Here is a 72,089-nt window from a genome sequence, read left to right as displayed (position 1 = left end):
CAAGGAAAATCAGATCTTTCTATATTAGTACATAACACTATAAATCAAAGCTTCTCCAACTATACCACATCAACTTGTGTTACTTCTCACAAAATTCCCTTTCTCAAACTGTGGTCCTCTAGAGCTATTTTTTATTTTGATCATACAGTAATGCCAGAGCATGGTACACTGTTCTTTTGGGTGACTAGGTGTTCTAGCGTATGCATGGCTCTACAAAATTCGTAAGAAATAGGACCTTTTCCCACAGATTCTACGCTTGAAAGACCATATAAACAGAACTTAGTACATTAAAAAGGATCAAGTTTACAATTGCTGGTGAGAATCAAACATTTCAGCAGAATCTGGATTAAATGATGTGGTTCATTTTGACTGTCACATAGGAGATGAGAGAAAGCCAGTGGTAAGGAGAGGAAAAAGTATTGAGTAAATATTGTTTCTACTCAAGACAAAAGAGGGAAAATAAGGCCAACGATTGTGTCTTATAGGTAACACCAAGTGCTCAGGGGAGGGGTGATAAGATTAATGAAACACAAATTATAAATTGTCAACAGCAATCTTGGAAGCTGTGAGAACTGAAGGAGGAAATGCAAGTCAGTCTGACATTCTCAGTAGATGGAAACCTCTGGTTTGTGAATAATTTTAAGTCATGTTAAGATGTCCCTTTTTATTCATTATCAAGAATCTCTCATGAGGTCCAACTGCCATCTGATTTTTTCTGATACTTAAAACAACATATAAGGAAGTAAGTATATCTTCCACAAACAATTAATAAGGTAAATAATATTTGGATCTGTTGTATAAGGATGCTTTGGTTTATATGGACTTTTAATTCAGTGAAAATAGGCATTAAGTGAGGAGAGATCAATAATCCGTGTTTAATGCCAACCATAAGGCACAAGTTTTGATAGGTTCTTTACATACTTTAACTCTTTTAGTGTAGCAACAAGTTTTATTAGTCTTTATTCCATTTTATACAAGCAGAAAATGAGGCTCAGTGAAGTTAAGCAACAATATCAAGTCTTTTAGACTCTGTCATCTCTACTCTTCCCACTTCACAATACTGCTTGCCAGCATGATGTCAAAATTTCAACACACAGAACTGATCATTGGTTGCATTGTCAAGATTGCCCTTGAGGCATTCATCCCTTATTTTGGGGCATCACTTTCTTCCCTCGGCTGTCCCTTGACCTCCTTCTCCTAGGTCACGTGCATTCTCTTGATTCCTCATGTGTTAGAGAAAAGCCATCTGATGATCTTGTAGGGGAGTAAGACATTTCCTCTACCCAAAATGGGTTCATCTGGCTGGAGAATGAAGTTAATTCACATGAGACAGAATAGCAGGAGAAAACTAAACAAAGCTTTATAACATGTATACATGGGAGAAGTCAGGCAAGCTGAGCAACTCGCCAAAATGGCTGAAGTCCCCATGTAAATATCATCTCGGCTAAAGACAAAGGAGGATGTTGGGGGTGGAGAGGGGGTCAATCATGGGAGATTACCACACAAGTACAGTAAACAAATGCAGATTTAAGTCTTTGCCTTTGGCATTGATTAAGAGCTTCTAGAGAGAAGGTCATCCCCTTTCTTCTCCCTGGTACTAGAGGGAGGCACCTTTACAGATAGAGATTTCCTTTACAATGTAAATGTCTCCTAACAAAGGGCCAGCAAGTTCCACCCCTCAGAGCCTCCTTCCCTGTCCCAGTTTATCAAAAGCAATCAGCCCAATAATCCTCATACCAAAGAGACATATCTTGGCGTGGCCAAGACCAATTCCCCACAATCTCATTTCTATAGGTGTATGTCCCTACATGGGCCTCGTGGAAAGTGAGATGTAATGGGCTCAAGAAATAAAAGTCAAAGGAGAAATTTCAAAGAAAGTGACACAGGTGAGAGACATGTTTGGAGGAAGAATAAGGAACTCGATCATTGAGGAGACTGATACTCTGGGCATGAGGGTAGCACTTTGAAGAGCTAAATGTTGTTTCTATAGGACTTTTCCCATTATTATCTCATAGTGCTAATATTTATTACTTGAAAACTGGATCCATTGTCATTTAAGTTCAGCAAACTTTGACTTAGTTCATTTATCAAAATATATTGTTCAGTGCCAACAGTGTGCTGGAGAGTTCTGGGGGCTGTTGAATACCACAGACAAGAACTGTGTTTGTATGTGATGCAGGGTCGGTGAGCCGAGGAGTCGAAAGAAAGATTTCTTGGACTCTCAAGATCTGGCAGTAGTGCTATTTTATTTAGAGAATAGTGTGGAATAGCATGGGGACAGGACCCATGGGCAGTCAGAGCTGCTTCGTGGGGACAGGGCCCACAGGCAGGAGGAGGTGCTGCTGCAGCCGCTTCTGCTGCAAACATGGGTGGAGAGTAAGGCTAAATTTAAGGCATAGGTATGTGAGCCATCTCTTTACAAAACAAAGAACATGTAAAAAAATTAAAATGGTATCAGTGCAGGTGGGGTCTGGCCATTGGGTGGTCCCACAACTTTTAGATAAGAATCAAATCGGATTAAGTAAAGGCCAGAAGCCACCACCCTAAATCAGTTACATGAGGTTGCCAGACAGTAACCAACTTAAGTTCTTGCCTTCCCCATTAAGAGTTTCTAGAGATAAGGCCATCCCCCTTCTTCCTGGCACAGAGAGGAAGGCATCTTTACAGATGGAGGTGTCCCTTACAAATGTAAATGTTTCTCAGCAAAGGGCAATCAAACTCCAGTCCTCGGAGCCTGCTTCTCATCTGCTGTTTTAAAATTAACCAGCCTAAAATCCTCATCAGTATGGATCTTAAATTCAGGGCGGAATAGAGGGATAATAAACAAGTTAACACATAAATAAAAATGTAATTGTGTTAGTAATAAGTTTGCTGAAAAACATTTTATTGAGAGGGTGACTCAGAGGAGAAAAATTAGATATAGATTTGTGTAGTTTGAAGCACAGCTAGAATTTTAGTTAAGATCAAGGTTAAAAAAACACATTATTTCTCCCCTTTCTTTTGTAAGTAAGTTTCTTTAACACATGCATTTGCAACGGGGATGTTATCTCCCCAAAGGTAGGTAAAAATGATTTCTATGGAGACGAAAATATCTTACTGCTTTTACATATAAAGCATAGATATACATAAAGTACATAAATAGTATATCTGTGATGCTAAGATTGTAGGGGGGTTGTTAGGGAAAGAGTATCTAAAAAGGTGCCTTAGGCGGGCAATACTGAAAAAAAAGGTGGAGGAGCACTGCCTAACCCACAGTTAGGTAAGGACATGGAGTAATGTTAGAATGTTAGTAAAGATAATCCAAGTGCAGAGGTTGGTGCATCACCTGTGAGGATGATATTTAGTAAAGCTGAGAGACTCTTCTTTCTCACGAAACTTCCCAGGGTATGTGGGCAAATGTTAATGACCAGGTGTAATCTGTGAAGTATATTGTAAATGTAGCATATTGATATTTTTTTACTATTGAAAGTGGAAAAAGAATAAATACTGTAACCCCAAATATTTCTAAATTGAAAACATGTCATTTGGGAGTACAAGTTGTTATGGGGTCAGACAGAATTTAGTTCTTATTTTTTCTGGCTGAGGTACCTTTTTTAATGCTTAATACTTGCAACTGTACTTCAACTAGATATGACACAATTTTAATAATACTCTTAAAAGATGAAAGAGCACCAAATTAGGTGACAGAAAAATTCAGTCTTGATACGTGCTATGTGGTCAAGAATAAATCCTATTGACTTTTCTTCATTTACATTAATGGGCAGATGGATCATTGTATGGCCATTCTGTTATTGAAGAAGAGATCTTAGTTGTGGAGCAAATAATTGAATGGTTAATACAGCGATCTGATTTTGTGTTTGTGGAGCATGAGCTTGACTTGGCTCCAGTGAAGTTCCGCCCCTGGGAAAAGCAGATCATTGCAGAGGTGGTTGGGAATTCACTGGTATGGTGATTAGCTCTTCAGTCAGTAGAAACATAGCCTCAAAGGAATACAATTAGAGTGATGCAAGTGTGCACACTTTGAAATTCTATGCCCTTTGAAAGTGCACTCTGCCCTCTCTAGGCCCAGGGCTACTACCCAAAGGAAAACGTCTTATTAATGACGTTTCTTCTAAGATGTGGATTGGATACTGTTTACAAATTAAGCTCAAAATGTAGCCAAATGGCAGACATACTTCCACAAATTATTTTGTAAACAGTTTACCTGGCTGTGTTTTGGGGCAGCATTTTCTATTTAGATGAAATTCAAATTCCTCTGCCAACCACAAGGGTTGTTTTCTATTTAAGTCGTTGGACACTTAGAGCATATATTTCAAATCTTTCTTTAAAATTATTAGAAACTCTGATTCTATCAAAATAACTTCCCTTTTTTATTGTGGTAATGTTGGTTCATAGCATGTTAATTTCAGGTGTAAATCATTATATTTAGATTTCTGTGTAGATTGCATCATGTTCACTACCCAAATACTTATAATCCATCACCACACACATGTGCCTAATTGCCCCTTTCACCCTCTCCCCTCCCCCCTTTCCCTCTAGTAACCACCAATCCAATCTCCGTTTCTATATATTCATTTGTTGCTGTTTTTCTCTTTTACGTATGAGTGAGATCATATGGTATTTGACATTCTCCCTCTGACTTATTTCACTTTGCATAATACTCTGAAGTTCCATCCATATTGTCACAAATGATTCGATTTCATAATTTCTTATGACTGAGGAGTATTCTATTGTGGATATATACCACATCTTCTTTATTGATTCGTCCCTTGGTGGGCACCTAGTTTGCTTCCAAGTCTTGGCTATTGTGACTAATGCTGCAATGAACATAGGGGTGAATGTATCTTTACAGATTTGTGTTGTCATGTTCTTTGGATGAATACCCAGCAGTGGAATAGCTAGATCATATGGTAGTTCTATTAATTTTTGGAGGAATCTCTGTATTGTTTTCCATAGTTGCTGCACCAGTTTGCACTCCTAGCAACAGTATATGAGAGTTCCCTTCTCTCCACATCTTCTCCAACACTTGTTGTTTCCTGTTGTGTTAATTACAGCCATTCTGAGGGGAGTGAGGTGATATCTCATTGTAATTTTGATTTGCATTTCCCTCATAGCTAATGATGTTGAACATCTTTTCATGCGAATGTTGGTCACCTGCATATCTTCTTTGGAGAAATCTCTGTTCAGATCTTTTGCCCACGTTTTAATGGGATTATTAGTATTTTTGTTGTTGAGATGTATAAGGTCTCTGTATATTTTGGATGTTATCCCCTTATCATGTATATGGCTTGCAAATATCTTCTCCCAGTTGTTAGGCTGTCTTTTCATTTTGTTGATGGTTTCCTTTGCTGTGCAGAAGCTTTTTAGTTTGATGTAGTCCCATTTGATTATGTTTTCTATTGTTTCCCTTTCACGGTCAGACATGGTACTTGAAAATCTGCCGCTAAGACTAATGTCAAAGAACATACTGCCTATGTTTTCTTCTAGGAATTTCATGGTTTCAGGTCTAACATTCAAGCCTTTATTCCATTTTGAGTTAATTTTTGTGCATGGTGTAAGATAATTGTCTACTTTCATTCTTTTTCATCTGGCTGTCTGGTTTTCCCAACACCATTTATTGAAGAGATTTTCCTTTCTCCATTGTGTGCTCTTGGATCCCTTGTAGAAAATTAGCTGTCCATAGATGTACGAGTTTATTTCTGAGCTCTCAATTCTGTTCCATTGATCTATGTGTCTGTTTTTCTGCCAGAACTATGCTGGTTTTATTACTATGGTTTTATAGTATATGTTGAAATCAGGGAGAGTGATATCTCCAAATTTGTTCTTTTTTTCTCAAGATTCCTTTGACTATTTGGAGTCTTTTGTTGTTCCATACAAATTTTAGGATTCTTTGTTCTATTTCAGAGAAAAATATTGTTGGAACTTTGAAAGGAATTTATTGAATCTGTAGGGTGCTTTAGGAAGTATGGGCATTTTAACCATGTTAATACTTTCAATCCAGGAGCATGGAGTATCTTTCCATTTCTTGATGTCTTCCCTAATTTGTTTAAAAAATGTTTTATAGTTTTCAGTGTACAGATCTTTCACCTTTTTGGTTAAGCTTATTCCTAGATATTTTATTATTTTTGTTCCAACTGTAAATGTGATTGTATTCTTAATTTCTCTTTCTGCTACTTCATTGTTAGTGAACACAACTCATTTTTATATGTTGATTTTGTATCCTGCGGCTTGACTATATTCATTTATTATTTCCAAAACGTTTTTAGAAGATTCTGTAGGGTTTTCTATCTATAAAATCATGTCATCTGCAAATAGTGATCGTTTCACTTCTTCCTTTTCAGTTTGGATTCCTTTTATTTCTTTTTCTTGCCTGGTTGCTGTGGCTAAGACTTCCAATACTATGTTAAATAAGAGTGGTGAAGTGGATATCCTTGTCTGGTTCCTGTTCTTAGAGGGATGGCTTTCTGTGAGACTAAGGACACCAAGATGACCCTGAAAATCAGAGTTGAGTATTTTTTCCCTTTTTATTGTAGAGGTTGTGGTAAAGCAGGGTGAACTTCAGTGTGCTGACTATCCTTTTTAGGATGCTGTCCAATGTAGATTTTCTTAATGAGCTTGTTGCAGCAGAGAGGATGATTTCAGATAATCAGAAGTTTTACTTATAGTGGCATTTCTATTGAGTCCACATATATCAGAGGCTGTTAACCTTTCATGTAGCAGATCCTGATTATTCAGCATCCTCTATGACAAATTTACTTTTTCCTCTCACTGAAACTATAATAAGCACCAGTGTTAGTTCAGCAAAACAAGAGCCGTATAAAAGAGTAAATTATAAACTTGAGTCTTCAATAATAAGAACCATTAGATTTAACAGATCATCTTGGAATTTATTTAAATCCTCTCAAAATTATAAAAGTATAACTAGACTTTTTAATGTTGATATAAGAAACAAATCCAGATATAGCTGTAAAAAGAGATACAGACACTGGTATAAATGTAGATGCAGATGCAGAGGTGTTTTCTGTTTCCTTATATCAAATATCTCCTCCTGGAGGAGAGGGGGCAGTGTATCTGTCTAGTCATGTTTATTTTTTTATGACAATTGATGGTTTATACTGCTTTGAGAATAGCATCTATGTCTATATTTACTAAAGTAATTGAGGAAACAATGTGGTAAGTTACATGAGTTTATTGAATTCCAGTAAACGATTGTGTTTATATTTCATTTCATTTCATTCATTATGTAGTCTTCATAAACGTATTACCAAATAAGGAGTTTTTAAATTAACTTTAATTACAGAACTGATACTGAAACATAAACTCTTTAATAAAAATACTGTATACCTCTAAAAGCCCCTTTGGCCATCACCCCCTTTATTTCTCAGAAGTAAATCTTTCCTTCCACACATTCTCCAATTAATTTATGAGCACAAATGTTCTCATAGAAACTACACAGTAGTCTGTGGTTGTGATTTATTTTAACATACAAGTTATCATACTGATTACCTTTGTGTACTTTATTATATTTTCCACTCAAAAATATATCTTAGTGATTTGTATCATAGTAAACATGCCACAAGGATCCAAAATTTAAATTTCTACCTTGTTTTCCATAATAAGAACGTACCACATCTTATTTCCATTCTACTGTCAGATAGATCATTTCCATTTTCCAAATTTGAAAATCTGCTATGAATATATTTTTCTATGTTTTCTGGAGTATTTTCACTGGGCCACTCACCAAAGTGTTATATAAACAGCCTTTTTAACTTTATTTTTATGAAGTTGATGAGTAGGAGTAGTATCTCATTGTTGTTCAAGCTTTATTTCCCTGATTCTAATGAGGTTGGGCGTTTTTATATATGATATTGGCTAGTAGTAATTTCCTTTCTGTGTATTGACTAGTCAAATGTTTTCTTTTTTAGAAAATTGTGTTGCTTATCTTTAAATTATTGCTTTGTAGGATTTATATTTACACTCATTTTGTCACTTTTTTAAATATTTTGTTCAAGGTGGGCACAAAGGGTGAAGTGGTGCACCTATAATATGACTGACAAATAATAACGTACAGCTGAAATTTCACAATGTTGTAAACTATCATAATCTCAATAAAAAGTAAAAAAACACTTTGTTCATATAGAATTTTTTCATACAGAAAGTATAAATATATATTTTATGAATTTGCTTTCTGTAATTTGCTTAAAACAAATCCCTATTCTATAAAATAAATCCATTATAATTATTTCTCAAATATTTTTCCTAGTTTTATTTGACAAATTTATATCTTTCAATGATCTGGAATATAATTTTTATGCCTTGTGAGGTATTTTTTTCCTCCAGAGGGAGATTCAAAATCCTAACATCAGTTACTGAAAAGTTCATTATTTCACATCAATTTTAAATTTCAATTCAAACATAGAATAAATTCCAATATTTTATGTGTTTATTTATTGGCTGTCCTATTGTCTAGCTATCTGCTTTCATCAATTCTTTAATTGTCATAGTTTTCTAATATACTTCCATTCTGAAAGGTATGTCTATGTTCTTCATTCTTTCTTTTAAAAAGTTAGCTTAACTACTGTAGATATTAACTGTTTCTGAATTTTGGAATCAGATTTTCAAGTTTCATGGAAGTTTTTGTCAGAATGTTTGTTTTAATTATTGAATGCATTGATTAATTTGGGAAGAATTGACATCTTTTCTATATTGATCCCCCCTAGCCATTAACATGGTATATCTTTTTACTTGTTTCAATATTTTTATATTTTTTAACACCATTCTATATTCAAGGAGGGAATTTTATCTGTAAGGACAAATAACCACAGTTAAAAGAATCTTTAACATTTTATTTTAAACAAATCACACTGCAGCTCAGAACCATTGCAATTGGAGTTTTGCTTGTGTGACAGTGATATTGCCAGAGATTTTGCAAAAAATCAGACCACAGGGTGTTAACTTGGGATTCATGGATTCAAGTTCAATCGAAAGTCCATGAACCTCTTAAAATCCTATTAAAAATATCTTTATATGTCAAATGTGCATTTTCCTAACACAATGTCACAGGAACTCAGAGGGAATAATGGACAGTGTTCAATTGCTGTTATAGCTCTTCACAATTAGGCTGACATATTTTATCAATGTGTTGGGTTAATCTTTTTATAAAAATGAACCTCGAGTTTAGCTGTTTGTGACACATTTTAGATGAGTTTGGAGAAAGGAAGTAAGAGATGTAATATAATATTTTACACCAAAGAAATATTTTCTTTTTAACTAAAATATTATAAGGATTGGTCCCAGGAGCCTGTAATGAGCCTGGCAAAGAAAGTTAGTGGCTCAATTCAAAGAGATACAAGATAGTGGAACAGATCTAGTGAAGAAGAGTGTCTGGATGCAGTTTGCCCCTCAAGTGTGCTGCCATAAAAGAAAGTGTCAGAAAATGTGACCAAAGGATAAAAATGATGAGAACTCCTTGCTTAGACTGGGAAGTGAACTGTACTCTACCCGTAGGTAGAGATTGTATGTATTTTGTACACTGCTATTCTGTTAGTACCAATTATAGGGGTTGTATCATAATAAACCATCAACATATTTTCATTGAATAAATAAATGGCTTTTAAAATAAATCAATAATTTTAAAAAGCTCAGTGTTTTCGAGTATATTAACTTCCCTCTCTATATGATCAAACTCACAGAAGCAATAGGACAGAAAAACATCACAGAATTTATCCTCCTGGGACTTTTTAGCTATGAGGATGTGAAGGTTGCCTGCTTTGTCCTGTTCTCGCTTTGCTATATTGCAGTTCTCTCAGGAAACCTGCTCATTCTTCTTACCATCAGGAGCAGCCACCTCAGTGAGTAGCCTACATGCTTTCATGGATGTCTGCTTCAGCTCCACAGTGGCCCCCAAACTGATCACAGACTTACTGGCCCAGTAAAAGACAATCTCCTACAATGGCTACATACCCCAGATGTTTTATGCTCACTTCTTTGGTGCCACTGAGACCTTCATCTTGGTGGCCATGGCCTATGACCACTTTGCAGCCATCTGCAGGCCCCTTCACTACATAGTCATCATGAGCAGACAAGTGTGCTATGTCCTTGTGATGGCCTCTATTATGGGAGCATTTATCCATTCAATCCTGCATGTATTGATTATTATTGAACTTCCCTTCTGTGGTCCCAATCAGATAGACCACTATTTCTGTGATGTACTCCCCTTGCTGAAGCTGGCCTGCATGGACACCAGCTTATTGGTCATTGTGACCATTACCACCACAGGAGTGATGTCCATTTTGACCTTTGTTGCCTTGGTAATTTCTTACATCATCGTCCTGTCAACCCTGAGGACTCATTTATCCGAGGGCCACTGCAAAGCCCTCTCCACTTGCAGCTCACACATCACTGCTGTGTTCACGTTCTTCTTGCCCCTCCTCTTCACCTATGTCCCCACTGTTGATTCTCTCAGTGATGATAAGCTTTTTGCCCTATTTTACACCGTGATTGCACCCATATTCAACCCTCTCATCTACACACTGAGAAACACAGACATGAAGAACACCATGAGGAAAGTGTGCTGAGATACATTGTTTCAAGGGAAATGAAGACACTGGTGTTCAAACCTTTGGCAGATCCTGTTCTATCTACAGAATCATTAATGCCAACAGATGCACAGATACAGAGATGTGGAGGGCTGTCATGAAAATTTGCAAGCCCTGAAGAGATAAGGACCGTCAGCCATTCTCTTTCTGTTACTTTTCTGAGACTGTATAGAAGAGAGGTGGACCATATGATCTCCAGATCTCTTCCAGCTCTGACAATCTGGAATTTACGTCTGACATTTTGAACCCTTCTGCTTTTTATGATCCATGACGTAGTGGGCATTATAGCACTTTTATCAGGGCAAATTGTGGGTAAATTGTAAAGACTGCATGGTTCGGCAGTTGTGCCCTGCTTTAGGAAACAGATATCTTGACTGAGATACCTCTCACAGATAGAGGTCCTAAGCGTTTCCATTTTTTCTTTTTTGAGGAAGATTAGCCCTGAGTTAACATCTGCCACCAATCCTCCTCCTTTCTGCTGAGGAAGACTGGCCCTGGGCCAACATCCATGCCCATCTTTCTCCACTCTATCTGTGGGATGCTTACCACAGCATGGCTTGACAAGTGGTGCGGAGGTCAGCACCTGGGATCCGAACCAGTGAACCTGGGCTGCCAATGCGGAGCATGCAAATTTAACCACTGTGCCACCCAGCCAGCCACAAGTGTTTCCATATTTTTGAAGCCTCCATTGCAATAAAAAAAAAGCAATGATAAAAGTATGTGTATTGTATATTTTAAATCTTTAAATTAACATTACAATAATGCTTCTAAAATAATGCAATGCAATGTATTTATACTATTCACACTATACTAATGAAACATATTGTCATTGATTCTTAGTACCCCATCAGTGGTGCATTACGGTACAGTCTGCGCTCCGTATTTGTAGGTTCCCCATCTGTGAACTCAACCAACCATGGATCCAAAGGCCTAAGATGCTTGCATCTGTACTGAACATGCACAGAATTGGTATCTTGTCCTTATTTTCTAAATAATATAGTACAACAACTATTTACCTACATTTAGATAGTATTAGGTATTATAAGTAATCTACAGGTGATTTAAAGTAAACAGGAGGATGTGCATAGGTTATCTGCAAATAACTACGCCATTTATGGATTTTGGCATGGGGGAGTTCTGGAACCAATCCACCATGGATACTGAGAGATGACTGTAAAAGTTTCACATTGGATGGTGAACATCTTTTTTCGATCTTATGAAGTGTAATTCCATGACTGTATTTGTCTTCATTAGCATACAACTTAATGCTCTATGTAAATGTGCAACATAGAAAATCTACAATCCTGTGAAAGGCCTTGAGCTTAAGAAGGCAGGTAGCTGAATAAATGGAGGCTCCTGGGGTGCATTTTGTTAACTCTCACTGCTCCTTAAGCTAACTAGCATCTTTTGATGTTTTGTTCTATCATTCAAATTATGCAAATCTGTCTCATTTCCACTCAGGCAGGCCCTCATACTAGGGAAAAATAAAGAAGATTAGATTAAGAAATAGGTAAAACCAACTGAAAACTGAGGCATAAGCCAAGATCATTGTTACATTGAAGTGTTTCCTTAATTTATACAAGATTCCTCAAGCTTTGTGAAGTGGAAGGGACTTCTGATGTCATCTAAGGTCATCCACTAGTACAACATACACCTGAGGAACTGAGGCCTACAGGTTGGGTTCAATATGTATTCAAATAAGAGACACATTTCTATTATTTTCTGGTGCCACATCACCTTCACCATAGTCCCTATTAAGAAATTGTATTGTATATACTTTAGGCATTATTGTACCTTATTCAATAGGAATCCAAGTTTTAATATGAGGAGTACAATTAAAAGTAAATTTAATGTGAGGAGTACATAAAAAATTAGGCATAGGTTGATGAAGATTTTAGCAAGAGTTTTTCTCTTTCAAAAAGCCCCTGACATGTGTACTGCCTGAAAAACTAGAGAACGCAGAACACAAGGCGTGGAAGAAAAGTTATAAAAGTTATAAAAGTATACTGAAAAGGAGGTAAGAAAGACAACAGAAGATCAAGTCAGGGTTTAGATTTAATGTTGATCTCCTGGTGGTGATTACCTCATCATGGGATTATCCAATTCAGCAAGGTGAGGGAGAACAGAAATGTCTATAGATGCGTGGACAGGCATCTAATTCTGATATTTATTTTTAATAAGCCTGTTACTGATGCATATGTAGGTCACATTCTCCAGAAATGAATTAAATTTGCTTATTGTAACAAATTCGCTGTGATTTCTCCCAAAAGAAGACACGCCTTTCAGAAGTCAGTTTGAATATGGCTCATATTTATCTTTTTTAAACTCTTTTCTTATAATTTATTAACAAAAGAGGTGGGAAAAGGAATCTACCCAAGTGTCATTAGTAATATGTCCTTCTCTTCCTATGTGCTATCCATGGATGAAATAGTGGGAGGGAGGCTGCTTGTATACGTAGGTATTTAGAATTTGTCCTTTATGTATATAACCAAGGTTATCTTTTGTCCCTCATGCCCCGTCTCTCTAACTTGGCCTTTTATACTGCTCCTTTGAAAGTACCTTACACTAAAGATATTGGAGGTTTGATTAATTCAAGAATATACCTCATAATCCCAAATTCTACAGTTTGACCATGCTGTTCTTGGATCAGCCAGCTCTATATTGACATGTAACAAGCCCTTCTAAAACCTGTGTCCTATACACTAAGCATTTAATTATCACTTATGTGTTCTTGGGTAAGCTGGGGTTCAGCTGATCTAGGTTGAGCTTGATGGGGCTTAATTCCAGACTTCAGGGTAGATTTGCATTCCTTACTTGTACATTATCAGTGTGTAAATCAGGGGGTTTAACATGGAGTGACAATGGTGTAAAATACAGCCGCCATCTTATCCTCTGAAAAGGCAGTACCAGGGTGTGTACACATGAAAGTACAGGGACCGAAAATGTGGATGACCATAGCAATGTGGAAGCCACAGCTAGAGAGAGTTTTGCACCTGCCTTCTGCTGACTGCTTTCTCAGGGACACCAGGATGATGGTATATGAGGTTAGCAAGACAATAAATATCCTCAGTGATGACAGCACTGTTTGCTGTTACAACACCACCAACAACATATGTGTTTCTGCAGGCAAGTTCCAGCACAGGGCAGACAGCACAAAAGTAATGATCAATCTCATTGGGTCCACAAAAGCATAGTTGGACTACCAGAGCCTCTTGATTAATGGAGTATAAGAAACTTCCCACCCAGATTCCCAGCAACATTTTATTGCATCTGTCCTGGCCCATTATAGCTATGTAGTACGGGAGTTTACAGATAGCAACATAACCATCATAGCCCATTATAGTAAGGATGATGATCTCAACCAAAGAAATGTTCCCCCAAGAGTTGCAACATGCACCCACACAGGAGATAGTTTTGCTCTTGGCTGGTAGGTCAAAAAGCATCTTAGGAGCTGTGACTGAAGAGTAACAAATGTCCACAAAAGACAAGCAATTGAGAAAGAAATACATAGGGGACTTGAAAAGGTTGCCCATGTAAGTTATCAGCATGATGAGGAGGTTTCCCAGAAGAACGACTGTGTAGAAGAAAGAAAACACCCCAAAGCATAATTCTTCAACCTCTAGGTTCTGAGAAAGACCACGGAAAATGAATTGAGTTACATTGTTAATTTTTTTCCAAGGAATTAATCTATGTGGCCAAGTTCCCAAGAGAATTAAATTGTGTGAAAGAAAAACATAAGAAAGACCAACAAAATTTACTTCTAACTCAAAACAAATGTATAGTCACAGTAGTTGAAAATGCAAAAATGGATGCTTACTGTTTCTTAGCATGCATACTTAAAGAAATTGAAGTTCACATATTCTGATCATCTTACTTCCACATGATAGTCCATTCCTTCACTTCAGATGAGGAAACAAAGTCTAGCGAAATAAAGTAAATCCCCTAGTCACACATCTAACCAAGGATCTCACCTCCCTCACCTTTTATTAGGTTTTTTCATCTGTTTGTTTCTAAAAATTTAGTTAGTTCTTATTCTGTCCAAGGCACTCAATGTAATTTTGAAACACTTTCTGTGTTTGGGGATATTGTAACATTTAGATATTTGAAAAGATTCACTTTATTTTTGACACAGAAATGTAAACATATATCTGCATTTTTCCTTCTGAATACTGCCATGAGTATTCAAGTAGTTGAAACCAGGTGACCTCTGCAGGTTCTTCTTAAGAAACGTGGATCTTTTTGTATATGAATTTATGGTCCCCTATTTGATATTGTACGGGAGGAAGACATTTCCTCTACCCACTGTGCGTTCTTCTGGCCAGAGAATGAATTAAATTCACATGAGACAGAATAACAGGTGAAAATTAAACAAAGCTTGATAACATGTATACATGGGAGAGGTTCAGGCAACCTGAGCAACTTGCCAAAGTGGCTGAAGCCCCCACCTTAAATATCATCTTCAGCTAAAGACAAAGGAGGATGTTGGGGGTAGGGGGAGTCACTTACAGGAGGTTACCAGATAAGCACAGTAAACAGAAATAAGTTATTACACAGATTTAAGTCCTTGCCTTCTGCATTGACAAGAGTTTCTAGAGAAAAAGTCATCCCCCTTTCTTCCTGGTATGGACAGGGAGACACCTTTACAGATGGAGATTTCCTTTACAATGTAAATGTCTCTTAACAAAGGGTAAGTAAATTCTGCTTTTCAGTTGCTTTCCTATCTGCAGTTTATTAAAAGTAATCAGCCTAAAATAATCCTCATGCCAAAGAGACACATCTTGAGGTGGCCGATTCCCATCCCCCACAATATCAAGCTCTCAGAGTCAAGAGGTGGTGTGGTGTAGTAGAAAGAGGACCTGATACAAACCTGATTCTGAGACAATGGTGCTGTAACTCTAGATAAATCATTTATCTTCTTGGGGCTTCTGTAATCCAATTTGTGAAATGATATAGTTTCAATTTCATTATCATCTATCATATTTACAGTAATTTCTACCATGAATTAAATCAATTCTCTCAGCCTGGAATAGCCATAAAACTCTGATAAGGAGGCAGAAATAAGAGAAGATAAAGCAATAAAATAAACCTCTGGAGGCAAAGCAAGATCTGTTTGATTTGAATGGAGGGAAGGAGAAGTCTTTGATAATTTCTGGATTCCTCAGAAATTACTTTGCCTTGATATTTTAAAGATTTGTCTGTTAATCAGAAAAAGAAAAAGAAAACCTCTGCCCTTTAATTTCACCATTCCTTCATGTATCCTTTTAATCTTTCATGTTTCATGCTAGTCTATATTAGCTCTTCCATGTAGGATAAATTAAATATTCCTGGAAGAGTTCATCACTGAAAGATACTTTAGTATACTGAAAGACAGGTTTAGGAAGAGGACAATATTTAGTTTAAATGGATAAGTCTTCAGTGATGGAATTTCGGGTACTCTAACAGGGTCACTGGAATGTATATGTGGAATAGTTTTGATCAAAGGGGCTTACAAGTTATTCCTCAAACCAAGCCACAGATGTAAATTATTCCTTTAGTTTTAGGTTAGGATAGGATTGCACAGAATCTTAGATAATTATTAGGAATTTTGCCCACCTGAGGCAACTTCATTGCAAGATCTGTCAAGTTAGTGCTTACAACTCTGACTGATCTCTGTTCTTGGCTATCCCTTTGAAGCAACATTGTGCCTGGCACTTCTAGCTTTTGGGAAACTACAGGGCTGTGTTTTCTCAGGTCTGTATAATAGTGTTGACAGAGCAGTCAGTACAAGTGTACCTTTTCTTATATATTACAAAATAATAATAATAGGAATAGGAATAATTCAAATTCAGACTCAAGCACATCCCTATGCTTCTTTTTACATGTTCATTCCCCTCTGGTTTTTCTTTCTGAATTAAAACTTACTACTCTCACTGAGAGAGTCCTTCAACTTTAGAGAGCTCAAATCCTAGTAGTGTTTGACAACCATGAGTTGTGTTGCTTGCTTTTCATCTAGAAGACTGAGACTTGTTCCACCACTGTCCATACCCTAAGCCCTAAAGGAATTCTTTCTCCTTGGATCAAGACCCATCTCAAAGAATTCCTCTGTCAACTTTCTGAGCATTTCAAACATGGTAATGCCTCAGTTTGTTTAGAAATTATTGGCATTTTCTTATTCACCATCATGTTACCTTATGTGATAGTCATGTATGGATGCACTTCATTACCTTATCATCATCTTAATAATTGTATTCTCCCCTTATTTCTGAACACAGGGTTGTTCTACCACATGCCCAGCTGGGCAGCCAGTGCAGGACAGGTTGCCCAGAGACCAAAGAAAAATCCCAGAGACAGCAAACAAGACATATTGGTTTATTGGGGAATTAACTTACAGGGAAGGTCCAGTGTGGCTGGTGGGACAGGCAATATGCACCCACTACTGCTCCCTGAGAGAAGCTTGTGTAAGTAGGCAGAGGAACAAAGGCTGCATGCTTGCCATGGAGGACTGTCCCTGTATGACCTGCATTCCGAGGACCAGAGCCCCCATTAGAGGGCCTCTATGTTCCCTCAGACTGTGAGGGTCCTTGTTCTAACTATCTCACGAGAAAGCAGCTGGGTTGGCCAAGCCCAGGACTGTTATCATCATGAGTGCTGGCATGTAGTCCAGACAAGGAGCTTCAAGAATACATTGTTTTTAAAGGGGCACACTGGCTAGTGCCCCTACAAATGTCTTGCAATTGTATTACAGTTATTCACAATATAGAAATTTAATTGAATTCTCTTTTTCTGCAAATGTTTTATATTAGTTTTAGAATAAAAACAATCTCACCAGTTTTGTCCAGGGCTTGAGTTTTGCTTTATTTTCCTGTCTTTCCTGAGATAATTTGGGTACAGCTGTCCAAAATAAAGTAAGAGTGATGCTTTGTAAATTGCCTTATGAATAATTAGTACCAGAGAATCTCTGACCCCAAAAACTCAAAGGCTGATAGAGGTTGTATTTATTGCTCACAGTTCTGTCTCTCACCTACTGAAATCTGCCATGTCACAGTATCTTTGACAGCAAATGCTCTTTTCTCTACTTCGTGTAAGGTCTTCTTAAAGAGAGTGATGCAAAATGTTAAATGACCTTGGAGAAAGTCTTCTCCCAGTTTCCCTCGATAATCAGGACCACATCAGAAAACTAACGAGTTTTAATTTCCAGATGCCTTTTCAATTTGCTAAAAAAAAATTGAAAATTTTCCTTTATTTGATAAATTTAAAACCTGATCAATTCTTATGTTTAAGACCAAACACTAATCGTACGCATTTCTGCAAACAAAAGTAATTATAACAGAAGGAGGGAGGGAGGAGGATGAAAGAGGTAATAGGGCATATGCATACAGTGATGGGTGTCAATTAGTCTTTGGGTGGTGAACATGATGTAGTCTACACAGAAAATGAAATATAATGATATACACTGAAATTTATATAATGTAATAAACCAACGTTACCTCAATAAAAATAAAGATGTTGAACAAAAAGAAGTAATTGTTTTATGATTGTTCATTGGACTAATGTGCTTCAGTATATATATTAAATATTAGATATTTAATATAACATATATTAAAATATCTTTTGGCCTATATCTCTATTGAATTTTACTTATTCTAGTCATTTGAAAGTTCCATTTGATTGGAAAATAGTGGACTCAATAGTCTATTGGGCTTCACTGCTTTTGTTTGCAGTTGAATCTTTGCTGTTTTCTGGAGAAAATGATGGGAAGAAGTTCAATTCCAGCCTATACCTGGGATGAAACATAGTGCAGGCTTTCCTCCTTTTACTTGTTGATTGTAAACCATTAAGGTTGACTCTTGACTACTAATATTCTTTTTTATTTTTTTCTATTCCTACTCTTTTCTTTCCCTTCATTCCTGCTTTTCTTTCTTTCACCTTTCAATCCTCATCTCACCTCCTTCTTCCTTTTTCTTACAATGTCCCAAAATTCATAATACTCTTAGTTGTTCGTATTCTTAGAGGGAACTTATGAGCTGCCACCACTTAGTAGTAAGCACAGCTGATTTCTTGATCCACTGGACCTTTTAAGAGAGGCTATATGTTCGTTTTTCAAACCATCTGTAAACAGTGTATCCATTATGTCCCCTTTCCCTTTGGCCAAGGTTCTCCCCACAGTGAGCCACTTTCCCCACAGTTTCTGGCCATGTCCTGGACACTTCCTGCAGTTGTAATAGAAGGAATAGTCCAAATTAGCATCTGGGGCATTCATAGCAAGATGTAAGCTTGATGGGAAAGCCATTAGGCATACTTAGGCTCCAATCATGAAACATAGTATCTATCACCTCAGGAACAACACGGAATCTCTGAGGAAGGATTCCAGAAATACCCACATGGGTGAAGCCAAGGTCCTGTCAAGTCAAACCCATAAGTGAACTTCAGATGGAGAATAGTTTCATCTATGATCTCTTAATATCATGGTAAAGTGTGGACCATTGATAGAGTGTCTCTGGCTACAAGCAAGGCAAGTATAGGAATCTGGGTGATTCTTCATACAAATGAAGCTCAGTAGAGTTCACTCTTTTGCCACTTATATCTGCTTGTATTTTATAATGATATTAGGGTCTTTTTGGAGAGGGAAATTCCTTCTTCCACTAAAGGAGAGGAGATCAGAGGCATAAATCGACTTCTTCAAGAAGCTAGCCACTTCTAGTTTCCTCATAAGACATGAAGTGGGGTAAAAAAATCAAACTATGTTCTCTACTGCCGCGGCTGTTCATAGGGCTATATCTGATATGCATCAACTTGCTACTCCAAACACTGGGACTTGATCTCCTTTACAGTTAGCTGTTACGTCTCAGTTGCTTAAAATCTCAGGTAAATTTAACTTCACCCAAAAGGGATTTGATTCTTTTTTGCTTTGCCTTTGTCAGCAGAAGCTACTGAAAATCAGCAGTCTCCCTAGTCATCAAATAAATGATTTGGAATAGCACCGCCATTTACAGTATATATTATCTCTGAAATTTAAAGGCCCATGAAGTACTACGCCTCTTTCTTAATGGTAGAAGACATGAATAGAAAACACTACTTTTACATTGAGGGAACCTCTGCATCCTCCAGACCACAGGACTCCTAAGAACTCTAACCATGTGACAATCCCCTGAAACTTCACAATGGTTATCTTCTGCTTTCTGCCTGTATGAACTTGGAGGTGTGTAAGTTACCTATTGTTATGTACTGGATAACAGTACTGAGCCAAAAATTAGTGGTTTAAAACCACACAATTTAATCCAAAAGTTAGTTGTTTTAAATCACAAAACCAAAACTTAAAGGCTCAAAATAAAAACACTTATGTGATTATTATTCTGCAATTTGGGTTGGATCAAACTGGGTGTTTTTTCTACTGATTTTACCTGGAAACACTGATGGTTTGAATGGGGTAGAAGGTCCACTATACCTTCATTCATATATCTGGCAATTGATTCAGATACTTCAGTTCTCTTTCATTCTCCAGTAGTGTAGATTGGGCTCCAGCACGCCATAATTGTTTCAAGGAAGTTATTGTTTCATGAAAACTAAATCTTCAAGGTTTCTCAAGACAAGCTTCAGGAATCGTACAACATCACTTTTTACCACATTCTACTCATGTGGTTGAAAGGTTACACGTGATGTGTCACAAGGTTAGCTCAGATAAAAGTAAGTAGAGATATATTCTGCTTTTTAATGGTAAGAATTGCAAGAGTTGTGATCAGTGTATACACAGGGTTATATAGGATACTTGCTAATTCTTACTCACTAGTCCATTTAGCATAATGGTGTCATCAATATAGTGGACAATTGGATGTTTTGCACAGTGTTCAGAAGATTAAATTTGCTGGGATTCTGATATGAAAAAAATGACAAGAGATAATATGGCCCTCAGGCGAGGTTCTATTGTCCTTGCCTCATAAGGTGAATTTATTTTCTTCTACTCTCTCATTGTGTTGGCGAAGAGCTACAAACCAAGTACTAGAGGATCTGATACTCCAATAAGGTTAATACATCATTCACTGAATCTTCCACTGGGAATACTACCTAAATGATATTATAACAGTCCAAGTCATATAAGTCATATGCTATAATCCATCTACTTTTTACATGGGTGAGACAAATTAATTAAATGGTGATATTATGCAAAACTTCAATCCTTCAAATCTTTTGTGGTTACTTTTATCTTTGAAATTCCTTGCAAAATATGGTTTCATTTCTGATTTCCTATTTTGTCTTTGACATAGGAGCTCTTATTATAGAAGAATCAACAAGAGGTTTCTTCCAGGTGTTATGTATACATATATTACAATTAAATATTTGAGGAATGGGGAAATAATCACAGCATATATTCATTGACACATCAAACCTACTCTGAGGCAGTCTTGTAGCAAAACTCAATTTATCATGTGGCCTTCATAAGCCTCCAGTCTAACTGGAGGATTATGATAGTATTTTAAGTTTCTTCTATCAGTGCAAGGTCAGATATTATATCGAATAATTCTCAAGAGGTCTGGGTATTCTCCTATCCTCAACAACACAGTTCCTCTGGCAAACTGATCCCTTGTCAGCCTCTCCTCTCTCCCAGGAAGCTCATGCACCTTCATGTAATTTGTTATAATCCATAATCCTATCCAAGCTCCAAGGAGATGGCTGCCCATGGAGATTGCCAAAATATTGAATACCAAGTCCTTATTCAATATCCAGAATATCTTTATCCAGAATTAGATTCCTTGTGCCACTCAAATCTGACACTTTCAAGATCCATTCCTCAAAACTGTTCTCCTAGCTCCCACAATTTTAGATTTGTGAAGTCCTGCAAATACATTGGGGGTACAGGCTGTTTCCTTTCACATTCAGAGCTTTACTTATGTCACATTGATATTTGAGTCCATTTATTGGTCTAGGTAATAAGGGTTGTGGCCTTTGATATTGAGAAGCAAAAATATGAATCTTGTGAGGATCTTGTTTCAGGTGAAGTTACTGTGTATTCTCCACTCAAAGGTATGCTATTATTTTGGAGCATGGATAAGGGAATCACTCTGCCAGCCCAAAGGTTAAGAGAATTTGAAGGTCCAAGTTCTCATGTTTTCTCACCCTGAGGCACCTTGGTCACCTGGAACTCTAGTAACATGTAGGACGTTTGCCCTTGATGGGCAGCATTGTGCTCTGAACTTGGCTGCTGAAGAAGATGTCAAAGGTGAAGTTCATACGGTACCATTTTACAGATTAAAAACAGGTGGGCTTTTCTCTTGCTACATGAGAAATAATATTCCCAATAATAAAATTTACGAGCAGGCATTCTGTATGAATTATATACATTAAATTATCAAATACAATGTTGATCAATTGAAATTTTAATCATGATAATTAGGGATTCAAAGTCACTGTTATATACTAACTTTTTAATAACATATTTACACAATGTACATTCCTGGAAAATAAATTTTTAATGATAGTTAATGATCTCTAGGTTTAGCGTTTATCTATTTTTAACAGCTTTGTTGAGATATAATTCACATCCTATACAGTTTGTTCATTTAAAGTGTATAACTTAATGGTTTTTAGTATGTATGTCTGTGCAACCACCAACACTATCTAACTTTACAACATCTTTGTCACTCAAGAAAGAAATCCCATAGCGACTAGCGGTCACTCTTCATTATCTACCACCATCACCAGCAACCCTAGTCAAGAAGTAATCTGCTTTCTTTCACTATGGATTTGCTTTTCTGGACATTTCATATGAAAGGATTCATACAGTATGTTGTCTTTTATAACCTGCTTCTTTCACTGAGCATCATGTTCTTAGATTTTCATCCATGTTGTGGCAATTATCAGTATTTATTTCATTTTCGTTGATTAATAATATTTCACTTTATGTATATCATTTATGCATTCAGCAGTTAATTGACATGTGAGTTGTTTCACCATTTTGGCTACTATGAATAATGCTTCTATGAACATTGATGTATGAGTTTTTGTGGAATATGTATTTTCATTTCTCTTGGGTAGACACCTAAGAGTGAAATTGCTGGGTCATTGGTAATTATATCTTTAATCTTTTAAGGAAATGCCAAACTGTTTTCTGAAGTGATTGCAGAATTTTATATTACCACTAGCATTGTACAAGAACTCCAATTACTCCACATCCTCACCAACACTTATTGTTGTCTGTCTTTTGATTCTGACAGCATAGTGGATATGAAATGGTATCTCAGTATGGCTTAGGTTTACATTTCCTAATGACTGAAGATGTTGACCACCTTTTCATGTGCTTTTGACCATTTTTATTTATTCTGTGAAGATCTCTTTACTCAGATGTTTTTCCAACTTTTAATTGGATTATTGTCTTTTTATTATTAAGTGATAGGAGTTCTTTATATATTCTAGAAACAAGTTCCTTTCAGACACATGATTAGCAAGTATTCTCTTCCAATCTGTGGGTTGGCTCTTCACTTTGTTGGTGACATAATTTTCAGTACAAAAGTTTTCATTTTGGTGAAGTCCAATGGAACTATTCAAAGTCACTATTATGTACTAATTTTCAATAAAATATTCATACATTTTCCACTTATGAGAATGAAATTCTTAATGACAATTGCAGTTCTGTTTTTTTCTATAGAAATGATCAATAGATTGACCAGCAATTTTTATTGGGATGTAGAGATATTGATAAGTTTTTCTTTAATAGAATTCTTTTTCTGAGAAAAATTTTACATACAATGAAATGCATAGCTTTTAATATATGGTTTGATGAGTTTGATAAATGTATATACTCATGTAACCATTAACAAATTCGAGATCCAGAATACTTTCGTTAACTCAGAAAGTCCTGTCATGCCCCTTTCAGTAAGTACCCCCAGATGCAACCACTATTTTGATTTGTTTCACTCTATTTCACTTTTGCCTATTCAAGAACTTTTCATATAAATTGAACCACAGCATTTACCCATTTGTGTATGGTCTCTCTATTTTTGAGATTCACAGTGTTTAGGTGAGTATCATTAGTTCATTACTTTCTTTTGCTGAAGATTATTATGTCTATTCTGACAACTTCTGTCTTTTATATCCAGAGTATTTGCATTTAATGCAATTGTACATTTTCGGAGTTAAGTTCATCTTATTGTAATTTACTCCTTCCTTTGTCCCCTTTATAAATTATTTTCTTTCTTTCCTCTATTCTTTCGAGCTAATTGAGTAGGTGTTTTTTGTTTAGTATTCAACTCTATATTCTCTATTGACATCTATTTTTAATAGACTTTATTTTTTGAGGAGTTTTAGGTTCACAGCAAAATTGAGTTGAGGTACACAGATTTCCCAGTACCCCCTACTTCCACTCATGAATAGCCTTCCCATTATTAATATCCCCACTAATTATTTGAATCTGGTACTTTCTGCTGACTCAGAAAGAGCAAATAGAGGTTGGTGTTAAGATGGTGGCATAGGCAGACTCTGAACTCACCTCCTTCCATTAACACAACCAAGTTACAACTATTTTTGGAACAATTACCACTAAGAGAGAATAGCAAACTGGCTAAAGAGAACCTCTGCATCAAGGGACAATCCTGACAGAGGCCAAAGAGACAGAAACTCCTGTTTGGAGAGAAAAAAGCCACCTTTGTGGTCCATGGAGCTTCACAGCCAGGCAGGAGCAATCTGAAGGTAGGCAGCCTTTCCTGGAGGAGTGGGGAAACTGAGTAGAGGAACATTACTGCTATGAGCATTCTTCAGACTCGACACAACTATGACAAGTGTCATAATATCTGGCTTTGCTGGCTATTAACTACAACAGGGAATACCTCTGGAACAGCTATCAGACATAAGCAGATAAAAGTCACCTCTTAAAGTGTCCACACAAAAACTGACCCATTTCAGAAGACAACCTAAAATCACCAGAAAGAAAGATCTATGGCTCTTTGGTGAAAAGAGACTTCCCAAAGGACTGAGACATTGACAGCAGCCAATATTGTGACCTAGTACAGGCATGCTGGCAAAGATCCTGGCAGACGCCATTGGAGTTCTTCACTTGGCCTGTTAGCCCAGGGTCTGCCTCACCCACTAGAGAGTTCATTTAATCCATCTGAGCTGGGGCAGGCAGCCCAACCAAGGGCCTGGCTCCACTCAACAGCAAGCCCTAGGGCAACTTTTTGACCTGCATAGACTGAGTGCCTGGATCCTCTGCAGGTGAATGAGTGGTTCTTCTCTGTGGGGCTGGGCAGGCATGAGGAGATTGTGGAGTGTGTGGGGCATTGGTGGAGTGTGTGGGGGCCTCTGCAGTAGGGCAACTGGATCCACTCCAGAGACTCAGGATGTATGGACAGGCCAGGACTGTGTTGATGGTGGGTGTGGATCCATGGGCCATGGGGTTTATCAGAGGTTGTAGACCTGTGCATCTCAAACAGCCACATAAGGGATCTGCCCCACTTTAGAAAGCCTGAAAGAATTGGGTACTCCCATGCCTGGGGTCAGTGCCACTCAGCTATAATCCTGAGACAGCTGACAATAACATTGCAGGGCAGAGGCCTAGAGCAATTGTAAGCTCCTGAACCTATCAACCAACCATGATGGGGCACCACACATTTAACAGAAAAACTGCACCACAAATGTGCTATTCGACATTGCAGCCAACTGTTGGGGCAAGCCAAACCAAATAAATTGACTGAAGGGTCCACAGCAGCAATATGCAGCTGAGCATTACAACCAGCTGACCAGGGGGATAGCCTAGCCTGCCTGGGCACTTGCAGCATGAGCAGCCCTGCCACAGCAGAAGGACACATGTAGCCCACACAGGAGTTACTCATGGAACATCTAGAAGTGGTGACAAGAGGGTAGCACATGGCTGGGCCTCAATAGGTGTCTCCCACATAAGGTCTCTTCTCCAAGATCAGGAGACATAGCTGACTCACCTGCTACACAGATATAAGTGCATAGAAAGAGGCAAAATGAGGAGGCAAAGGAAAATATTCCAAGAAAGGGAACAGGGCAAAACTCCAGGAAAGAAGTAAGCGAATAACAATCTACCTCACAAAGAGTTCAAAAATCATAAGGATGCTCACTGATCTTGGGAGAAGAATGGATGAACACAGTGAGAACATCAACAAAGAGTTGGAAAATATAAATAAGAACCAATCAGAAATGAAGAATAGAATATTGGAAGTGAAAAATTCAATAGAGGCACTCAATAGCAGAGTAGATGATACAGAAGAATGGATCAGTGAGCTGGATGAAAGACTAGAGGAAATCACCCAAGCTGGACAGATAAAAGAAAAGGAATTAAAAAGTATGAGAACAATCTAAGGGACCTCTTAGACAACATCAAGCACAGAAACATTCGTATTATAGGTGTCCTAGAAGGAGAAGAGAGAGACAAATGGGCAGAGAATCTATTTGAAGGTATCATAGCTGAAAACTTTCCTAACCAAATGAAGGAAACAGACATGCAAGTACAGGAAGCACAGAGCATACCAAACAAGATAAACCCAAAGAGGCCCACACCAAGACACATTACAATTAAAATGTCCAAAATTAAAGATAAAGAGAGAATTGTAGAAGCTGCAAGAGAAAGGCAACAGGTGACATACAAAAAAGCCCATAAAGCTATCAGTTAACTTCTCAGTGGAAACTTTACAGGACAGAAGGGAGTAGCAAAATATATTTAAAGTGCTTAAAGGAAAAAGTCAACACCCAAGAGTACTCTACCTGGCAAAGTTAACATTCAGAATAGAAGGAGACATAAAGAGATTCCTAGACAAGGGAAAATTAAAGGAGTCTATCACCAAGAAACCAGTTTGACAAGAAATGTTAAAGGGCCTTATTTAAGTGGGAAAGAGAAAACTACAAATAGGAATAAGAAAATTATCAAAAACAAAAAGGCAATAAAATCACTGATAAAGGCAAAAATACGGTAAAGTTTGCAGATCAACACCTATGAAGGTCAAAAGACAAAAGTACTAGAATTACCTATTTCAATGATAAGAGAGTAGTGGATACACACACACACACACAAAGAGGTTAGATATGATATCGAAACATAAAATCTGGGAGGAGAGGAGTAAAAGAATAGAGCTTTTAGAAAGTGGTCAAACCAAAGCGACCATCAACTTAAAATAGATTGCTGCATATGTAAACTATGATATATGAACCTCATGGTAATCCCAAACCAGAAACTTATAATAAATAGGCTAGTAATTAAGAGAAAGGAATTCAAACATAATACTAAAGAAAGCCATCAAACCACAAGGAAAGAGAGCAAGGGAAGAAGAAAGAAACAAAGAAGTACTAGTAAAACACATAGAAAAAAGTCACAAAATGGCAATAAGTACATATTTATCAATAACTACCTTAAATATTGATGGACTTAATGTTCCAATCAGAAGGCATAGGGTGGTCAGTTGGATAAAAATCAAGATGCATATTTATGCCTCATGCAAGAGACACATCTCAGACCTAAAGACACTCACAAACTGAAACTGAAGGGATGGGAAAAGATACTGCATGCAATGGCAAAGAAAAGAAAGCAGAGGTAGCAATACATATATCAGAAAAAATAGATTTTAAAACAAAATCTGTAACAAGAGACAGAGAAGGGCACTACATAATGATAAAGGGAACAATCCAACAAAAGGACACAACACTTGTAAATATCTATGCACCCAACATAGGAGCACCTAAATATATAAAGCAATTATTAACAGATATAAAAGGAGAAATAGTAACACAATAATAGCAGAAGACTTTAACGCTCCATTTACACCAATGGATAGATCATCCAAACAAGATCAATAAGGAAACATTGGTCTTAAAAGACACATTAGACCAGATGGACTTAGTAGATATATATAAACATTCCATCCCCAAACCAAAGAATGCATGTTCTTTTCAAATGCACATGGAACGTTCTCCAAGACTGATCACTTATTAGACCCCAAAACAAGTCTCAATAAATTTAAGAAGATTGAAATAATACCAAGCATCTTTTCTGACCACTAAGCTAAGAAACTAGAAATCAACTACAGTAAGAAAATCAGAAAAGCCACAAATATGTGGATATTAAACAAAGTGCTACTGAACAATGATCAGGTCAATGAAGAACTCAAAGGAGAAACCAAGAAATACCTGGAGACAAATGAAAATGAAAATACGACCTGCCAAAGTCTGTGGGATACAGCAGAAGCAGTTCTCAAGAGCGAAGTTTATAGTAATACAGGCTTGCCTCAACAAAGAAGAAAAATCCCAAATAAACAATCTAACAGTGCACCTAAAGGAAGTGGAAAAAGAACAACAAAGCCCAAAATCAGTAGAAGGAAAGAAATTTTAAAAATCAGAGCAAAATAAATGAAACAGACTAAAAAAAAAAACAGAAAAAAATCAATGAAATCAAGAGCTGATTCTTTGAAAAGATAGACAAAATTGAAATACCTTTATCTAGGCTCACCAAGAAAAAAAGAGAATACTTTACAAATAAAATTTGATATGAAAGAGGAGAAATTACAATGAGCACCTCAGAAATACAAAAAATTATAAGAGAATACTATGAAAAGCTATATGTCAACAAATTGGATAATCTAGAAGAAAGATAAATTCTCAGAGTCATACAACCTTCAAAAACTGAATCAAAAAGAAATAGAGAATTTGAATAGACAAATCACCAGTAAGGAGATCGAAATGGTAATCCAAAACCTCCCAAAAAATACACATCCAGGACCAGATGGCTTCCCTGGAAAATTCTGCCAAACATTCAAAGAAGACTTAATACCTCTCCTTTGCAAACTCATCCAAAAGGTTAAAGAGGAAAGGAAGCTTCCTAACTCTCTCTAAGAAGTCAACATAAACCTTATACCAGAACCAGGCAAGGACAACACAAAAAAATGAAAATTACAGGCCAATATCACTGATGAACATCAATGCAAAAATCCTCAACAAAATACTAGCAAATCAAATACAATAATACATTAAAAGGGTCATACAATATGATCAGGTCGGATTTATTTCAGGGATGCTGGGATGGTTTAACATCCACAAACCAATCAACGTGATACACCACGTTAACAAAATGAAGAATAAAAATCACATGATCATCTCAACAGATGCAGCGAAAGCATTTGACAAGATTTAGCATCCATTTATCATAAAAACTCTGAATAAAATTGGCATAGAAGGTAAGTACTTCAACATAATAAAGGCCATATACCACAAACCCACAGCTAATATCATTCTCAATGGAGAAAACCTGAAATTTATCCCTCTAAGAAGAGGAACCAGCCAAGGATGCGCACTTTCACTACTCTTGTTTAACATAATACTGGAAGTCTTAGTCAGAGCAATCAGGCAAGAAAAAGAAATAAAAGGGATCAAATTGGAAAGGAAGAAGTGAAACTGTCACTATTTGCAGATGATATGATTTTATATACAGAAAACCCTAAAGAATCCACTAAAAAACTTTTAGAAATAATAAATGAGTATGGTCAAGTAGCAGGATACAAAAATCAATATACAAAAATCAGTTGTGTTTCTATACATTAACAAAGAAGTAGCAGAAAGAGAAATTAAGAATGCAATCCCACTTACAATTGCAACAAAAAGAATAAAATACCTAGGAATAAACTTAAGCAAAGAGCTGAAAAATCTGTACACTGAAAACTATAAACATTGTTGAAGAAAATTGAAGACAACAAAAAGAAATGTAAAGACATTCAATGCTTTTGGATTGGAAGTATTAACACAGTTAAAATGTCCATACTTCCTAAAGCAATTTCCAGATTCAATGAAATCCTTATCAAAGTTCCAAAAACGTTTTTCACAGAAATAGAGCAAAGAATCCTAAAATTTATATGGAACAGCAAAAGACCGCAAATAACCAGAGGAGTCCTGAGAAAAAAGAACACAGCTGGGGCCATCACAATCCCTCATTTTAAAATATAATACACACCTATGGTAATCAAAACAGCATAGTACTGGCACAAAAACAGACACAAATCAATGGGACAGAATTAAAAGCCTATAAATAAAATCATACATTATGGACAGTTAATCTGCAACAAAGGAGCCAAGAACTTCCAACAGAGAAAGGAAAGTCTCTTCAATAAATGATAATGGGGAAATTGGACAGCCACATGCAAAGAATGAAAATAGACCTCTATCTTTCACCATACACAAAATTAACTAAAAATAGTTCAAAGACTTGAATGTAAGATCTGAAACCACAAAACTCCTGGAATAAAATATAGGGAGTACACTATTTGACATCGGTCTTAGCAGCATATTTTCAAATACCATGTCTACTCAGGCAAGGGAAACAAAAGAAAAAGTAAACAAATAGGACTACATCAGACTAAAAATCTTTTGCAAAGCAAAGGAGACAACGAAGAAAGCAAAAAGATAACCCCAAAACTGGGAGAAAATATTTGCAAATCATTTATCAACATTGGTTGATCCCCAAAATATACAAAGAACTCATACAATTCAACAACAGCAAAAAAACAATCAAAAAAATTGGCAGAGGATAGGAACAGACATTTTTCCAAAAAAGATACGTAGATGGCCAACAAAACATGAAAGCATGTTCAAAATCACTAATTATTTGGGAAATGCAAATCAAAACTGTAATTAGATATCACCTTACACTGGTCAGAGTGGCTACAGTTAGCAAGACAAAAAACAACAAATGTTGGAGAGGATATGGAGAAAAGGGAACCCTCATGCACTGCTGATCAGAGTGCAAACTGGTGCTGCCACTTTGGAAAACAGTTTGGAGACTTCTCAGAAAAATAAAAACAGAAATACCATATGATCCAGCTATCCCACGACTTGGTATTTATCCAAGAACTTGAAATCAATGATCCAAAGAGATTTATTCACTCCTATATTCATTGCAGCATTATTCACAATAGGCAAGATGTAGAAGCAACTCAAGTGCCCTTCTACAGATGAATGGATAAATAAGATGCCTTATGTATATGTATATACTCACACACATACACACAATGGAATACTACTCAGCCATAAAAAAGACAAAATCATACCATTTGAGAAAACATGGATGGACCTTGAGGGTATGAGGTTAAGTGAAATAAACCAGAGAGAGAAAGACAAATACTGCATCATTTCAATCATATGTGGAAGATAACAAGTACATGGATAAAGAGAACAGACTAGTGGTTACCAGAGGGGAAGGGAATAGGGGTGGGTGAAAGGGATAAAGGGGCACATATGTATGGTGATTGACAGAAATTAGACTACTGAGGTGAACACAATGAAGTGTATTCAGAAACTGATAAATAATAATGTACACTTGAAATTACACAATGTTATAAACCATTATGATCTCAATAAAATTACTGGAAAAAAATGGTGTAATTCATAAAAATGGAAGTAAGTCACCCAGAAACAAGTCTGTTCCCAACCAGAGCCCTAAGTTGCCCCTCCTTGCATTTCTCAGTAGAAATCTTGCAGAACCAAGGAATGTGAGACGATATATTAAGTGCTGAATGCAAAAAATTGCCAACCAAGTCTTTAATACCCAGAAAAAAAAGTTTTTCAAAAATAAATATGATATAAAGATGTTTCCACACAAACAAAAGCTGAGGGAGTTTGTCACCACCAAATCTGCCTTGCCACAAATGCTAAAAGTCTTCTTCATATTGAAAGGGAAGGACTGGAAACAACATTATGAACACACGTGAAAGTATAAAACTTTATATAGTTACATATGAAGAAAAAGAAATAATATTTTACTACTTTCATGGTGGTATGTAAATATTACTTGATTTTAGTGTAAAAATTAAAAAGAAATGTTTTAAGAATAACTATAACTACAAAAGTTGTTTAGTGGAGAAACTTTATAAAAAGGTGTAAACTGTGATATCAGTAACAAAGATATTATAAAGTGTGTTGAGAGAAGTTAAAGTGCTGATGTGAGTGATGTTAAAATGTTATCACTGAAATACACTATTATAACAATAAAATGCCTTGTGTTAGTCTCATTTTAACCATAGATAAAAATACTTATAGATGATACAAAAGGGAAAAATGAAAGGAATCAGAGAATATCACTGCACAAAAACAACAAAATACAGAGGAAAACTGCAAGAGAAGAATAGAATAACAAAAGAAATATGATACGCAGAAAACAAGCAACAAAATGCCAATAACATGTCATTACCTATCAATAATTACTTTAGAATTATTTGGGTTTAAATCTCTAATCATAAGATATAAAGCAGCTGAATGGATTAAAGGAAAAATAGCAACAGTCAACTATATGCTGTCTATACGAAAACCAACTTCAGATTTAAGGACATGAATAGTCTGAATGTGAAGGTGTTGAAAAATATATCCAATGTGAATAACAAATAAAAGTGAGCAGGTGTGGCTATACTTATATCAGAAAAAATAGTCTTTAAGTCAAAAATGGTCAAAGGAAATAAAGAAGGACATTATATAATGATAAAAGGGTGAATTCATCAAGAGAACATAACAATTATAAAAATATATGCACACAACAGACCACCAAAATATATAAAGAAAATATTAACATAACTGAAGGGAGAAAGACGGAACAATACAATAATAGTAGGGCACTTCAATACTCCCACTTCAATACTAGATTGAACATCCAGGCACAACATCAATAAGGAAGCAGCTGACTTAAACAACACAATAGATTAAATAGACCTAGCAGACATATAGAGAAATTTGCACCAACAGTAATGGAATACATATTAACTATCTGAACCGAAAAGTAGCATGAGAAAGGAAGTAGGAAATATTAGAGCAGAAATAAGTGAAATAGTGGAAAGAAAAATAATAGTAAAATCAATGAAAATAAGATTTGTTTTTTTAAACAGATAAACAAAATCAATAAAGCCTTACCTAGACTAAGAATCAAAAAGGACTCACAAATAAAATCAGAAATGAAGGAGGAGATAGTTCAATGGATGACACAGGAATATAAAAGATCATAAGGGAGTATCATAAACAATAACCCAAAGAAATAGATAAATTCTTAGAAACATCCTACCAAGATTGAATCAATAGGAAACAGAAAGCATGAACAAACCAATAACAAACAAGAAGATTGAATCAAGAACTTTCTTACAAAAACAGGTCCAGGACCAGAAAGCTTCATGGATGAATTCTACCAAACATTCAAATAACCACAAATACCAAAACTTTTTAAACTCTTCCAAAAAGTAGAAGAAGAGAGAATACTTCCAAAGTTTTTTGAGACCAGCATTGCTGATGCTAAAATCAGATAAAGACAACACAAGAAAAGAAAACTTTATGCCAATTTCCCCGATGAGCATTGATGCAAAAGTCATCAATAAAACACTATCAAATTAAATTCAATAGCACCTTAAGAGAATCATTCATCACAGCCATCTGAGATTTATACCTGTGATGCAAGGATGGTTAAACATATGAAAATTAGTAAAAGTCTTACACCATATTAACAGAATGAAAGACAAAAATCACATGATTATCTCACTAGATGTAGCAAAAGTGTTTGACAAAATTCCACACCTTTTTGTGATAAAAACTCTTAGCAAAATAAGTATAGGAGGAACAGAACTCAATAAAATAAGGTTTTATATAAAAAATCCACAGCTACCATTCTCTATGATGAAAAACTGACAGCTTTTCTTTTACAGTCCAGAACAAGACAAAGATGCCCACTCTCACCACTTCTGCTAAACAGAGTACTGAAAGTCCTCGCCAGAGCACTTAGGCAAGTAAAGAAAATAAAAGGCAACCAAGTTGGAAGAGAAGAGGTAAAATTACGTCTGTTTCCAGATGGCATGATTATATACTTAGAAAACCCAAAGACTGTACAAAAAAACCATTAGAACTAATAAATTCAGTAAAGTTGATACAAATTCAATGTATAAAAAGCAATGGTATTACAATAGAAAAACAAGGAAGTACCTGAAATGGAAATTAAGAACAGAATCCATGTTAGAAATAAAAATAATAAATACTTAGGAATTGACCTACATAAAGAGATGGAAGGCTTCTACATTGAAATTATAAAACATTGATGAAAATTTAAAAGGACACACATAAACAGAAAGACATCCTATACTCATGTGTCAGAAGTACTAATACTGTTAAAATGTATTAATACCCAAAGTGATCTACAGATTCAATGTAATCTCTGTAAAATCTCAATGTGTTTCACAGAAATAGATAGAAAACTATTCTAAAATTCATATGGAACCACAAAAGACCCCTAATAGCCAAGCATCTTGGAACAGAATATAGAACCCAGAAATAAACCCATGCATGTATGGTCCACTGATGTTCAACAAGGAATCAAGAACACATAATGTGAAAAGGATAGTCTCTTCAACAAAGAGGGTTGTTAAAACTGCATATCTAGAGGGAAAGATGGAAACTGGACCCCTACCTTACAACATATAAAAAATCAACTCAAAATAGACTAATACTTTAATGTAAGACCAGAAACCATAAAATTCTTGAGAAAATACAGGGAAAAACTTTCTTGATGTTGGCCTTGACAATAATTGTTTTGGATACGACATGAAAAAGAAAAGCAATGAAAATAAAAATATATGTGTGATTACATCAAATTTAGAAGCTTCTGCACTGAAAAAGAAATCAACAGAGGCTGGTCCAGTGGTGTAGCAGTTAAGTTCATCTGCTCTGCTTTGCCAGCCTCGGGTTCACAGGTTTGGATTCTGGGCACAGACCTATGCACAGCTTATCAAGCCATGCTATGGCAGGCATCCCATGTACAAAGCAGAGAATGATGGGCACAGATGTTAGCTCAGGGTCAATCTGACTGAGGAAAAATAGGAAGATTAGTGGCAGATGTTAGCTCAGGGCTAATCTTCCTCAAAAATAAATAAACAAGCAAACAATTAAGTAAATAAAAATCAACATAAAAAGGCAATGTACGGAAAGGGAAAATATTTGCCAACCATACATTGAATATGGGGTTAATACTGAAAATATATAAGGAATATATGTACCTCAACACCCAAAATACAAATTATTCAATTAAAAATGGGCCAAAGTTATAAACAGATGCTTCTCAAAAGAAGAAATTCAAATAGCTAACACATATCTGAAATGGTGTTCAACATCTCAATTAATCAGAGAAATGCAAGTGAAAACCACAATGATACATCATCTCCAAAATATTGAAAAGGAAGGTGTACTCTAAATTCATTTTATGAAGCCAACATTACCCGGACATCAAAGCCAGATAATGAGATTACAGGAAAGGAAAACTACAGGTCCATATACTTGATGAATAAAGATGCAAAAAATATCGTAAATTGAATTTAACAGCACATTAAGGATTATACACTATGGTTTAATGGGAATTATCCCTGGGATGCAAGGATGTCCCAAAATGCACAAATCAACAAATGTGATATACTACATTAATAGAATGAAAGAGGAAAATCATGTCATCATCTCAATAGATACAGAAAAGACATTTGACAAAATACAACATCCTTTCATTGATAAAAACACTCAAAAATTGCATATACATGAAGCATACCACAACATAATAAAGGTCATATATAACAAATCCATTACTAACATCATACTCAATGGTGAAAGTTTGAAAGCTTTTTCTCCAAGATCGGGAACAAGTCAAGTGTATCCACTCTCACCACTCCTATTCAACATAGTACCAGAAATCCTAGGCAGAGCAATTAGGCAAGAAAAAGAAATAAAATGCATCCAAATTGAAAAGGAGAAACTAATGCTATATCTGTTTAGAGATGATATGATCTTATGTGTAGAAAATTCTAAAGACTCAACCAAAATACTTTTAGAATGAATAAACAAACTTACTAAATTTGAAGGATACAAAATCAACATACTTAAATCAGTTGCATTTCTGTACACTAACAATAAAACATCTGAAAAAGAAATTTAAAAATATCACATTCACAATAGCACAAAAAACAATAAAACACTTAGGTATAAATTTGACCAAAGAGGGGAAAGATCTGGAACATGGAAAACTAAAAGACTTTCATGGGAGAAATTAAAGAAGAAACCAACAAATGGAAAGACATTTCATGTTCACAGATTGAAAGAAGTGATATTGTTAAAATGTCCATGCTACCCAAAGTAACCTATTATTTACTGTAATCTTTACAAAAATTCCAATGGCATTTTTCACAGAAATAGAAGAAATAATTCTAAAATAAATATGGGACAACAAAAGACCCTAAATAACCAAATCGATTCTGAGAAATAAGAACAAAACTGGAGGTATCACACTTCATGATTTCAAACTATACCGTACACTATAATCTAAATTGTATGGGACTGGCGTTAAAATAGCCATACATCAATGGACCAGAATTAAGTGCCCAGAAATACACCCAGGAATGTATGGTCAACTAATATTTGACAAAGATAAGAATACTCAATGGAGAATCGATAATCTCTTTGATAAGTGATGTATGGAAACTGGATAACCACATTCAGAAGAATGAAATTCCACCCATATCTTACATCACTGGCAAAAATTAACCCAAAATGTATTAAAATCTTAAATGTTAAACCTGAAATCATAAAACTCCTAGAAGAAAACATAGGGAAAAACTCCTTGACATTAGTCTTGGAAAAAGTTTTTGGCTACATCAAAAGCATAAGCAAAATAGCAAAAATCAACAAGTGGGACTATATCAAACTAAAAAGCTATTGCACAGCAAAAGAAACAATCAATAAAATGAAAAGTAAATCTACGGAGTGGGAGACAATATTTACAAACCATCTACCTGATAAATGGTTAATATCCAAAATATATAAAGAACTCGTATGACTCAATACAAATAAAAACAAATAATCTGATTAAAAAATAGGCAGAAGAACGGAATGGACATTTTTCCAAAGACATACAAGTGGCCAACAGGTACATGAAAAGGTGCTCAACATCACTAATCATCAGAGAAATGCAAATAAAAACCATAATGAGGTATCATCTTATACTTGTTAGAATAAATATCATCAAAAAGACAAGAGCTAAGAAGTTTTGGTTAAGATGTAGAAAAAAGGGAATGCTTGTGCACTGTTGATGGGGGTGTACATTGGTACAGCCACTATGGAAAACAGTAGGGAGGTTCCTCAAAAAATTAAATATCAAACTACCATATAATACAGCGATCCCGCTTCTGAATACATCCAAAGCATTAAAACAGGATCTCAAAGAGATTTCTGCAGTTTCATTTTCAGTGCAGCATTAGTCAAAATACCCAAGATATGGAAACAACCTAAATCTCTGTCAAATGATGAATAAAGAAAATAGAGAAGAAAATACATTATGAGTGTATGTGTGCATATATACTTTTGTATATATATTTGATATATATGTAAATATACATACATCTTTCATATGCATATTCTTTTTATAATGTAAGTGCCTGACTTAAGCTTTGACTGCCAACACATCCATTTTAAAGAAGCATCCAGGGGCCACCCCACAGCTTAGTGGTTAAGTTTGCACGCTCCACTTCAGAGACCTGGGGTTTTGCCAGTTCGGATCCTAGGCATGGACATAGCACAGCTCATCAGGCCATGCTGAGGTGGTGTCCCACATAGCATAGCCAGAAGGACCTACAACTAGAATATACACCTACATACTGGGGGCTTTGGGAAGAGGAAGAAGAAAAGAAGGAAAAATGAAAGATTGGCAACAGATGTTAGCTCAGGTGCCAATCTTTAAGAAGAAAAAAAAAAAGGCATCCACTTCAAGGCAGGCTATCTTAAATAAATATATTCCCAGCCATGTGAGTAGATAAAGAGCCAGGATGTGGGCCTCCACCCCACCCCATGAAGCTCCCTTTTTTAGAGATCCTGGTTGATTTAGATAACTGGCTATTTGAGGCTCTTGTTATTTTTCTTCTTTTTTTCTCTCTTCTCATTCTTTAAATTGCCTCTCCTATGTTCTGAATTTGCCAATGAACTGTGAGCTCTAGAGACCCTAGGTCTTCACCTTCGACCTCAATAAAACCCCCAGGCTCTCCCCAAACCCCTAAGACCTCAAGTCATAGAAGCTGAGAACTGAATGTTGGTTACCAGGGTACAGGGGTTGTGGGAAATGGAAAGATGTTGGTCAAAGGGTACAGGGTTTCAGTTATGTAGAATGAATAAGTTCTAGAGATCTAATATATAGCATGGAAACTATAATTAACAATACCATATTATATACTTGAATTTGCAAAGAGGGTAGATCTTAAATCTCATCACACACACACAATGGAAACTAGGTAGAGACAATGGGCATGTTAATTAGTTTAATTGGGGTTATCTTTTCACATTATAGATATCTCAAAACATCAAGGTGTAAAAGTCAAATATATGCAATTTTTGTTGCCAAAAAATCTCAATAAAGCTGTTAACAAAAGTGTTAAAGTCCGCATTCAGATTCACGCAGTCTGACTTCAGAGATTATACTCTTAATCTTTACAGTCTATCACCTACTTTGAGGCTAAAATGAGAGTAGTTTATGATCACTGCAACAACTTCTTAATATTTACTGTGTTTTCTGCCATTTACGAAGATATTTGAAATAAGACATAATACAGGATAGAGGTGTTTGTTACTGACTTGGAATTACACACAGAAGTGATTTAAAACATTGGTTACCCTACTTAGCAAAACAACCTCAAGGAATTTGTTTCGCTCACCTTTAGATTTTTCATCCGTATATTTTCCATAGGAAAACATGACTTTGTACTATTTTTGTGAGACACGAACATGATAACCAGAAAGCTTTGGACATATATCAGACACTACTTGTTCCTAAAATAAAAGGAAAACTAGAATTCATAGTTTTTCTTTTAGATGAAGTGCTTTTTAGGGCTGGCAGTCACTTCAAAGGCATCTATTGGATGGATATGATATCCTAGAAATTTAAACAATTTTACTTCATTTTCCAAGTTTTAATTTGACTAAAAGTGATTTTGAACCACTCAAACCCTTCCAATTTTTCTTCCCCTTTGTAGCTTTGACTTCTATTTTACAGTTTTGATGTTTTTCATTATATTTTAGTTTATTTCTTTTCTTCTATACCTCCTATCTTCAATTATTCATCTAAGATGCAAATCACCATGAAAGTCTGTATAGTATGTGTGTGTGTGTGTGTGTGTGTGCATGCGTGTGTTTGCCAGTGCTGGTGTTATAGAGAAGTAAATTAGGTAAATTTATGATGGATCATAACATCTCCACTCAGAGTTAATTTAATGACACTCCTCATGCACGACATGCCACTATGGGACACCAGTGCAGATGCTGAGCTTCATAATGTTTCGGGAAGCAAAAAGAAGTGACAAAACTGAAAAGTTGTGTTATTTTAATGAATTTATTTTAAAGTAATCTTTGACAGGAGAATAATATTAGTATTGGTAAGGTTTTCCATTTAAATAAGGAGAAACAATATTAAAAATGAAATGGAATCTTGTAAGAGTTACTAAGATTGTCATACACTTTAGTATACTGAAATTGATAAATATTAAAAGTCCATGATATTATCCCTGGCATTCACATCCAAGGCATAGGTGTTAATCTGCTCTGCCCACTCTGGGCACCAACATTCTATTGGCAATTCTAACTTATGATTCTGTACTACCCCTGTATTGGGAAGCACACATAGAGAAAGAAAGCAGCTTCCTGCTGCAGTAATGGATCCTATCTCCACTAATTAGAGACAAGAGTAGTATTTCTTTAATGTCAATGGTACTTTCTTTTGTTTCATTGACATAATCCCACTTTAAAAAATAATATACATTTCTTTTTCTTCAAACCGGGTTCTACTTCTATACACTTCATTCTCAGAGTATAGGTAGTATCTCTTGTGTATTTTTAATTTTCATTAAGTTCTGACAACATACATTATTTTACTTTCTTACCTCTTAGAATTGTAGGATTCTACTGTTGTAGCTCCTATATACAATCACACAAACAGCTGACTATCTCAAGGTCTTTGTCACACCACATGTATAAAACCCCATACATAAAACCCCAGTTATCTTAACAAGCAAAGAAAACAGTAAGAAAAACTATTTTAGAATATTATTATATAAAAACATCTCTTGATTCAATAATATGCAACTTTTCAAGAAAAAACAATGAGGTAATGTAATGAACTTCTTGATACACAAAGTTAGTTCCTTTGCTCTGGAAGTGTTCAAGAACAAACAGAATACCTTATCTGAGAGGTGCTAAAGAGGGAATTACTAATCATAGAAAACTAGCTACACTTTACTTATAGATGCCCACATGCAAAAACAGTTGTGATCGTATAGTGTCTTTCTTCTTATTGAACCAGAGTATAGACAGTGTTGTGAGGCATATTTCACCATCTGCAAAAGCAGAATTGAGCTCTCAGGTAGAGAAGGAGTCAGAAGAGAAAGAGGCTGAAGATTGGAGGGAAGCTACTATCTGAGGGCAGAAGCACAGAAAAAGGTAAGACAATCAGGCGCATTTTATTAGATTGCATGGGGGAGTCAGGATGTACACTATCATATTTGATATCTGTACAGATTGAGTTGAACCATGACTCAATAAATAATCAACTGAGGCCCTCAATTCATTTTTTGGTTCCTGAGGTAATTTTGATATGCCATAATTTTCTCATTGCATTTTTCACTTCTGAATTCCTCAGTGTGTAGATGAGTGGGTTGAGAAAGGGTTTGCCAATAGTATAAAATACTGCTACCATCTTGTCCATGGGGAGAGTGGTTGGGGGGCATGTATATATGAATATACATGGACCAAAAAATAAGATAACTACAATGATGTGGGAAGTGCATGTGGAGAGAGCTTTGTTCCTCCCTTCTGCACTGTGATTTCTCAGTGAATGCAAAATAACAATGTATGAGGTCATCAGAATCACAAAACTACTTGAGCAAATAGCCCCACTGTTAGACACCAACAACAGGTTGATTAAATAAGTGTCCATGCATGCGAGTTTCAGCAAGGGCTGCAAATCACAGCAATAATGATCAATCAAATTGGGTCCACAGAAAGGCAATCTCAAGGCCAGGATAATCTGAGCTATAGAATGTATAAAAGACCCTATCCATGCAGGAACAATCAGGATGATGCAGACCTGCCGGCCCATAATAGTTGGGTAATGTAAGGGCTTACAGATGGCTACATAGCGATCCATGGCCATGAGGATGAGGACAAAGATTTCCATGCAGCCAAATAAATGTAGTGCAAAGACTTGGGTCATGCACTCATTGTAAGATATGATTGTTGTGGCAGAGAGAGCATTCACAATTAGTCTTGGAGCTGTGGAAGTTGAAAAGCAAGAATCAGCAAGGGACAAGTAAAATAGGAAGAAGTACATGGGTGTCTCAAGTGTCTGGTTGGACTTGATGGTCACAATAATAAGCAAATTCCCCACCACAGTTCCCACATAGAAAATGAAGAAGATTACAAACACCATTTTCTGCCTCACAGGATCTTGTGTCAATCCTAACAGTATGAAGTCATTTACACTGTTATTTTGTTTCATTGTTTCAGTCAAAGCAGACAAAGTGTGGGGTAGAAATAGGTAATCTGCAAAGGAAAAAAATTATGAAATAAATACTACATTTGAAGGTCAAATACATGTACTGTATTGTGGAAGTGCCACTTATCCACGGGTGATCACCAACTTCTGTGTTGTTTTCTCTGAATAAAATAGAAATGAAAAGATTTATTCAATATGTTTACCTGACTGTTTATGAAAACAATAAAATATATAAATAATGAAAAATTAAATGATTCTTCAGGCATAATAGACATTAATTTAGGAGTTTTAGTATGAATGGATAACTTCTTGAGCTGAATGCCTTTCTTTAGTTTTCAGTGAAGACCTATTAGAAGCATGTTGAAAAAATAGAGAAAACTTGTGAATGATTTATTCTAATATGCTTTCACATTACATAAACCTGGTAGTCCAGTTATAAAATATCTTCTGGTAAATACTCTGAATATTCAAGGAATGATATCAAAACAAAACTTCCTTAATAAAACCCAAACACACACACACAGGTTGAGAGAGTGAGGGAGAATGAGATAAAAACAGACACAAATTTAGCAATGAACACCGGGTTAGTTGATCCAGGATCATGAGACTTATTTTAATTTTTTTCCTTGATGAAGTTTATTTCCTTTCACTTTACCTCTCAAACTTTTCCCATTCTTTACAGTTCTAAATTCAACTTCTATCATTAAAGTTTATACTTTTTAAATTATACTCTGTGTCCAAAGTTAAATTATTCCCATTATTCATTATTTTTCTGAGTCTTTCAACATATTTCCTTAAGACATAAGGAGATACTGAGAGGAAAACTAAGAAAAAATAGAGGGAGAATGTTTGCCATAAATCAGAATGTTCTTTCAAATTTCTTGTTATGTTAAGCACCAGGGATTTAGAAAATGAGCTCAAGAAGCTCCAAATCATAGCTGAAACTTTTCAATAAAATTTTTTGGATCTATATTCTTGAATTTCCCACACATTGACTTCAGTAAGAAAAGATATAAATAGAAGGGAATGAATACTCATTCATATATACCAAATGGTAGACGAATTCTTTTATGTACCTCTCACGTATATTCTCCAGATAATAGCACAATGAACAGCATAAGATAAGCACCAAACTGGTAAAATATATATATGACATATATGCCAGGCAGAAGCATAATCTCGTAGATGGATAAAATCCATAGATGGATTTTAGAGATCAATTGTTACAAAGATAGCATAAGTGAGTAATGGACAATAAACTGATTTCAAAGAAAACCTTTCCTTCACAGCTAAATACATTCAAATTTAAATTCCAATTAGATATCTTTTTCACCTATCATATTAACAGTGATCTTTTTGCTAAGTGTCATTTAACAAATAGTACTGAAAATAATGTGGGAAACCATCAATCTCCACATTTTTGGTAGGAGTTTAAGTGGGTGCAATCTCTTAGGGAGTGATTTTCAACATCCATGATATTACAACTGCATGTGGATGTAAGTCTAGTGGTTTCATTTACTGTGGAAAATCTCACTCACAGGCACAAAGACAATCTTTGCATCCCTTTCCATGGTAGCAAAAGACAGGACAACTTCAGTGGCCATCAGAAGGAAGCTGAATAAATCAGGGAATGTTCGTTATGCAATTATTAATCAAAATGGATGATATAGATGCCATTTTTCCTAAAATATGTTGTAAAGTGAAAGAGTTCAGAAGGTTGTGCTTAAGAATTTAATATACTCATTAACAGTAGAATAATATATATCACATACACATACACTTAAATAAATTAATTGTATTAGGAAAGTACCAAAATAGCATGACAATTGTGGTCTCTAGGTGGGGAAATTGCATTGTTAATGTCTGAGGTGGAAAGATTACCTGCCTTTTAATATATTCCCTTTGATAATATTTGAAAATGTCTTAATCACACTGCATTAAAAATAAAGCTTCTAAAAACTTTACCTTAGGAATGATTTGTTATTCACATTGGCATATTATGTAACAATAACCACTGTCTTGTGATTTAGGCTGGAGGGACAGCAAAATTCTTAGATCACAGTAAGATCTAGGAGTTTGGGTAAGACAGTGAGTCAGCTATAGAGGCAGTTCTGGAACTCGGTACTCTTTACCACGTTACATAGCCCCAGAATGCCACTAACTACAGGTTCACTTGCAGTCTTAGAAGTTTTGCAAATATTGTCTTTGTCAAAACTCTTTAGCAAACAAGTGAAAAGTTGTTTGCAGTTTCTAGCAATTAAGTATTATAAAATGATTATCTACCTATAGTCTATCTATCTATCATCTATGTATCTAAGTCACAAGATAGAGATATAGACAGGCTGACATGTTTGTACAGCTCACAAAATTGATATATACGTATATACATATATATGTATAAATTAGAGTGATAGATATGAGTGACATACGTTAGAATGAAGCAACATAACAAAAGTAATTTTTATTTGTTCACTGCTGAATTTAAGCATCTAGAAGAAAATACGTATTTAATAATAAATATTTTTTGAATTAGTCAAAGAATTAAGAGAATTTCCTATAGAAACAATCCAGTAGTGTTCAACCCTATTCTGTAAGCAAATATCATTGAGAAGGGAAACCTACACCCTACTATATTCACAGCAAAGTCATCATCTCCTTGGAACATTTCCTGGAACACTCAAACAGATATTATTTCTATTGGCTTCTCTCTCATACCCCTGTCTAAAAATAGCCCTTACCTAGGGTCCATTTCCATCATGAGCTGCCATGCATGTCTTTTATTTCCATCTTCTCAGTTTAGATCATAAAACACTTCTGGAAAATTTCCTAAACATTTTATCCTTCCACAAGTGCCTTTTAAGTATGAGATGCACACTGCAGCATTCATCAGATTTATTTTCTCTAAATACTAAATATAACTAAGTTAATCTCCAATACAAATCTTACCAGTTTTGATAAGAGCTCATGTAGAAGTTAGGGTATTCAACTACCCTCTTTTCTTCCCAAGACATTAAGGGGACCCTTACCTAAAAGAGATTTAAAAAATGATTTTAATATTCTTCCTGATTATCCGGGATCAGGATTTCTTAGATCTCACAAAGAGGCTAGGTTCTCACCTGCATGCCAGAAGGCACAAGGGATGATCACAGCTTTATTTCACACTTTCTGAAATCCACTCTCACACAAGATTTTGACTGGAAAATGCTTCTTTTGCCTTCCCTGTAGGAGTACTTAAACATGAATGATGCAAAATATAGGAGTGTGGGAAATGTCATTCCCTTAAGAGTCCCTTCCCTTCCAATTAAGAAACATGAGCCAGATGTAATAAAGAACTTAATCTTCAATTTGACTGTACTAATTTATCTTCTCACCAATAGTGCAGTTGGGTTCCCTTTTCTCTACATCTTCACCAACATTTGTTATCTCTTGTCTCCTTCATGATAGCCATTCTAACAGGTGTGAGGTGATATCCTATTGTGATTTTGATTTACATTCCCCTGATGATTATTGATGTTGGACACTTTTTTTCCTGTTCTTGTTGGCTATTGGATGTCGTCCTTGAAAAAACTTCTGTTCAGTTCCTATATTTTGGATATTAACCCCTTATCAGATATAAGGTTTTTAAATATTTTCCCCCATCCCATAAGTTGTCTTTCACTTTTTTTATTGTTTCTCTTCCTGTGAAGATTTTCAGTTTATTATAGTTCAACTTATTGATTTTTGCTTTTGATGTCATATACAAAAACTTTTTGCCAAGGAGATTTTGTCAAGGAGATTTTCCCTCTGTTTACTTCTAGAAGTTTTATGGTATCAGATCTTGTGTTTAAGTCTTTAATCCATTTCAAGTTAATTTTTGTGAGGAGTGTAAGATAGAGGTTCAATTTCATTTTTCTGCATGTTGTTATCCAGTTTTCCCAACATCATTTATTGAAGAGACTGTCTTTTCTCCATTGAGTATTCTTGGAGCCCTAAATGTGACACACCATACTAATAAAATGAATGCTAAAATCATACAATTGTCTCAATAGATGCATAAAAAGCATTAGACAAAATACAACATACTTTCATGATAAAAACACTTGATAAATTGGGTATAGAAGGAACATACTTCAACATAATAAAGGTTATATATGACAAACCCACAGCTAACATCATACTCAAATGAGAAAAGTTGAAATGTTTTTCCTCTAAGTCCTGGAATAATTCAAGGATATCCATGCTTACCACTCCTATTCAACATTGTACTGGAAATCCTGGCTAGAGTAATCAGGCATGATAAATAAAATGCATTCAAATTGGAAAGAAGTAAAAATGTTTCTGTTTGCAGATGGTATGATCTTATATAGAGAAAATCCTAAAGACTCCACTGAAAAAAATGTCAGAATGAATCCACAAATTCAGTAAAGTTGCAGGATATAAAATCAACATACAGAAATCAGTTGTGTTTATGCACACTAACAACAAAACATCTAAAAAAGAAATAAAGGAAACAATCCTGCTCACAACAGCATCAAAAACAGTAAAATACTCAGAAATAAATTTAACCAATAAAATGAAATATCCATACAATGAATCCTAAACAACTTTGATGAAAGAAATCAAAGAAGATACAAACAAATGGAAGAACAATCCCTTTTCATGGATTGGAAGAGTTAACACTGTTAAATTGAGTAGACTACTCAAAGCCATCTGTAGAATTCAACACAATCCTTATCAAAATTTCAGTGACATTTTTCACATAAATAGAACAAACAATACTAAAATTTATATATAATCACAAAAGACTTTGAATAGCTAAAGTGTTACTGAGAATGAAAAACAAAGTCAGAAGCATCACGCTTCCTAATTTCAAACTGTACTGTTACCGAACCTGAAGTGAGTTCACTCACCCGTTACACAGCAAGCCAATCTCTGACACCAGGTGTGGTGGAAGAAAGTAGGAATTTTATTTTTGCACAGTGCTGAGCAAGGAGAGAGGGCAGCTAACGCTGAAATCCCAAACTCCCCGAAAAGCTAAAAGGAAGGGTTTTTATCTGGGGCTTTAGGTAGGGGAGGGGGAGCATATGGCCTTGCTGGTCAGAGCTTTCCCACCAGCCTGTCTTTGGCCTTGAGAGACTTACAGAGAGGAGGAAATTAATGACCTTGCTGGTCAGCAGCTTTCCCACCAGTCTGTATCTCTTTGTGGGGGGAGATAGTCCAGCTGCTTGTCCTTGATGGTGTCTGTCTCCATGGGGAATAGTGGATTCTGGAGCCAGGAAGCGAGAGAGTAAGCAGGGAATGAGTGTTTTGGTTTTAACCCCATATATGCTGGGTTTAACGTGGGGAAACTGATATCCGGGTCGGTATCAGTACTACAAAGGTACACGACAGTCATGAGTCACTTAATGATGGGCACATGTTCTGAGAAATGCATCAGTACGTGATTCCATCATTGTGTGAACATCATAGAATGTACTGACACAAGCCTAGATGGTATAGCCTACTACACCTCTAGGCTATATGGTACTGATCTCATGGGACCATCATCACATATGCGGTCCATTATTGGCCGAAACATCATTATGCAGCACCTGACTGTATGTGTGAATATTCTGAGATTTCTGCTTCTCTTATCTCTTCTATTTTCAAACCTCAATTGCATGCAAGATGCAAATCTGAGTTTATGTCCATCCGCCCCATTTTTGAATACATCTTCACATGCTCAAAACCAGCAGATGTTCCTCTCCTCCCTTTATATAAGGTATACCCTTTTTGTTTTTTTAATTTCAGATTTATTGAGGTATAATTGACATATAAAATTCTAAGTTATCTATGGAGTACATCATGGTGATTTGATGTCTGATATATTGTGCACATTGTGAAAGGATTCCCCTCAACTAGTTAATTAACACATCCATCACCTCACATATTTATCTTTTTGTGTGTGTGAGAACATTTGAGTTCTACAGGCTTAGCACATTTCAGTTACACCGTACAGTCACCATGTTTTCAACTATAGTCACCATGTTTTACATTAGATCCTCAGACCTTATTCATCTTATAGCTGAAAATTTCTACCCTTTTACCAACCTCTCCCTATTTTCCCCACCCCCCAGCACCTGGCAAACACTTTTCTGTTTTCTATTTGTACAAGTCTGACTTTTCCTTCTTTCTTTATTTTTTAGATTCCACATAAAAGTCATCTTTAAATCTGATGATGCAAAACATAAAGAGGCTGGAGCATATTGTCAAGACTCTGTTTTATTTCTTGCTTAAGCAATACCAATGTGTTTAACCTTCTCTTAGGTTTCTATTTAATCCTATTAAAACAGTTCTTGACTTTTAATTTTAACTGAAAATTTACCTTCCATTATAATTATAAATTGCATTTTCTGAATAAGATAAAAATACTTAGTAAACATATATAGTGGCTGTTATTTTTAAAAATATAAATTTCAGTAAATATATTTTGAAAAATCTATATTATGATGAAAATAGATAGCATATGCTAAATTTTCTCTTTTTTCCTAAGATTTTATGTATACTATCTTGTTTAATTCTCATGACAAGTCAATAAAACAGGGACTATTTTCATCTCTAGTTTACAGACAAAAATTTAGGCCCAGGATTTCATATATCTTTTCTAAAGTTACAGGGCTATAAAGTAGTAAGTAGCCCCTGGATTTGGATTTATGAGTCTGAGTACAGAGTTCATATTCTCCATCATTATATTCTCCCACACATCTTGAAGCTATAATAAAAAATAAGTATAATTCATGATCGCTCACTAACTTCTAAATGTTTCCTGTTTTTAGGCCATCTTGCAGAGATAATTGAATTAAGAGATAAAGTGAGATAGAAACATTTATTACTGATTTGGGAGGCATACAGAACTGGTTTAAAACCTTGCTTCTGGCACTTCTTAGCAGAACAACTTCAAAGAATTTGTTTACTTATCTGAAATGTAGATTGTTCATCTGTAACTTTTCAATAGATATACCTAAATTTGTACTATTTTTATGAGACAGAAGTATGATAACAGGAGAACATTGGACACTTTTCAGGCATTCTACTTGTTCCTAAAATGAAAGGATAAATAGGATTCACAGTTTCTCTTTAAGGTGAATCACTTTAGATGGAGTGTGGTCTCTTCAAAAGAATACATTGGATGGATATCATGTTCTAGAAACTTTTAAAAAATTTACACTATTTTTTTTAGTTTTAATTTAACTACAAGTTCTTTTGAACCAAATAAACGTTCTAAATTTTCTTCTTTATATAACTTCTTTTTATTCTATTATCTTAACTTTATTTTTTCACTTACATGTTAGCTTATTTTATTCTATACATTTTACTTTCATACATTCATTCATTCATCTGAAATGTAAATAACCATGAAACCCTCTATTTTGTGCATGTGTGTATGCTGGTATTATTGAGGTGTAGATTAAATGAGTTTATAACGGAATCATGACATTTTCATTCTCTAGTGACTATATGGCCCTCTTCAGGTATGACATTCCAATTTTGATGCACAAGGGTAGACACTGAGCTTCATAATGAGCCAGAAAGTTAAAAGAAATGAAAACAAGAAAACTTATGTTACTTTACTGAATTTATTTCAAAATAATCTTTGACAGGAGGATATAGCTAGAACTAGTAAGTTTGGTGCAGTTAAAGAATTAGAAGCCTTAGCATGCATCTTGCCTGTGAACTGGAAAAAAACAAATAGCTGCCCACAGTCATATATGATTGTATGTTATTCCCACAATAGTCATTGACTATGATATTTGATATTTGTACAGATTCAGTCAAACCGTGACTCAACAAATAATCATGACAAACCCTCAACTCACTTTTTGCTTTCTGAGGTTATTTTGGTATGCCATAACTTTCTCATTGCATTTTTCACTTCTGCCTTCCTCAGTGTGTAGATGAGTGGGTTGAGAAAGGGTGTTCCAATAGTATAAAATACTGTCACCATCTTGTCTATGGAGAAAGTGGTTGGGGGGTGTACATAAATGAATATACATGGACCAAAGAATAAGACAATTATAATGATGTGGGTAGCGCAAGTGGAGAGAGCTTTTTTTCTCCCTTCTGCACTGTGGTTTCTCAGAGAATGCAAGATGACAATATATGAGATCATCAGAATTACAAAACTGCTTGTGCAGATAGCCCCGCTATTAGACACCACCAGGAGGTTGGTCGCATAAATATCCATGCAGGCAAGTTTCAACAAGGGCTGCATATCACAGCAATAATGGTCAACCAAATTGGATCCACAGAAAGGCAGTCTCAAGGCCAGGATAATCTGAGCTATAGAATGTATAAAAGACCCTATCCATGCAAGAACAATCAGGGTGATGCAGATCTGCCGGCTCATGATGATTGGATAATGCAAGGGCTTACAGATGGCCACATAGCAATCAACAGCCATGAGGACAAGGACAAAGATCTCCATGGCACCAAATAAATGCAGTGCAAAGATCTGAGTCATGCACTCATTGTAAGAAATGATTTTCTTTGCACAGAGAGCATCCACAATTAGTCTAGGGGCTGTAGACGTTGAAAAGCAGGTATCACCCAAGGACAAATAAAATAGGAAGAAGTACATGGGGCTTCCAAGTGTCTAGCTGGATTTGATGGTCACAATAATAAGCAAATTTCCCAGCACAGTTCCCACATAGAAAATGAAGAAGATTACAAATGCCAGTTTCTGCATCTTAGGATCTTGTGTCAATCCTAACAGTATGAACTCAGTTACACTGTTATTTTGCTCCATTGTTTCATTTGATGCAGGGAAAGCACTGGTTAAAAATAATCTGTGAAGAAGAGATGAAAAAGGAATTTTAAAATGAATACTGCATTTGGAGGCTGAATACATATGCTTGATCATGGAAATGCCACTTCTCAATGGGTATTCCTTACCTGTTGTGTACTGCTTTAGCGGAATGAAATTGGATTCATAGCACTTATTCAATCTATTTACCTGATTGCATGTGAAAATAATGATATAAGAAATAGAAAAATAATGAAAAAGTAAACGATTCTTCAGACATAATATATATTAATTTTGTTTATTTGGAATGAGTGAATAACTTCTTCGCTTAATGTTTTCTTTAAGGACATGTCAATATTAGTGTAGTGGGCTGCAGAAGTAGAGGAAACTTTTACATGATTTACTCAATATGTTTTCACATTTCTTGAACAGAGTTCATTTATAAAATACTCTTCTAGTAAATATTGTCTTAGAGAATGAGTGTCTAAACATTTCAGAGTATCTTCCTTGATAAAACCTAAACACATACATACACATAAACACACCACACATATAAAATATAAGGAGGAAGGTTGAAAGAGAGAAATGATAAAATTAAAATTTTAGCAATGAACACAAGCCAGTTGTTTCATTCCATCATCTGACATTTTAATCTGTTGCCCTGACTGTTTGTTTCATTTTACTTTTCTTCTCAAACATTTCTAATTGTTTATGGTTCTAAATTCAGTTTCTATTATTAAACTTCATATGTTCCAAAGTATACTATGTTATCCAAAGTTAAATTTGTCCCATTATTTATTATTTTTCTACATATTTCAATATATGTTCTTAAGATACAAAGACTCATTGAGACTAAAATGAAGAAAAATGCATGGAGAATATTTTCCATAAATCAGAACACTCTTTCAAATTTCAGGTTTAAGATTAAGCATAAGGGATTGAGAAAATGAGCTCAGGAAGCTCTAAGTCATACCTGAAACTCTTCAGTAGAATTCTTATGATATGTATCTTGAATGTCTTATACTCTCAGTTCAAGTAAGAGACTATAGAAATAAAAAGGGAATTAATACTTATTCATATATAACTACATGTCGAATAGTGGATAAATTGTTTTACTTGCCTTTATATTTTCCAAACAATAGCATAGTCAATAGCAAATTATAAGCGCCAAACTGGTAAAGTATATTTACAACTCACTGACCAGACAAAGCATAATTTTCAAGGATAAATGGATTTCACTCATCAGTCTTAAAAAATACAGTAACATTGAGCCAGCATTCATTGCCTAGTGGTTAAAGTTTGGCGCGCTTTGCTTTGGCAGCCTGGGTTCGGTTTCCAGGCATGGAACCACACCACTCACCTGTCAGTAGCAATGCTGTGGGGGCAGCTCATAGAACTAGAAGAATTTACAACTTTACACTACTATGTACTGCGACTTTAGGGAGGAGGAATGAAAAAGAGAAAGATTGGTAACAGATGTTAGCTTAGGGCAAATCTTCTCCTAAAAAAAAAATAGTAAAATGAATAATGGGCCAAAGAATCAAATTTAAAAGAGACTCTTCTGCTTATGAAACATAATTAAGCATATGGAAAGATGTTCAATTTCATTAGGAGTTAAATACATTCAAATTAAATTTCCAATTAGATATCATTTTCACTAATTATTTGAATAAATTAATCTTTATGATATAAATTTGTTGACATATAGTGCTGACAAGTTGTGGGAAATAGTCAACCCCACTCATTTTTGTAGGAGTTTAAGTGGACACAGTCTCTTAGGGGGTGATTTTCAATATCTATAATATTATAATTACACATAGAAAACAATCCAGTGATTCTATGTCCTACAGATAATCTTATTGGCAAAGATGAGAAAGAACTTAAAATCCATCTGAAGGGAGCTGAATTAAGCAAGAATGGTACTTTATTGATACTACTCATTGATAAAATCATTAATAAAAAAAGGCTGATATACATGCAATGGTCGCTACAATATAGTTTAAAGTGAAAAATAAGAGGACAGAATTGTATGCTAAGATAGTAACTTTTAATTAAAAGCAGGATATACATATTACACACATACTGTTATGTAAATGAATTGTACTTTGAAGAATGTCAACGAAAGCATGCATTTGTACCTCTATGTGAAGAAACTGCATTCTTGGCATCACAAATGTGAGCAATATCTAATTTTTAAGGTGTGCTATTTGGTAAAAATTTAAAAATACATCACTATCGTCATTTCATAAAAATAATAAATCTTTTTAAAACATTATATTACCTTAATAGATGGTCTAGGGGTCCAGCCGGGTGGTGCAGCGGTTAAGTGCGCACGTTCCACTTCTCGGCGGCCCAGGGGTTCGCCGGTTCGGATTCTGGTGCGGACTTGGCACTGCTTGGCATTCCATGCTGTGGTAGGCATCCCACATATAAAGTAGAGGAAGATGGGCAAGGATGTTAGCTCAGGGCCAGGCTTCCTCAGCAAAAAGAGGACTGTCAGTAGTTAGCGCAGGGCTAATCTTCCTCAAAAAAAAAAAAGAAAAAGAGATGGTCTATTATTCACACTGGCATACCACTGAGCCATAACAACTGTCTCCTGATGTAGGCGGGAAGAAAATAAACATTTTTGAGGCAACAATAAGACCCAAGAGTGAAATGGTGAGCTAATCGTAGAGGTAGTTCTAGAACTCAGTGCTTTTTAATCACATTATACACTACCACACTGCCATTAACTACAGGTCCCCTGTCTTTCTTGGATATTTTCCAAATATGCTTTTTGTCAAAACTCTTCAACAAACAAATGAAAAATTGTTTGCAGTTTATATCAATTAAGAATATTATATAAATATATTTCCTTATCTATATCTGTTTACATATGTAGATATAGATATACATATATTAGAATTACACGTATACAAATAACACAGTTACATATATACAAATGACACACTGTAGAATGAATCAACATAAGGATGAGAATTTTTATCCATAAACTACTGAATTTCAGCATCTAAAAAAAAGTAGGTGCTTAATAAATATCTGTTGAATGAACGAAAGAATTAAGAAAATATCCTACAATCCAATAGTGTCCTTCACTATTCTATACTCAGGTGGCATTGAGGAAAAGGGAAGCCTGTATCCTACTATATCCACCACCATGTCATCATATCTATGGACTATTTCCTGGAACACCCAAGCAGATATTATTTCTATTTGCTTGTCTCTCACACATTCATTCCAATATACCGTACCTAATAGTGCCATTTCCATCAGGAGCTGCTGTGCACATTTTTTATTTCCATCATCTCACTTTAGAATGTAAAACACTCCTAAAAATGTCCTAAACTTTCTATCCTTCCACAAATGCATTGCATGTATTAGATCCTCACAGTAGCATTGGTAAGATTCATTCTCCAAGTATTAAATAAAACTAAGTTAATCCCCAGTACAAATCTTACTAGCTTTGATAAGAGCTTACGGAGAGGTTAGGATGTTCAGTTGCCCTCTTTTCTTCCCAAGGAAATTTGGACACTCTTTACTCAAATGAGAATAAAAAAATGATCTTAAATTCTGTCTGATTATCTGGAACCAGGATCTCTTTGCTCTCACGAAGAGGCTTAAGTTCTCACCTACATGCCAGAGGGCAGGCTAAGATGGTCCCAGATTCATCTCACTCTTTCTGAAATCTATGCTCACACAGGAGTTTGACTGGGAAATTCTTCTCTTCTGTCTCCTTGCAGAATATTTAACACCAATGCTGTGCAATACAGGAGTCTGGGGTAAGTTATTCCCTGAAGCGTCCCTTCTCTTCCAATTAAGAAACATGAGCCAGATGTGATAATCCTCAATTTGTCTTATTACATTATGAAAAAAGGTGGCCTATTCTTGCAAGTAAAGATGTTGATACGGGTCATAAATGACATCTTTTGATTAGAATAAAAAATGATGGTCTTCTAGTGCTGAAGCCTTGGTTTCTAATACCATTCTCCAATAAAATGAATCAGAGCTTCTTGTAGAAATTGCTGATTCTAGGTCTGGGGCAGGGAATGTACAGGTGAACCAGAGCATCTTGTAGTACTAGAAAATAGAGAAGTGCTAACACACACACACACACGCGCACGCGCGTAGTGATGAAGTGATGGCAAAGGGACACAGGAGCCAAGTGAAAGAGCCCCAGTGGCCAAAGTTGTAAGAAAATTGAGCAACAAAATAAATAAAAATGAATTGAAATATAACTCAAAGTACAAAATAAATATCCATGAGTTATAATGATGCAAATAATTGAATAAACAACTAAATAAATAGGGGGAGAATATACCAAAGAATCCCAAGTGATTTACGTAGATACTCTGACCTCGAACGCTTTGTCTGTTAAGTGTGGGCTGTATATAGTGGCTTCCTTCCAAAAACCACAGTATGGGAGGAGGAAAAAGAGTAAATTTACAGAGAAGAAATGTGACAAATACTACCTTAGCGAGGTGATCAAGATTATCATCAACAGTAATAAGTCACATTGAGAATATGTACCCGTTGGTATGATGTGATGAATATGACACTTTACCTCTGTGATCTTTCTCCCAGTAGTCTATAACCCCAGTCTAATCTTGAGTAAAATATTGGAAAACTCCAGTTGAGGGACTTCATACGGAATGTCTGACTCTTACTCTTCAATTGTCAAGTTCACCAAAAACAAGAAAAGTCAGAGAAACTGTCACTGTCTGCAGGAGCTGAAGAAAACTTGACAACTGACTGTAATGTGGTATCCTAGGTCAGATTCTGGAGAAGAAAAAGGCTTTAATAGAGACTAATCAACCTGATTAAAGCATGGATTTTAGTTAAAAATGATGTAATAATGGCAATTAATTTGTTGTGATAAATGTACCATACTAATATAAGAAGATAGTAGGGGAAACTGAGGTGGGGTATATGGGAACTTTCAGTATTATTTTCACAACTTCCCTGTAAATATAAACCTGTTATAAAATATAAAGTTTATTAAAAATGAATAACTTGTTTCTTTTTTTAATTTTTATTTTTTCCGGATGTACATCATATTTCAAATTCTGTACACATTACATCATGTTCACCACCCGAACACTAATTATAGTGCATCCCCTCACATGTGACCCTAATCACCCCTTTTGCCCTCCCCCCTCCCCCCTTCCCTAATGGTAACCACCATTCCAATCTTCAATGCTATGTGTTTTTTTTTTTTTTTGTCGTTTTTATCTTCTACTTATGAGTGAGATCATATGGAATTTGACTTTCTCCCTCTGACTTATTTCATTCAGCATAATACCCTCAAGGTCTGTCCATGTTGTCACAAATGGCCGGATTTCATCATTTTTTCTGGCTGAGTAGTAGTCCATGGTGTATAAATACCACATCTTCTTTATCCATTTGTCCCTTGATGGGCACCTAGGTTGCTTCCAAGTCTTGGCTACTGTGTATAATGCTGCAATGAACATAGGGGTGAAAGTATCTTTATGCCTTTGTGTTTTCAAGTTCCTTGGATAAATACCCAGCAGTGGAATAGCTGGATCATATGGTAGATCTATCCTTAATTTTCTGAGGATACTCCAAACTGCTTTCCATAGTGGCTGCACCAGTTTGCACTGCCACCAGCAGTGAAGAAGGGTTCCCTTCTCTCCACACCCTCTCCAACAATTGTTGTTTCCTGTCTTGTTAATTATGCTATTCTGACCAGAGTGAGGTGATACCTCATTGTAGTTTTGATTTGCATTTCCCTGATAGCTAATGATGTTGAGCATCTTTTCATATACCTGTTGGCCATCTGTATATCTTCTTTGGAGAAATCTCTGTTCAGATCTTTTGCCCATTTTCTAATTGGAGTGTTGGTTTTTTTCTTGTTGAGCTGTATGAGTTCTTTGTATATTTTGGATATTGACCCCTTATCTGATATATAGTTTGCAAATATCTTCTCCCAATTGTTAGGTTGTCTTTTCATTTTGTTGATGGTTTCCTTTGCTGTGCAGAAACGTTTTAGTTTGATGTAGTCCCATTTGTTCATTTTTTCTTTTATTTCCCTTGCCCAGTCAGACATGGGACTTGAAAATATGCTGCTCAGACCAATGTCATAGAGCGTACTGCCTATGTTTTCTTCTATAAGTCTCATGGTTTCAGGTCTTACATTCAAGTCTTTAATCCATTTTGAGTTGATTTTTGTGCGTGGTGTAAGGGAATGGTCTACTTTCATTCTTTTGCTTGTGGCGGTCCATTTTCCCAACACCATTTATTGAAGAGTCTCTCCTTTCTCCATCGTATGCCCTTGGCTCCCCTGTCGAATATTAGCTGCCCATAAATGTGTGGGTTTACTTCTGGGCTCTCAATTTTGTTCCACTGATCTGTGTGTCTATTTTTGTGCCAGTACCATGCTGTTTTGGTTACTATGGCTTTGTAGTATAATTTGAAATTGGGGAGTGTGATACCTGCAGCTTTGTTCTTTTTTTCTCAGGAATCCTTTGACTATTCGGGGTCTTTTGTTGTTCCATATAAATTTTAGGATTCTTTGTTCTATTTCTGTAAAAAATGTTGTTGGAACTTTGATAGGGATTGCGTTGAATCTATAGATTGCTTTAGGAAGTATGGACATTTTCACAATGTTAGTTCTTCCAATCCAAGAACATGGAATATCTTTCCATTTCTTTGTGTCTTCTTCGATTTCTTTCAACGTCTTATAGGTTTCAGCGTACACATCTTTCACCTCTTTCGTTAAGTTTATTCTGAGGTATTTTATTATTTTTGTTGCAATTGTAAATGGGATTGTATTCTTAATTTCTCTTTCTGCTACTTTGTTGTTAGTGTATAGAAACGCAACCGATTTTTGTACATTGATTTTGTATCCCGCAACTTGACTGTATTCCTTTATTATTTCTAGAAGTTTTTAGTGGACTCTTTAGGGTTTTCTAGATATAAAATCATGTCGTCTGCAAAGAGTGATAGTTTCACTTCTTCTTTTCCAATGTGGATCACTTTTATTTCTTTTCCTTGACTGATTCCTCTGGCTAGGACTTCCAATACTATGTTAAATAAGAGTGGTGACAACGGGCATGGTTGTCTGGTTCCTGTTCTTAGAGGGATAGCTTTCAGTTTTTCTCCATTGAGAATGATATTTGCGGTGGGTTTGTCATATATGGCCTTTATTATGTTGAGGTATTTTCCTTCTATACCCATTTTATTTAGAGTTTTTATCATAAATGGATGCTGTATCTTGTCAAATGCTTTCTCTGCATCTATTGAGATGATCGTGTGATTTTTATTCTTCATTTTGTTAATGTGGTAGATAATGTGGTAACGTTGATAGATTTGCGAATGTTGAACCATCCCTGCATCCCCGTAATGAAACCCACTTGATCATGATGTATGATCTTTTAAATGTGTTGTTGTATTCAATTTGCTAGTATTTTGTTGAGGATTTTTGCATCGATGTTCATCAGTGATATTGGCCTGTAATTTTCTTTTTTTGTGTTGTCCTTGTCTGGTTTTGGTATCAGGATAATGTTTGCTTAGTAGAAGGAGTTAGGAAGCTTCCCCTCCTTTTCAATTTTTTGGAAGAGTTTGAGAAGGATGGGTATTAGGTCTTCTTTGAATGTTGGTAGAATTCACCAGGGAACCCATCTGGTCCTGGACTTTTACTTTTGGGGAGGTTTTTAATTGCTGTTTTGATCTCCTTACTGGTGATCGGTCTATTCAAATTTTCTACATCTTCTTGGTCCAGTTTTGGAAGGTTGTATGTTTCTAAGAATTTATCCATTTCTTCTAGATTATCCAATTTGTTGGAGTATAGCTTTTCATAGTATTCTCTTATTATCTTTTGTATATCTGAGGTGTCCGTTGTAATCTCTCCTCTTTCATTTCTGATTTTTTTTATTTGAGCCTTCTCTCTTTTGTTCTTGGTGAGTCTAGCTAAGGGTTTGCCAATTTTGTTTATCTTTTCGAAGAACCAGCTCTTGGTTTCATTAATTTTTTTCTATTTTTTTTAGTCTCTATTTTGTTCATTTCTGCGCTGATTTTTATTATTTCCTTCCTTCTGCTGATTTTGGGGTTTGTTTGTGCTCTTTTTCCAGTACCTTTAGTGCACTTTTAGATTGTCTATTTGGGATTTTTCATCTTTGTTGAGGTAGGCCTGAATTGCTATAAACTTCCCTCGTAGAACCGCTTTTGCTGTATCCCACAGATTTTGCAATGTTGTGTTTTCATTTTCATTTGTCTCCAGGAATTTTTTGCTTCTTCTTTGATTTCTTCATTGACCCAATCATTGTTCAGTAGCATTTTGTTCAATCTCCACATTTTTGTGGCTTTTCTGGTTTTCTTTCTGTAGTTGATTTCCAGTTTCATACCTTTGTGGTCAGAAAAGATGCATGGTATTGTTTCGATCTTCTTAAATTTATTGAGACTTGTTTTGTGGCCTAATATGTGATCAATCCTGGAGAATGTTCCACGGCATTTGAAAAGAATATGTATTCTTTGGCTTTTGGATGGAATGTTCTGTATATATCTACTAAGTCCATCTGGTCTAATGTGTCCTTTAAGGCCAGTGTTTCCTTATTGATCTTCTGTTTGGATGATCTATCCATTGGTGTAAGTGGAGTGTTAAAGTCCCCTACTATTATTGTGTTACTGTCTATTTCTCCTCTTATATCTGTTAATAATTGCTTTATATATTTAGGTGCTCCTATGTTGGGTGTGTAGATATTTACAAGTGTTCTATTTTCTTGTTGGATTGTTCCCTTTATCATTATGTAGTGCCCGTCTTTGTCTCTTATTACAGTTTTTGATTTAAAATCTATTTTTTCTGATATAAGTATTGCTACTCCTGCTTTCTTTTCTTTGCCATTTGCATGGAATATCCTTTTCCATCCTTTCAATTTCAGTTTGTGAGTGTCTATAGGCCTGAAGTGTGTCTCTTGTATGCAGCATCTACATGGATCTTCTTTTTTTATCCAGTTAGACACCCTATGGCATTTGATTGGAGCATTTAGTCCATTGACATTTAAAGTAGCTATTGATAAATATGCATTTATTGCCATTTTGTCACTTTTTATTTTTTTGGGGTGTTTTAGTAGTTCTTCTCAGTTCCTTTCTTTTTCTCTTCCTCTCTTCACTTGTGGTTTGATGGCTATCTTTAGTAATATGTTTGATTTCTTTTGTCTTACTTTTTTTCCTGCTTGTTATAGGTTTCTGGTTTGTGGTTACCATGAGGATCCTATTTAATATACTCTGCATATAACAGTCTATATTCAGTAGATAGACTTTTTAGCTTGACCTCTTTCTAAAAGCTCTACTTTTTCACTCCCCTCCTCCCACATCATATGTTTTTCTCATCATATATAGTCTTTGGTTTAGTGGGTGTCTATCCATTACCCTCTTATCATTGAAATAGGTGATTTTAGTACATTTGTATTTTAACCTTCATATTACCTTCACAGGTAGTTGAACTGCTACCTTTACTATACTTTTATCTTACAAGTGATTTTATTGCCTGTTTTTTCTTGTTGTTGTTTTGGGTTTTTTTGATTTTTTTTTCTTTTATCTCTATTTGTGGTCATTGCTTTCCCACTTAAATAAGTCCTTTCAGCATTTCTTGTAGAACTGGTTTCTTGGTGATAAACTCCTTGAATTTTTGCTTGTCTGGGAAGCTCTTTATCTCTCCTTCCATTCTGAATGACAGCCTTGATGGATAGAGTATTCTTGGTTGTAGGTTTTTTCCTTTTAGCACTTCAAATATGTCGTGCCATTCTTTTCTCGTCTGTAGGGTCTTGACTGAGAAGTCCACTGACAGTCTGATGGGCTTCCCTTTATATGTCACTTGTGGCCTTTCTCTTGCTGCTTTTAGGATTCTCTCTTTGTCTTTAATTTTAGACATTTTGATTATAATATGTCTTGGTGTGGGCCTCTTTGGGCTTCTCTTGTTTGGAGCTCTCTGTGCTTCCTGAACTTGGATGTCTGTTTCCTTCCTCAGGTGAGGAAAGTTTTCCTCTATTATTTTGACAAATAAATTTTCTGCCCCTTTGTCTCTCTCTTCTCCTTCTGGGACCCCTATAATCCAAATGTTAGCACTCTCGATATTGTCCCAGACTTCCCTTACACTGTTCTCACTCTCTAATTCTTTTTTCTCTTTTCTGTTCTGCTTGGGTGATTTCCTCTAATCTTTCGTCTAGCTCACTGATCAGTTCTTCTGCTGCCTCTACTCTGCTATTGAGTCCCTCTAGTGAATTTCTCATTTCGAGTATTGTATTCTTCATTTCTGATTGGTTCTTTTTTATATCTTCCAATTCTTTGCTGATGTGCTCCATGTGTTTATCCATTCTTCTCTGCATATCTGTGAGCATCAGATTATATTTTGTTTGAATTCTTTGTTAAGGAGGTCGCTAGTTTCTGTTTCACTTAGTTCTTTTTCTGGTGTTTTGTAGTGTTCCCTTGCTTGGAAAGTATTCCTTTGCCTCCTCATTATGCCTCTTTCTCTGTGCTATTTTCTTTGTACAAGGTGAGTTGGCTATGTCTCCTGATCTTGGAGAAGTGGCCTTATGTATGACATGCCTTATGAGGCCCAGCAGTGTGTTTCCCTCTTGTCACCAGACCATAAAAGCCAGGAGTGACCCCTTTGTGGGCTACTTGTGTTCTTCTGCTGTGGCAGGGTTGCTCCCACTGCAGGTACACAGGGAGTCTGATCTTTCCTTCCCTGGCCAGCTGTTTGTAAATCCGGCTTGGAGGGGCCTCAGCACTGTTGGCTACAAAGTCTATTAGCACACTCTTATTGCAAGTGTCCTCTTAATTGGGTTGGTACCCAGTGTAGCTGGTTGCTAGGCTCAGGGGCTACATTTGTGATAGGCCTGAGGCCAACAAGGCTGATGTCACTTCTCTTAGGAGTGCAGCTGAGTGGGGCTAGCCCTTGGCATAGAGGCACTTGGTTGTTTCAGGCTTTGGAAGTTGGGGCTGATCTTTTTTATGGCTATTAGTGAAGCACAAGTCTTCTGCCCCTGATAAGCCTCACACCCCTCTGGACCACATGCACTGTCAACATAGTCCTGGTCCGTGCTCACTTCTCAACCCCCTGGAGTGTACCCCACCACCACACTGCAGAGGTCCCCACCTCTGCCCCAATGCTCCCCACAGTTCACCTGGTCCTCACACAAGCCCTGCCCCACAGAGGCAGACACCCTTGCCTGCCTGTAGAGGATCAAGGCACTCAGTCAATGAAGGCTGAAAAGTAGCCTGAGGGCTTGATGTTAGGTGGGGCCAGTCCCTAGGGCGGGTTGCCTGCCCTGGCTGAACTGGATTAAATCTGTGCTCTAGTGGGTGTGGCAGACCCCTGGGCTAACAGCCCAAGGGACACACCTCAATGGCCCCCACCAGTGTCTGTATCAGCACTCCTGGACCAGCTCAGAGCAAGGGCCCCCACCAATGTCTCTGTCTCCAGAGAGGATCCTCCTCTCAGCAAGATGCCCCCAGAGCCCACCAGGTGAGCCTTGTTTCACCAAAGGACAGTCAGCCTTCTCTCTGGTGATTTTAGGTTGCTGCATTGAGTGAGTTTGTGCGTGGGTCCTTTAAGACCCGGATCTTTTTGGCTTTTGGCCGATAACTTTTCTGGGGTGTCCTCGCTGCAGTTAATAGCCAGCAAAACCAGACAGTAACACCCTCCTCTCAGTTGGGCTGAGTCTGAAGGATGGTTATAGCAGTATTGCCCCCGCTCTGGACCTCACTCCTCCAGGGAGGGCTCGTACCTTAGGTTGGTTCCCGCCTGGCCAGCTGAGAAGCTCCGCTGCTCCCAAAGGTGGCTTTTGTTCCTCTCTGGCTGGAGTTAGTGCCTCTTCTGCTTTCGTCAGGACTGTCCCTTATTGTGGGGTTTCTTTTTATCCAGTTTTCAGTTTTCAATCCAGGGTGATTCTTCCCAAAATTGTTGTAACCTGGTTGTGTTCATGGGAGGAGGCGAGTTCAACGTCTGCTCACAGCACCATCTTGACGAGAACTCTGAATGACTTGTTTCATTTAACACATCCTCAAAGTTTGTCTGTGTCATAGTATGTGTCAGAAACTCTTTCCTTTTGAGTGTTAAATAAGATCCCATTGCATATATATCACATTTTCTTTACCTATTCATGTAGTGATGAATACATAGGTTGCTTAAACATTTTTGCTGCTGTGAATAATGCTGCTATGAACACGAGCGTACAAATATCTCTTTGAGTCCCTGCTTTCAATTACTTTGGGTATACGCACAGAAGTGGAAATGCTGGATCATATAGTAATTGTAATTTTAACATTTTATCATCTTTCATAGCAGCTGCACCTTTTTGCATTCCCATGAAGAATGCGAAAGTGTGATTAGATATGTAGGGCATCCTTTCAGTGCTTATTGGCCTCCTGCATATCTTCTTTGGAGGAAATGTCTATTCAAGTCCTTTGTGCTTTTATTAATCAGGTTATCATTTGTTATTGAGTTGTAGGAACTCCTTGTATATTCCAGATATTAACTGCTTATCGGACATATATTTGCAGGAATTTCTTCCCAACCAAAGGCGAGCCTTTTATCTCTGTTGATTGTGTCCTTTGGCACATATGTGTTTTTAATTTTGAAGTAGTTCACTTTATCTATTTTTTTCTCCAGTTGCCCGTTTTTGCTGTCACATTCCAAAAATTGTTGCCTAATATAATGCCCTGAAGTTCTCCTCTCTACTTTTTCTAAAACAATAAAATGTTGATTTAGCTGTTACGTTTATGTTGATCCATTTTGAGTTTATTGTATATATGGTGTAAGTTAAGGGTCCACCTTCATTCTTTTACATGTAGATATCTATTTTTGTCAACACAATTTGTTGAAAAAACTGTCCTTTCCTCATTGAATGGTCTTGGAACATTTGTAGAAGTCATTTGACCATTCGTGTGATGGTTTCTTTTTGGACTCCAGTCTATTCCATTGGTCCACATGCCTGTCTTTATGCCAGTACCACATTATTTTGATTATTGTAGCTTTACAGTAAGTTTTGAAATCAGGAAATGTGAGATCACCAATTTTGCTTTTCTTTTCAAGATTTTCTTGGCTATGGGGTCCCTTGGGATTCCATATGAAATTTTCAAATAAATTTTCTATATCTGCAAAAAATGTCATTGGAGTTTTGATAGGGATTGTATTGAATCTGTATTGTTTTAAGTATTACTGAAACCTTAACAATATTAAGTTGTCCAATCCATGAAAAGGAAATATCTTACAGAACCAATAGTATATATGCGGTCATGCACTGCATAAAGATATTTTAGTAGATAATGAACTGCATATACTGTGGTGGTCCCATAAGATTACTATAATATAGCCTCGGTGTGTAGTAAGGTGTACTGTCTAGGTTTGTGTAAGTACACTCTATGATGTTTGCACAATGGTGAAATCACCTAATGAATAATTTCTCAGAATGTATCCCTGTCATTCAATGATGCATAATTATATGTATATATATACAGAAAGAGAGAGAAAAAGACAGAGAGATATATGAAGAGATTTATGATAAGGAATTAGCACTTGTAATTATGGAAGGTGGCAAGTGAAAACTGTGCAGAGCCAATGTCCCAGTTCAGGTCCATAGGCAGAAAGCTGCTGTAAAATCAGGAAGAGTTAATGTGCCCGTATGCAGGGTGTCAGACAGGAAAAGTTAATGTTTCAGTTCCAAACATCTCAGGAAGGAAAATTCTTCCTTACTCAGTGGACCTAAGCTTTTTGTTATTTTCATTCCTTCAACTGATTGGATGAGGACCTCCTACATTAGAGAGGACAATCTGGTTTATTCAGTCTACTGATTCAAACATTAATATCAACCAGAAGAACCTTACAGACTAACCCCAAACGTTGTCAATTTAATGGATCAGCGTGATATCTTATAGAACAAAATACAATCAAGATTCTTATGAACTAAATTATGACACAGTGCTGGAAAATTGGCACTGCTGGCCTTGCAAGCTTAAATCAAACTGCTTCTGATGGTTCTTATTGACAGGGAGATAAAAAGCATTTGCCGGATCTCTAGCTACAGATCACATACCAGATCATCTATTAATTTTCTCAAGCAATGAAGCCACATCTGGCCCAGCAGCTACAATTGAAGTCTTCACATGGTTAAGCTTACAATTACGCACTGTCATTCTCCAAGATCCATCTATCTTCTGCACAGTGAGATAAAAATGTTGAATGTGCATGTGTTGGGAATTGCCACGCCTACATCTCTGAAGTCCTTGCTAGTGGCGCTAATTTCTACAGTCCCTCCAAGAACATGGCATTGCTTTCGGATTACTATTTTCCCAGGTAAAGGCAGTACTAGTGGCTTCTACTCGGCGTTTCCCACCATAATAGCCCTCAATCGACAGGTCAGAGAACCAATGCTGTGATTCTACGAGTTGTTGAGTATGTTTATTCCAATTATGCCTTCTGGAACTGGGGAAAAGACCACAGCATGGGTTCAATGACCCAACGGACCTGAGTGAAATTGACATGAGCTAAATCTTTATTGATCACCTGACCTCTATAACCTCCTACTGTAACTGGTGGATCACAGTGTTATTTTTGGGTCTCTTGGAATCATTGTTAGGTCCCAGCCAGTGCCCAGTAGTTCCTGATACGTCTGGTTATTTTCTTTTCCACAATTCACAGTTACCCTGATAAAACATCACAGGTCCCTTTGGGGAAGGCTGGGAGAAATAAAAATATGTAAAGTTTTAGCAGTTTTCCAGGGTCCTTCCTCAAGGGGATTCGATCTCCCCTTCATTCAATGAATTCAGTCCGGAAACTGGCTCAAGTACAGGAATCGATTATAGGCCATATCTCTGTTTCTATGATTCAAGCGAGACTTTTGGTCTCTTAACTTGGAACTTCTCTGCTGACAAAGATCAACTAAAAGTTGAGTTGGCTTCCTCTCTATTTCACTTCTAGGAATATAGTGATCAATTAGCCAACACTGTAAGTCTTCTTGTGTTGATTATTCTGATTGTTGTTTTGACTTTGCTGTCCTTTATGGTAACCATGCCCACCTTACCTCTGGGGATTGAGTGCCACCAGTTGGCCACTGTTACCCAGGATCACATTACTCCCATTGCATTAAATTTCCCAGTTCAGTGACCATAGGTCCTATTAGAAGACTGGCCTATAGAAAAGACTAATCACAGAGCTTTTCAAGGATGCTGGGGATCCCCTCACAAATTTATTTTTTATGATTGTGATGAAAGCTATGTTATCTGGGACTCTCCCAGTGTGCTTGAGTATATCTTAAATGACAAATCCACTCTAACATTCTGATTTCCTTAATCTGTCAAAATTCTTCCCCTACAGTAAACCAAGGCATGTTTGGTATTTCTAAGTTTCTCACTGTAGGCCACCTTTTGGTTCATGTGTTAGCCACCAACCACACAAACTGCTAGAGCCTTTCTTAACTCCTCCAGCTATAACATTAAATGCAGAATCTCTGTTTTGTAAGCCCATATCAATAAATTTGGCCAGATCAAACTTTATATTTCTTCTATGCTTATCCTATGCCTTTAATATCCATTCTCGCATATATTCCCAGATTTCTGTCTGAATAAATTAGAAAACTCAAGTAGTTGTTTTGGAGCATAGTGCACCTCCTCATGTGTCACTCTTTGTACCTCACCTTTAGGGGCCTGCTAGGACTTGTTTCTGGCTATAAGTCTAGAAGCAAAGAGGTAGTGGGATGAATCCTGAGGAGAATCAGTATTGTCTTTCATGGCAGCTGCCTCAGGGGAGGCAATAACAGTTTCCTCAGGCAATGAAGGATTAATCCTTCAGAAAGAGGGTGAGAAGGCACTTCCACTGGGAGTGGAGAGGCCTCTTCCAACAACAAAGAAAACTCCTCTTCTCTGTTCCATATTCTCAGTTTCCTCATCCATCCAGTGATCTAAGCCAGAATCTGGGTTTCATTAATTACTCTTCTTTCTCAAATCTTCGTCCTATATTAAGATCTTTTGTTTATAACTCCTCAATATTTCTTGAAACTTTTTCTATCTTTCCATGTTAGTTTGGGTTTCCTAGATACAGACAGATGAGATGGAGATTTTTATGAAATTGATTTATAAGAAGAGGGGTTGAGGGAAGCTGACTATGGTAGGGAGGAAAGGATGTGGTCTCAACTGGAGTCTGACTGCTGCCTGGAGCCATGGGTGTTCTGGAGTACAGCTTATACTCCTGAACTGATTCCACCTTGAGGCAAGGGCACCAGTCTTTTATATCTCCTCTCCAGTCATTTGTTGGGGCTGTTGGGCCCTGGCATTGTGGGCATACTTCCCCAGGTGAAGCAGCTTCCATTTTCTCTGCAGCAATTTTCCACAGAAGATGAGGCTGTAAGCTTTAGCAGCCCAAATACACAGCAGCTAGGGCTTGGGTGCATTGGCCTAATAAAGGGGATTTGTGCTGGATGCAGCAGTATCCACCACACACTGCATCCTTATGGCATCACCAGAATTCAGGTCTCCATGTTTTCACACCCAAATCATTACAACATCCTAACACCTCTCCTGCTGCCTGCCCTGTCCCCTTCAATTCATTCCTCATACCATAGCTAGTTATAATTTTAAAACTTAAATCTAACTGCATCATTCACTAGCTTAAAAGACCTTCCAATATTTTCCCCATGGTTCTTAACATTAAGCCTTAACATGATTATGAGACTCTTCTTGATCTTCCCTGTTTCCATCTCTCCAGCTTCGTATCTTGCTCTTTACCCTTTATGAGGTCAGTGTTGAGCATGTTGCCTGGCACACAGCAGGCATTCAGTAATTAAGTGCTGAATGCATAGATGAATTAAAAACCACAGCTATTTTGAATTGATTAGGTTTCCAGCATACTTAGTTTCACCTTCTTGCCTTTGTTATATATTCTTTCTCATAGGAATGCTTTCACACAAACTGATGACTATTCAGTCTGATGATTCTTTTTCATGCTTTGGATCCCATTGGTTTTTAACGTCTTTTCTTCCTGGAATCTTTCCTAAACACCTAGGTCTTTGTTGTGTGTCTCTCAAACATGCCTTCTATCTAGGCTATCTGCCACTATCTTATCATTTATAACACTATATTGTAATTTTAAGCTCTCTTCTGAGAGTCTCTCAATGGATCTTGAGCTCTGCGAAGGTGAGACCTATGTTCCTGTTTATTCACCACTGAAGTGCCAGCCACTATCAATGTACCTGATACATTCCTTATATCCAAAAATATTTGTTGACTAGTGAATGAAGGACAGAAGGAGTGAATGGAATATATTTACCCTGAAATAGCTTTTGGTATAGATGGAGCTACATATTTTTAAAGACAGCTTTTGAAAATGAAATGTTACCAGAAAGTAAACCAATTAACAGGGAAATGTAATATAAATAGTCCACATTTATAAGATGATGAAATCTTGTGGAGCATAGAGAATATCAAGGTAAACTATTTGCTTATTCACTGAAAATCTCAGTTTCAATTTTTTCTCTTGACACAGTTTAAGCAAGAGTGAAAAAAATTCTGGTTTCCTTAAGAGATCTGCCTAGAAGTCTCCTCACAGTCTGAATCAGATTAACGTGAGAAAAAAATTTCCTATTTTCCAGTATTAGTATTTTTGCTCTATATTTTATTGACTTTATTCAATATCCTTTATACTTCTATTTATTCATTAAATATATGTGATGTACCAGTTGTTTTTCTACTTATAGAAATTATTATTAGCTAGCAGGCAAGTACTTATGGAGTATGAATCAATATTCAATAAATGGAAATTCTTCTCTGACATTAAAATATTCTTTTATTTGACTTCATCACCTTTTCTGATGGGGCATCAGCATAAGATGGTGATGTGAGCAATACAAAATGATTCTGAACCTCACATAGAAATTTGGAAACATGATGCAATATTTGTCACTTACCTCAGAGTTTAAATGGCACATTGCTTTTATATTCCTAAAGTATTTACACACCACAATATTCCAGTCAACATATTATCATCAACTGTGTATATAAAAATGAGCAGAGTTATTAATAAAAAATTATAATTTGTTATAGGTGATTAATATACATTATATTATGTATATGCTATACACATTATTATATATTATATATATGTTATTGTGTCCATCAGTTCAGTCCCTAGCTCAGTAAATGGTAACTATTATAATTATCTTACCTTTCTAACATCATTGCCAGGCAGCGTATCATAGCAGTTAAGAGCATGGCTGAGAGATCAGTTAGATTCTGGTTACTGGCTCTTCTACGTCCCTTTGGTACCTCTCCCTTTCTGTCTCTCTTCTCATCTGTAAAATGGGAATAAGAGCAGTGCTTACCCATTTGCATTGTTATAGAGATTACTGCTCAATACCAATGTATTTTATTATTTCTTTAATTTTCTTTTTATTAGAACGAAAGCTTCTGAATCCATATATACGGATGAACTAGTGAAACTAAGTCCATTTTGGTAGGGGTTTCCAAATATTCAAAGAGTGTTGCTGGGTTAGATTTTTCTCCTTTTTCTTGCACTTATTTTTGCACCTTTCATTGCAGATCCATGATTCAAAGCTGTCCATTATTTTTTTTCTTTAACTCATAGCTATCCTTCGCTGAGATCATCTAAAATTTCCTTTTGACCCTTAACTCAGTTGAATCAATGTTGGGCTCCAAACACATTTATTGGTCACCTGAAATAGCTTTCCTACTAGCCAATTTCCTAATGGCATTTTTCATCTGGGCATTTCTCAAGGTATAGATTAAGGGATTTAACATGAAGGTTATCATAGTACAGAATACCGCAGCTGCTTTATCAATTGATAAAATAGCTGCGGGTCTCATATACACAAATGTAGGGCACAAAGTATTAGACAACCATTGTGATGTGGGAGGCACAGGTGGAGAGGGCTTTGCACCTTGCCTCCAAGCTGTAGGTCCTTAGGGAGTGCATGATGACCACATAGGAAACCAACAAAAGAACGAAGTCTAACACACAGATGAATCCACTGTTAGCAGTAATGAAGAGCCCTAGAGGGTGGGTATCAGTGCAGGCAAGATTGAGCAGAGGATTCAGATCACACATAAAGTGATCTATGACATTAGGGCAACAGAAGGGCAATTGAAAGGTGAAGAGGATCTGTCTGGTTGCATGAAGAAAGCCTCCCACCCACACCATTCTCACTAACAGGATACACACCTGCCGATTCATGACGGTTGTATAGAGCAAGGGTTTGCAGATGGCCACATAGTGGTCATAGGCCATCACAGTGTGTAGGATGACATCAGCACCTCCAAATAAATGTTCCCCCAATATTTGAGTCATATAGCCATTAAATAGGATGTTCTTTGCGTGGAGTGAATCCAAGATCAGTTTGGGATACTAACAGAAGAATAGCAGGCATCAATAAAAGAGAGATAGGCCAGGAAAAATGATACAGGGGAGCCCAATAATGGGCTGGCAGTGACCACAATGAGCATATTTCCTACCACAGAGATGATGTAGATAAAACATGGCAAATATGATTTTCTGCATGTTTGGATTTTTTGTGAGCCCTAGTAGGACAAACTCTGTAATGCTCCTATTCTCCATGGATTTTACATTATGGTTAATTATATTACCTGGAAAAAATGAATTTTTATTAATGCAACTTTGAATTTATTAAATCTCTCCATATAAGAAATAATAAATTCCTAGATTTTATTGAATTGTGAATTTTTATGTGATTTCTTGGTATAGAAAAAGGTTCTCAGTTCTCGAAGATTTCTTAAATAGTCTTCTGGGTAAATATTCTGTTAAAAGTGTAGACATGAGGAAATTTGGAAACATAAAGAAACATAAAGGCAGGATACCCTGTGAGCACACTTAATCATCTGAGATGATTAAGAGCTTAATGTGAAGTAGAAGATTGCACACATAGTGGGACCTAGGCTTGAAAAGGGAGATACAACGTGGATGTAAATGCTATGAGTGCAAGGCTGAGGAATTTTCCCTTTATTCTTAGGAAATGGGAAACCATGGAAGGTAATAGTGAATATGACTGGAAAGATGAAAAAGAATTTGAGAAAGGTGGAATCATGGATATAACTCTGGTAAAGCTCTTTCTGTGTCTTGGATGAAGTGGACTGAGGTTTAGTAGGAGGATAGAAGCCAGAGAAAGGAACTCCATTATTAAACTCTTTATAATCATTGCCATTAAGTGTAACAGGGCATCGGTGAAGAGAACGTAGTGAAAGGATACTGGAGCTACTGTAAACTAATTGATAACGCTCATTTTCTAAATCAAATAACATTGTGATAGCTAGTAAATAGACTAGTGCTTGATTGCTATGTGCAGGGTATGGTAGCACCTGTGTGGTTTATATTATTTCATTCATTTTGCAAATAAGGAAACACTCTCAGAGATTAATGTTAATAATAATAATAAGGATAAAATTAACTAAAATTTACCGAATGCTTACTTTGCTGTAAGTGATTTTGCAAACGTTTGGTTATTTAATCCTCACTATAAACCTATGAGATGATTGCTACTCTCATTTTTATACTAATTTTACTCATCAGGAAATAAAAGCATAGAAAAGTTATTGATTCTACCCAATTTCAAGCAGATATTAAAGAGTAGAGCCAAGCTTAGGTCAGATTATACTTGTTAACTTTTTCCTCTCATTTTTTTCCCCAAATTCTTAATCCATGCCCTACTGTGTTAAGTTGAAGTAATAATCTCCTTTTGGTATGACCATAATAATTATAACTAATTTAATGCTTCTCAGAGACAAGTGTATATGAAGAAATTTCATCAGTGCATACACACACACACACACACACACATTAACATATTGGAATCCCCAAATATTAATTAAAAAGTGGTACTGCTTTCATTGAAGGTCCTTTTTATTTTCTCCTCTCCCTCTGCCCAATTTCCTTTCCTCTTAATGCCCCTTCAGAGCATTCACCCCCAGTCTCTTCTGAAAATGGTGAAAATGACTACCACAGCAGTTAAGTGTGTTGGTTTGAGAATTAGAAAGACCAGACTGGAATCTCGCCTTTTCCACTTGCAACTCCTTCTAACTGAGGTGCATTACTTTGGCCCCTTACATCTTTGTTTCCTCATCTATAAAGTGAGAAAAATAATAACCACTTCACAGGTTGTTATGAGAATTTATTGAGGAAATATATATGAACATATTCTCCACACTGCTATGGACACATAAGGATTTTCACCTATTATTGTGATCGTGTATGCATCTAGGAAATGGGAAGGATTGACGTTTTGAAGATAGTACAGAGAAACATTTAGCCATATAATAAGTTCAGGAAGATTCATCTCCAACATTGCTTTTAAAGAAGGCAAGGAGACTCATCTTATCCTTAGCAGTTGATGTTAGGAAGGGTGTTCCGTGTTTGTCCTTGGACTAAATAGCTTATGATTCATGTCATTTAAAATTCATACTTGTGTATTTTCTCCGTGTGAAGTGTAATCAAATTTTATTTTCATTCTCATGATTAGTCTTGATTATTAAAGGAGGTGTCTCATGGCAAAAGAAAGATGTCTGATGTTGGAGAGCTGCATCCTACAATGTGCTTAATCTCTATGAGCCTCAAATTTTCAGGAAGATTTTTCAGATCCTTAAACAGACCAGAAGAATTACTGATTCCTGCCCTGTTTTTTTTTTTATTTCTATTCAGCTATAAATTTACTCTATTTCATATAGTCTCATGCTTTATGCTAGTATTTCTTCTAATTAACTGTGTTTTACCAGTTTGACTGAGCCAGAAGATTGTGTGCTTTATCTTTATTTTTCTTCCCCTCTCTCTATTTTTTAGCAATAAACAAATTCAGATAGGAACAGCTACTGCATTAAATTCAGACACTATCTTCTCTTTTTATTTGATTCTATACATTGTTCTCACATATGTAGAATGTCCTCTTATGTCATTAACAATCATATATTAATATTATGCATGATATGGTTGTTAGTGTGTAATTTAATAAATTCTATCCATTTATATAGGAATATATTGGTAATCTAAAAATCCACCATTACTAAATTTTATTCAAGCAATATCTTACCCTGCAAGTGAACACTTTTATTGCAGAGGCACGCTATTTTAGCCCCAACACTGTCAGAAATTACCAAAGTGAAAGAAGCTTAGAAGTCTTGGAGGGGGCCTAAATAAAAGACTGAAAGTCAAAGTAGCTGTGAGTGACACAGTCCTATTTGACTTCTTGTCTCAGTCACT

General features: G+C 36.1%; 3 protein-coding genes and 2 pseudogenes across 3 annotated transcripts in view; 2 read left to right on the top strand and 3 right to left on the bottom strand.

Annotated features, from left to right (window-relative positions):
* Window positions 1–9,935, top strand: part of LOC139040926 (olfactory receptor 4C3D-like) — a 12,056-nt gene extending 2,121 nt beyond the window's left edge. The window contains exons 2-3 of the mRNA XM_070488629.1: window positions 3,765–3,943; window positions 9,801–9,935. Of these exons, the coding sequence (XP_070344730.1) occupies window positions 3,765–3,943; window positions 9,801–9,935 (314 nt within the window). The remainder of the gene's footprint in view (window positions 1–3,764; window positions 3,944–9,800) is intronic.
* An 84-nt stretch (window positions 9,936–10,019) lies between these two features.
* On the top strand, window positions 10,020–10,577 carry LOC139040925 (olfactory receptor 4P4-like). Its single transcript, XM_070488628.1, has one exon. The coding sequence runs from the start codon at window positions 10,020–10,022 to the stop codon at window positions 10,575–10,577; it is 558 nt and encodes a 185-aa protein (XP_070344729.1).
* A 29,593-nt stretch (window positions 10,578–40,170) lies between these two features.
* On the bottom strand, window positions 40,171–41,103 carry LOC106821845 (olfactory receptor 4C11). Its single transcript, XM_014826736.2, has one exon. It carries the CDS (start codon window positions 41,101–41,103, stop codon window positions 40,171–40,173), a length of 933 nt encoding a protein of 310 aa, XP_014682222.2.
* A 7,828-nt stretch (window positions 41,104–48,931) lies between these two features.
* LOC106821868 (olfactory receptor 4C11-like) lies at window positions 48,932–49,864 on the bottom strand (annotated as a pseudogene).
* An 18,666-nt stretch (window positions 49,865–68,530) lies between these two features.
* LOC106821874 (olfactory receptor 4C46-like) lies at window positions 68,531–69,328 on the bottom strand (annotated as a pseudogene).
* Between the last annotated feature and the right edge of the window lie 2,761 nt (window positions 69,329–72,089).

This window comes from Equus asinus, chromosome 17 (assembly GCF_041296235.1).
Source record: "Equus asinus isolate D_3611 breed Donkey chromosome 17, EquAss-T2T_v2, whole genome shotgun sequence".
Classification (NCBI taxonomy): Eukaryota; Metazoa; Chordata; class Mammalia; order Perissodactyla; family Equidae; genus Equus; species Equus asinus.
This window is presented reverse-complemented; position numbering and strand designations above follow the sequence as displayed.

Excerpts from the sequence above, each read along its gene's own strand:
- LOC139040925 (XM_070488628.1), top strand. The coding sequence starts at position 10,020 with ATGGCCTATGACCACTTTGCAGCCATCTGCAGGCCCCTTCACTACATA.
- LOC106821845 (XM_014826736.2), bottom strand. The coding sequence starts at position 41,103 with ATGAAACAAAATAACAGTGTAAATGACTTCATACTGTTAGGATTGACA.